At 52.2% G+C, this 71,481-nt stretch overlaps 2 protein-coding genes across 2 annotated transcripts; one reads left to right on the top strand and one right to left on the bottom strand.

Annotated features, from left to right (window-relative positions):
* Positions 1-21,955: 21,955 nt before the first annotated feature.
* On the bottom strand, positions 21,956-31,767 carry Scart1 (scavenger receptor family member expressed on T cells 1). Its single transcript, XM_077799135.1, is given in 13 exon segments — positions 21,956-22,242; positions 22,740-22,877; positions 23,568-23,591; positions 23,832-24,146; positions 24,222-24,290; positions 24,474-24,626; positions 24,629-24,780; positions 26,051-26,768; positions 26,922-27,227; positions 27,627-27,935; positions 28,841-29,137; positions 30,045-30,362; positions 31,701-31,767. Coding segments are annotated over 13 exon segments (3,153 nt in total).
* Positions 31,768-39,982: 8,215 nt separating this feature from the next.
* LOC144255118 (olfactory receptor 226-like) lies at positions 39,983-40,939 on the top strand. Its single transcript, XM_077799152.1, has one exon. It carries the CDS (start codon positions 39,983-39,985, stop codon positions 40,937-40,939), a length of 957 nt encoding a protein of 318 aa, XP_077655278.1.
* Positions 40,940-71,481: the final 30,542 nt, after the last annotated feature.

Below are 71,481 nucleotides of genomic sequence, written 5' to 3'. Positions count from 1 at the left end.
GCCTCCTACAGCAGGATGAGGTCTGCTCAGGTCAAGGAGTAGGTGGGTCAATCAGCATGAGGTGAACAAGACCAGCCCCGTCTCCCTTCCTGTGTCAGCCCAATCCCGTGCATCCCCATGAGAGTGGGAGGTAGAAGAACCCACCCTGGACACTCATGGGTGGGCTGTGAGCTACCTAAAAACGAAGCTCACACCACACACTGTTCTAAATAAGGAGGTCCATGCTACCCAGATATGGACAGACACTGCTGGTTTACAGAGGCGGGGACCTTATTTCCCATGGGTAGGACCCAAGAAGAGGATGCTCCAAGCTTTTGACAGCCCTTCTTGTGGTCAGCTTGACCTCCTCAACTGCAAAAGCTGAGCCACCCACATACCCTCAAGGGCCCCACACTCACCCCTGCAGAGCGGCGGGTTGGAAAGCTTTCCTCCAGGCAGGTCCCCGCTGGGCCTGTCCAGCACCCACAGCACACACACAGCCTCTCAGCCAAGAGCCGATACCGGCCTCTGAAGCCCCACGGCTGCAGCCGCTGAGCCCCGCAGCCTGTCTGCTGCAGGTGACTCTGGACAGCCCTACCGTGTGGCTCCCTTAAAGACCCAGAGGCCAAGCCACAGGCCTGACCAACAGCCCAGAGCTCAGAGCAGAACTGTGAAGCCCCTGGGCATTTGCAATCTCAAATGGAAACCGTGAAAGACGAGAGCCAAGTGAGTTCAGTATGAAATCTTTCTTTTAACATCAAAACAGATCAGGGCAAAAACACATCTCTTTTCAGAAGCAGCCTCCTCCCTCAATTAAATAGAGGGTTAGTCCAAAGGGAAAGAGGTGTAGGGGGACAGACTCACATGGATGGCAGGACTGGTGCTGCTTCCTATCTAACCCCGAGCTCTGAGATTAGAGCCTCCTCCTGCTAGGTGTCGCCTGGGTTCCGGTTGACCTTCAGTGGACCTCACCCCCTTGAGTTGGATGCTGTCATTGCTAGGGACCCTGGGGTACCCCCAGGAGTGGTCCTGGGGGAGTAATTACCCATCTGGAAGTAAACATGGATTCCTGAGAGGCATGGTCCCCAGACTGGGATGCAACCAGGTCTAAAGGTCACAGAGAGGTCACAGGCCCAGGATCCAGGATGAAGACACTGCCAAGAGTCCCTCTCATGAGTCTCTTCCTTAGGGGTGGTAGGGGCACAAGAGCCACATTTGACTGAGTCCTGCAAGAAAATGGGGTTTATTTTTTTTATTCTTTTTTTTTAATTTTAATTTTTTATTGGTTGTTCACAACATTACAAAGCTCTTGACATATCATATTTCATACATTAGATTGAAGTGCGTTATGAACTCCCAATTTTACCCCAAATGCAGATTGCAGAATCATGTCGGTTACACATCCACAATTTTACATAATTCCCAATTAGTAACTGTTGTATTCTGCTATCTTTCCTATCCCCTACTATCCCCCCTCCCATCCCCTCCCATCTTCTCTCTCAACCCCATCTACTGTAATTCATTTCTCTCCTTGTTTATTTTCCCATTCCCCTCACAACCTCTTATATGTAATTTTGTATAGCAATGAGGGTCTCCCTTCATTTCCATGCAATTTCCCTTTTCTCTGCCTTTCCCTCCCATCTCATGTCTCTGTTTAATGTTAATCTTTTCTTCCTGCTCTTCCTCCCTGCTCTGTTCATAGTTGCTCTCATTATATCAAAGAAGACATTTGGTATTTGTTTTTTAGGGATTGACTAGCTTCACTAAGCTCTAGTGCCATCCATTTCCCTGCAAATTCTATGATTTTGTCATTTTTTATTGCTGCATAGTACTCCATTGTGTATAGATGCCACATTTTTTTTATCCATTCATCTATTGAAGGGCATCTGGGTTGGTTCCACAGTCTAGCTATTGTGAATTGTGCTGCTATGAACATCGATGTGGCAGCATCCCTGTAGCATGCTCTTTTAAGGTCTTCAGGGAATAGTCTGAGAAGGGCAATAGCAGGGTCAAATGGTGGTTCCATTCCCAGCTTTCCCAGGAATCTCCAAACTGCTTTCCAAATTGGCCGCACCAATTTGCAGTCCCACCAGCAATGTACAAGAGTACCCTTTTCCCCACATCCTCGCCAGCACTTGTTGTTGTTTGACTTCATAGTGGCTGCCAATCTTACTGGAGTGAGATGGTATCTTAGGGTGGTTTTGATTTGCATTTCTCTGACTGCTAGAGATGGTGAGCATTTTTTCATGTACTTGTTGATTGATTGTATATCCTCCTCTGAGAAGTGTCTGTTCAGGTCCTTGGCCCATTTGTTGACTGGGTTACTTCTTATCTTATTGTCTAATTTTTTGAGTTCTTTGTATACTCTGGATTAGGGCTCTATCTGAAGTGTGAGGAGTAAAAATTTGTTCCCAGGATGTAGGCTCCCTATTTACCTCTCTTATTGTTTCTCTTGCTGAGAAAAAACTTTTTAGTTTGAGTAAGTCCCATTTGTTGATTCTAGTTGTTAACTCTTGTGTTATGGGTGTCCTATTAAGGAAATTGGAGCCTGACCCTACAATATGTAGATTGGAGCCAACTTTTTCTTCTATCAGAAGCCGTGTCTCTGATTTGATATCAAGCTCCTTGATCCATTTTGAGTTAACTTTTGTGCATGGCGAGAGAAAGGGATTCAGTTTCATTTTGTTGCATATGGATTTCCAGTTTTCCCAGCACCATTTGTTGAAGATGCTATCCTTCCTCCATTGCATGCTTTTAGCCCCTTTATCAAATATAAGATAGTTGTAACTTTGTGGATTAGTCTCTGTATCCTCTATTCTGTACCATTGGTCCACCCGCCTGTTTTGGTACCAGTACCATGCTGTTTTTGTCACTATTGCTCTGTAATATAGTTTGAAATCTGGTATCGCTATACCGCCTGATTCACACTTCCTGCTTAGAATTGCTTTTGCTATTCTGGGTCTTTTATTTTTCCATATGAATTTCATGATTGCTTTATCTATTTCTACAAGAAATGCCATTGGGATTTTGATTGGCATTGCATTAAACCTATAGAGAACTTTTGGTAATATCGCCATTTTGATAATGTTAGTTCTGCCTATCCATGAACAGGGTATATTTTTCCATCTTCTAAGATCTTCTTCTACTTCTCTCTTTAGGGTTCTGTAGTTTTCATTGTATAAATCTTTCACCTCTTTTGTTAGGTTGATTCCCAAGTATTTTATTTTTTTGGAGGATATTGTAAATGGAGTGCTTTTCCTCATTTCCGTTTCAGAAGTTTTGTCGCTGATATACAGAAATGCCTTTGATTTATGCGTGTTGATTTTATATCCTGCCACTTTGCTGAATTCATTTATTAGTTCTAGTAGTTTCTTTGTAGACCCTTTTGGGTCTTCTAGGTATAGAATCATATCATCTGCAAATAGTGATAATTTAAGTTCTTCTTTTCCTATTTTTATGCCTTTAATTTCTTTCGTCTGTCTAATTGCTCTGGCCAGTGTTTCGAGGACTATGTTGAACAGAAGTGGTGAGAGAGGGCATCCCTGTCTTGTTCCAGATTTTAGAGGGAATGCCTTCAACTTTTGCCCATTCAGAATGATGCTAGCCTGAGGCTTAGCATAGCATCGATAGCTTTTACAATGTCAAGGTAAGTTCCTGTTATCCCTAGTTTTTCAAGTGTTTTGAACATAAAGGGATGCTGTACTTTGTTGAATGCTTTCTCTGCGTCTATCGAGATGATCATATGGTTCTTATCTTTAAGTCTATTGATGTGGTGGATAACATTTATTGATTTCCGTATATTGAACCAGCCTTGCATCCCAGGGATGAATCCTACTTGATCATGGTGCACAATTTTTTTATGTGTTTTTGTATCTGATTTGCCAGAATTTTATTGAGGATTTTTTCATCTAGGTTCATTAGAGATATTGGTCTGTAGTTTTCTTTCTTTGAGGTGTCTTTGTCTGGTTTCGGAAGCAGGGTGATGTTGGCCTCATAGAATGAATTTGGAAGAGCTCCCTCTTTTTCTATTTCCTAAAATAACTTGAAAAGTATTGGTATTAATTCTTCTTTAAAGGTTTTGTAAAACTCCGCTGTATACCCATCCGGTCCTGGGCTTTTCTTGGTTGGTAGTCTTTTGATGGCTTCTTCAATTTCATCCATTGATATTGGTCTGTTCAAATTGTGTGTATCCTCCTGACTCAGTCTGGGCAAATCATATGACTTAAGAAATTTATCGATGTCTTCACTATCTTCTATTTTATTGGAATATAAGTTTTCAAAATAATTTCTGATTGTCTTCTGTATTTGCCTTTTTCATCCCATATGTTAGTAATTTGAGTTCTCTGTCTTCTTCTCTTCGTTAGCATGGCTAAAGGTCTGTCGATCTTATTTCTTTTTTCGAAGAACCAACTTTTAGTTTTGTTAATTTTTTCAATAGTTTCTTTTGTTTCAATTTCATTGATTTCTTCTCTGATTTTAATTATTTCTTGCCTTCTGCTACATTTGCTGTTGTTTTGCTCTTCCTTTTCTAGGGCTTTGAGATGAAGTGTGAGCTCATTTATTTGTTGTTTTTTTCTTTTTTGAGGAATGACCACCAGGCGATGAATTTTCCTCTTAAAACTGCTTTCATTGTGTCCCATAGATTCCGATATGTTGTGTCTATATTTTCATTTATCTCTAAGAATTTTTTGATTTCCTCCTTTATGTCTTCTGTAACCCATTGATCATTCAGTAACATATTGTTCATTTTCCATGTGATGTAGGATTTTTCCTTCCTCCTTTTATCATTGATTTCCAGTTTCATTCCATTATGATCAGATAAAATGCATGGTATTATCTCCACCCCTTTATATTTACTGAGGGTTGTCCTATGGCATAATATATGGTCTATTTTTGAGAAGGATCCATGTGCTCCTGAGAAAAAAGTATATCCATTTGATGATGGTTGATATATTCTATATATGTCAGTTAAGTCTAGGTTACTGATTGTGGTATTGAGTTCTATAGTTTCTTTATTCAACTTTTGTTTGGAGGATCTGTCCAATGGTGAGAGAGGTGTGTTGAAGTCACCCATAATTATTGTGTTGTGGTCTATTTGATTCTTGAACTTGAGGAGAATTTGTTTTATGAATGTCACAGCACCATTATTTGGTGCATAAATATTGATAATTGTTATGTCTTGTGGGTGAATGGTTCCTTTTAACAGTATATAATGTTTTTCTTTATCCCTTTTGATTAACTTAGTCTTGAAGTCGATTTTATTCGATATGAGGATGGCCACCCCTGCTTGCTTACGAGGACCGTGTGCGTGGTATATTTTTTCCCATCCTTTCACCTTCAGCCTGTGTATGTCTTTTCCAATCAGATGTGTCTCCTGGAGGCAGCATATTGTTGGATTTGTTTTTTTAATCCATGATACCGGCCTATGTCGCTTTATTGGAGAGTTTAAGCCATTAACATTCAGAGTTACTATTGATATATGGTTTGTACTTCCATCCATGTTTGATTATTTATCCTTTTTTAAAAAAAATTAGTTTGTTTCTCCATGATTATCTTTCCCCTCGCCCTCTGTCTTTACCGAGGCACTTCCCTCTGATGGTTTTGGTTATTGTTTTTCATTTCTTCCTCGTGTAGTGTTTTGCTCAAAATGCTTTGCAATGCTGGTTTTCTGGCTGCAAATTCTTTTAACTTTTGTTTATCATGAAAGATTTTTATTTCGTTGTCATACCTGAAGCTTAATTTTGCTGGATACAGAATTCTTGGTTGGCATCCATTGTCTTTCAGTGTTTGAAATACGTTGTTCCAGGATCTTCTTGCTTTCAGCGTCTGTGATGAAAAATCCGTTGTTAACCTTATTGGTTTACCCCTGAATGTAACCTGCCTCCTTTCTCTTGTAGCTTTTAATATTTTCTCTTTGTTCTGTATATTGGATATCTTCATAACAATGTGTCTTGGCATTGGTCTACTGTGATTTTGTGTGCTCGGTGTCCTGTATGCATCTTCAATTTGTATATCTGTTTCCTTTTTTATTTCTGGAAAGTTTTCTGTAATTATTTCATTCAGCAGGTTACTCATTCCCTTGGTTTGAATCTCTGTACCTTCTTCTATCCTGATGACTCGTAAGTTTGGTTTTTTTATGTTATCCCATAACTCTTGGATGTTTTTCTCGTGATTTTTTACCAGCCTTTCTGAGTTGGCTACACTCTTTTCAAGATGATATATTTTGTCTTCATTATCTGACGTTCTGGCTTCTACTTGCTCCACTCTGTTAGTGATACTCTCAATTGAGTTTTTAATTTGGTTTATCATTTCCTTCATTTCTAGAATTATTGTTTGATTATTTTTTATAATCTCTATCTCCTGATAAAGATGCTTAACTTCTTCTTTTATCTGTTTATGTAATTCATTCTCAATGTGTTCTTTTGCTGCTTGAATTTGCTGTCTCGTATCCTCTTTAAGGTTCCATTCCATCTGTCTAAGGTGTTCCTTGAGTTCTTTATATGACAATTTTTCTGATGACTCTAGGTCCTCCTGAATATTTAGGCTGTCCTGCATTGTTTGTACTCCTTTTCTTCCTTGCTTTTTGAAGCTGCTCATGTTACTTCCTGTTCTGTTTGACTGCTGAGTTACTGTTTACTCCTATAAATTTATTTGATGCTTGGGAGGAAAGGTATTACAAGGGAAGGGAAGAAGTCACTAAAGAGAATGAGAGTAAGCAGGTGGAATTCAAGGAAGGGGGGATAAGATAATTGAAAAGAAATGAAAAGACAAAAGAAGGAAAAAATAGGAAAAAAAGAAAAAAAGAAAAAAATTTTTTATAAAAAATAATAAAAAAAATTAAAATTAAAATTAGAAGAAAAAAAAATTTTTTAAATGTTAAAAAAAATTAAAAAACAAGAAAGAAAAATGAAAATGAAAGAAAAACCCAAATCAAAAAAAAAAGAGAGAAAAGAAAAAAAAAACTAATAAATGCAGTCTTAGAGTTTGATTAAGTTCTCTTCCAGTAGGTGGCGCTGTGCCCACCAGGCCAAGCTTCTCCTGTCAATACGCGGGAACCAATCACTGTGCAGCAGCTCTTCCTCCCAGACTGGGCGAGTCTCCAATCCTGAGTGCCTAGGGCCTCCTCTTGTGTCTAGTCACTTCCCCACTTTTCCTCTAGCCAGGCCCCTCTCACGGGTGCCGCTCACCACAATACTGGGTACACGCCAGGTCTGCTGCTCCCGGGAGCCCTGTTTTCATGAATGACTGGGCACACTGTTCCAGTTTGCCATTCCCTCAGACCCTAAGTTTGCAGAGCTTGGGGCTGAGAATCCTCAGTGAATTTTACTTGCCCTCCGGTAGCCACGCCCCCAGTAGCTGGTGCAAGAGACCTCAGCTCTCAGCACTGGTGGGAGCAGTAGTTCCGCGCCACGGGTCCCGCGCCACCTCTAATTCCCTCGGTCTGGCTACCGTGCTCACGGGAGAGCTGGGAGGGGCCCTTAAGGTTTTCCCGATATGTGGAGAGGGAAGGCTAGGGAATTACACACCTGTAGCCGCAGGTTTCAATGAAGTTTTCTCCTCCGCCGCAGTCTGGTGACGTCAGTTCTCTGCCATGGTGGTATCTCTTGCAAATGGCGACAATTCGTTTCCCTTTGCCAGGTGACCAATGCAACGGGTGGGTCCTTACTGTCTCTCCCAAGCCCCGTTTCAAACCTGTGGCCACTGCCTATGAAGGCTTGGTTGGCATTACCTCCGTAGGATCAGAAGGGCTGGCCAGTTGTTTCAGCCGGATGGATTAGTGCTGAGTCACAGCTGTTTGTCTGCGGGAAGCAGGCGAACGGGAGCTTGAATCCAGCCGTTCCGGGCTCAGTGTGTGTTCTGAGAGGCCCAGACTGTTCGCCCCAGATCCACGTCAGCTCAGCATTGCCTAGTGATCCTGTGCAAACAGATTTAGGCTGTTTACGACTCCCTATGCCTGCACAGCTGGAGAGGTCAGAGACTTGATCTCTCCGCGCCCGCCGCCATGTTGGAATCTCAAATTGGGTTTATTGTACCCTGGCTGAAGGTGCAGTGTCGAGGGTGAGCCCCACCCAGCTTCCTCTGTCCTCAGCAGCTCCCACGCTGTGCCAGTGAGCCCATTTTGATGCACCCTTGGGCTCCAATTCCCTTCCTGCCCATCGTCTCCCTAGGCTTCTCTTGATGGTGATCACTGCTCGGACTTCCTTGCTTTGGGTGAACTTGGCAGTGTAAGGAATGCTATTGGGTATCTTGTATGATTCCCTGTGGTTGGGGTCTGTCTAGTTTCTCTGATTTGGGGGAGAAAGACAAGGGCACGTGCTGCTTGTCGCATCCCTGTGGACGTTCTCAAGTCTACCTTGAGGACAGAGCATCTGGAGGGTCTACGGAGGTGCGCGTGGGCACCGACAGCCTGAGCCCAGCCCCTGCCAGCCTTCACAGGGGACCTGGCACAGGTGGCAAGGCACGGTGAGCTCACGGCAGCAAGCTCCCTTCCCTGTGTGGCCAGAAACTCCACAGCAGGTTGGTGGAGAATGCATCCAGAACTGAGAAGCCAGAATGGAAAAGATAACCTGTACAAGAAAATCCCTGTGCAGAAACTAACATTCAGACATCAGTCGTTGCCAAGAACCAAAGACAGGACCTCTGCTAACTTAACATGACCTTGACTTCACAGACCTGAGGACGACTGATCCTGTTGTTTCCAACCCCCTGATGTCCTTCGGCCGAAGCGGGCAGCGTGTGTTTCATCTGACCATCGATACGAATCTTACTTCACAGCAGATGGGGCAGGTGCAGCACAGGATCTGCACAGCCCCTCTGATCTGCTCAGATGCCCTGTACTCTTCAACTCTGCCTGATTTTTTATTTATAAGAATGATCAGAGATCAAACGTCCCTGCAATGCTGAGTTAAGGTCAGTCAGCTCATGATCTGAAATAAATAGCTGTATCTGTAGCATATAGGCCTCAGGGTCGGAGTAACCAGTCCATGAGAACATGGCCAGGGTCTGCCCTTGTGGGCTGTCCTGGGGCAGCCGGGAACCTCAGAACCATATGTCTCTTCCCCGGTGGTTGCCGGATTCTCAGGGCCACAAGGCCGCCCTCCAGTGAGGATCAGCCTGCTGCAGCACCTGTCCAGGGGAGAGCTTTTGGTGGGAAGACCGTGTTGTGCCTTGAGAAACAGAGTGAACATCCTTCTCCAGGCACAGGGTAGTCAGACACACAATGACAGACAGGAACATGCCCTCAGGGGACAGTGGTACCTCGGTGTTTTGAAAATTGGGCTGGTGAGGGGCAGCTCCAGGCATAAGTCAGAGCCTGAGGAAGCAGGGCCATGCGTGGAAGCAAGGGCCATCCTGTGGGCCTGGGTCACGTGGCTGGGCTGGCCAGCTGTGAGGTGGGAAGTGTGGACAGTCAGCGGCAGAGGTGACCCATGGGACAGGGGTGCGTGTGGAGCAGAACAGGGCAGATGGGGCCCAGGGCGTAGTAGCCCTGCATCTGCAGTGTCCTCTACCCCTTGCAGCAACAGAGAAGACTTAGGGTGAGTGATGGCCAGAGACCATTCCACTCCTGGAGATCAGAAGAAACCCTGTAGCATGAAGCCCTGTCTCTGTATCAGAGATACCTGCAGGCTGTCCCCCACCTGGCCCCCAGACCAGAAAGGGTACGCTGGGCATGGAAGCAGGGAGACATGGCAGCAGCTGGTGGGAGAGACTCCCGTGAGTGCAGTCCTGCTGCCCCTGCAGATCATGCTGTAGACACCAGGACACAGGACAGGACAGGACAGGCATGTCCTCAGCCACACACCAAACAGCACAGTGCCCAAATAGAGATCAGCAAGTGTGGCATGGTCACCAGGGAAGAGAGCAACAATCAGGAGCCTAAAGAAGCTCGGAAGTTCACAAGTCAGTGGGAATTAAACCACACACTCTGGAAAACACAGTAGAAAAGTACAAACTAAACTGGAAAATATATTGACAATAATGAAAAGGAAGACAAGACCTAACAAAATGATGGACTGCAGCCAAGCAGAGTTCAGAGGAAAATTTATATTTGTAAACACTAATGTTAAAAAAAAAGAAGGGGGTTCAAAACATCACTTGACTTTACATCTTAAGACACAAAGGGAAAAAAGAGGAAACTAAATCTAAAGTGAACAGAAAGGAGTAAATCATAAAATTATAGCAGAAATAAATGAACCAGAGAATAGAAAATTAATAAAGCCAATGAAGCTCAAATTTGGTTCTTTGAAAAGATGAACAAAATTGACAAACTTTAGCTGCATTGGACAAGAAAAAAGAAAACTCTCATTATAAAAATTATAATCAAAAGGAAGAACATTGCTAAGAATTTGCAGAAATAAGAAGTGTTATGAAGGAATACTATGAATTTGTGGGAGTGTTGCCATCTTAACAACATTTAGCCTTTTTAATCTGTAAACACAGATGCCTTTGCATTTATTTAAACTTTTTTTCATTTTCCACCATGTTTTGCAATGTTCAGGGTATATATCTGGTCCTCCTTGGATACTTTTTTCCTGAAGCATGTTTATTGTTTTTCATTCTAAATCCTAAGTATTTTTTTCTTTTTCATTCTGTCATAAATGGAATTTTTTCCACGATTCATTTTTGGATTGTTTGTTGCAAGTGTGTAGAAACTCAACCAACCTTTGTGTGGTTGAGTTTCTATATGGAAGAGTTATGCAACTTAAATAAAACAAATGAAGGCCTAGAAAGACACAAACTTTCAAAGCTGATTTAAGAAGAAAAAGAAACAAGCATAATAAAAAGATTGGATTAGTAACTGAAAAAAGCAAAACACCCACAGAGAAGCCCCACACCATATGGTTTCACTGGTTGATTCTTCCAAACATTTAATGAAAAATTAGTGTAAGTCCTTCAGATATCTCCCCCAAAATCAGAAGAGGACAATTCCCAGCTCATTCTTTTGAAACCAGTGTTACCATATGAGAACATGACAAAGATAACACTACGAAGAAAACTACATGCCAAACCAACCTCAGCAGCCAATACCAAGGCGTGTGCTGCCCTGGCCAAGGGGTTGGCCCACCTTGTGAACTCAGTGGATGTGTGGCACCTCTCCAGTGGAGAATCAGGAACCCACATGGTCTCCTACACCTGCCAGGAAGAGAGCAACCCTCCTCCCCCCGAGGCTGAGCACCCAGAGAAGCCCTCAGCCAACCCCGCACTGGAGGGCGGCAGGGAGTCTCCTCCATAGGTCACAAGCAAGGCAGGATTTGCCTTCCTGTCCCCTGCTGGGCACTGTGCAGGAGGCTTTGGTTAGGTGACAAATGAAGCAGAATGGGAAGGCAGAAGGGAAGCCACGTCTGGCCTAAGATGACCCGACCCTGCAGGTAGGAAACGACACACAAAAGCCAGAAGACCCTCTGCTCCGATTCACAAGGCTCAGGACACAGGATCAATATGAAATAGCAGTAGCTTGCAAAAAAGTAAAATAATGAAACAGAAAACAATTCCGTTTATAATATAATGAAAAACAATAAATATGCTTAGGAAGAGTTGTCCAAGGAGGTACCGACACCAACAGACAGATCAACACCACAGACATGGTCGGAAACGAAAGGGCTCAGGAGACACAAGGGTGCCATGTTCATGGGTGGGAAGACTTGACATGGTGGAGGAGGCAGCCCCCCCGTATTTCCAGAGACTGCGAGCAACCCCTACCTGAATTCCAGCTGACTTCCTTGTAGAAATCAACAAACTAACCCTGAAATACATAAGGAAGCTCAAGGAACCCAGAATACCCCAGAAAAATCTTTACAATATAATTAAAGGAAAGGATGTACATTTGCAGTTTCAAAGCTGGAAAGTACAAAACTATAGCAACAGAAATGTGTGGTGCTGGCATACAGCTAGGTGTACAGACCGACGGGACAGAGCTGCACCTACAGAGGTGAATCCTGGTCATGGTGGTCAACTGACTTTTGATAATTAAATGGTGCCAAGACTATTCAACAAACAGTACTGGTATGACTGACTGAATACCCATATGCCAAAGAACGGAGTCCAACCCCTGACTTGCCATTTCTAAGAATCCCTTTAAAATGTCAAATACCTAACTTTAAATGCCAAAATTATAAAAAAAAATGCTCAGGCCAAAATAGGGGTGAATCATGATCTGAGATTGGCAACAAAAGCACAGACAACAAAAGAAAATTGATAGATTGGACTTTAAAAGCTTTTGCATCAAAGAACACTCTTGAGAGTCAAAGGACAACCTAGAGGATACCTGGAAACATTTGCAAAGCATGTGCCTGGTAAAGACTTGCATCTAGAATGTTTTCAGCTCTTACATTTCAATAATATAAATATAAATAACGCAATTAAAATGGGCAAAGGATCTGAACAGACATTTCTCCAAAGAATGTACACAAATGTAAGCACATGGAAGACCCTCAGCAGTATGAGTCAGCAGGAGAATCTCAGCCAAAACCACAGGAGATAGCACTTCACAGCCACCAGAATGGACATCTTGATTTTAACATGAGACAGCCAGAGATGTTTATTAGTTGCAGAGCAGGCTAAACAAATGTTAGCTGCAGTGTGGGATGAACACTCGACCCTCACCCTCACCCATCTGGTTCCTTATCGCTTGTTTGCCTCAAGTCTGAACACTCAACCCCACTCAAGGCTAAACACTCAGCCCCCACCCGTTGGTGCAACAGAAACCCACGTCTAGCCCCTGCCCTGTCTGCCTGAAGGCAGAAGATGACACCCTTAGCAAATACTGTATGATCCAATCACTGTACACCAACAAGGCAGCTTGCAGACCCAAAGACACCATTAGATTTTGGCTATAAAAACTCTCTCCCGAAGGGCCCTCCCCCTCTCTCTCTCTCTCTCTCTCTCTTTCTTCTCTTTCCTTTCTCCCTCTTTCTCTCTCTCACTTTTCTCTCTCCCTCTCTCTTTCTTCTCTCTTTCCCTGCCCTCTTTCTCTTTTTCCTGTCAATCAGACACCACTGCAATAAAGATCTCTTGGTCGCTCTGAGTGTCATGGTCACTTTCCTTTCAGTGTCAACAAGGGCATGTAAAGCCAGATCACAGCTGTGGGAAGGTGAGATGGGAAGCAGTGTCCAGCTCCCAGTGTGCTCACTTGAAGTCACCACCAGACCCAGCAGATGCACCTCCCAGGTTGTACCCAAGAGAAACCCAGACAAGAGCAACAAAGGATGATGTGAAGCACTCTGCTCGTGAGAAGCCACCGACATGGCACCATGAGACGGTTCCTTTCCCCTTTGAAGAACTCTGCAGTGTTTCTCTGTGTTTTCTTGTTGGCTTTATTTTAATTGGTTCAAGGTGTTCAAGCAGAGGGAGTCAGCAGAGTGGGAAATCACAGAAAGCGACTCCAGGAGAGTAAGAGCAGCAACATCCTGGCATGCTGGCCTGAGCCTGAGAGAGGTGCCCAGGGGAGGCCCCTGAAGGGCCTCCACATGCACCGCGAGCCACGGCTGATGCTACCTTGTCCTCGTGGACCTTCAGTGTACAGACCGTGGGTTACAGAAGTCTCATCATTAATTCAAGCCGTACTGACACTGCATTTGCATCTTCAGTGATGCCCAAGGCCCTATGTCCAAGGCCTGGTCCTAGCTGTGAAGCTGTTGGCAGCAGATGGAACCTTAGGGGGTGAAGGAAGCTGGGTCATCGGGGGCTGCTCTTGGAAGGAATGGGGGGACCCCAACCCCTTCCTACCCCTCCTTTGCACTCTCTAGCGTGATGTGAATGGGCTTCCTCCACCACACATGCTACCACAGTGTGCCGCCCTCCAAATGCCCAAAAGCAGCAGGGCCACCCAAACCCTCAGCCACAGGAGAAGCCAAGACAACCTCTCCTCTTCCTTAAGTTGGTGTTTGTCATGTTACTCAGCTTTTTCATTGTCAGGACCAAAATATCCAACAACTTAGAATAGCCAAGAGGAGGAGGTGTGGCCTTAGGGTTTCAGGGTTCTGTCCACGCTGGCCAGCTCCATAGCTCTGGGCCTGAGATGAGGCAGAGCCTCATGGTGGAAGAGTGTGGTGGAGGAAAGCTGCTCGGTTCACAAGAACCAGGAAGCAGAAAGAAAGCAAGCGAGGGACAGGGATGAAATATGAGCCCCAAAGTCACACCCCCAGTGGTCTACTTCCTGCAGCCACACCCTACCTGTGCACAGTTAGCACCCAGGTAGTCCATTCAAATTATTAGTCCTTCAATGAATGAATCCACTGATTAGATTGCAGCCCTCATCATCCCGAACATTGCTGTGTTAATACAGCAGCATTTCTCAGGGGACACCTTGTATCCAAACCATAAGTAACAGCTACAATAATGGCAAAAGACCTGACCACACAGGGTCAGGATGCCACCACACAGGCACTGGAGAGCTGCTGAGAGGAGCATGGCCCCAGGCACTGGAGGAGGTGGAGCTCCATGGGCTCCTGCTGTTGTGTGGGAGTGGGTGGAACAGCTCAGGAGCAGGACAGGCAGCATCTGTCCTTCTCTGGGACCCAGCACGCCCACACCTAAGATGAATTAGAACATACAGGCCCAAAAACTCACACAGGAATGCTTGAACAGCTTTATCTATAATACCCAAAAAGCTAAATAGCCCAGCCAGCCCTCAGAAAGAAAGAGGAAGAACAAACTGGCCCAGGAGAGCACAGAGCAGCAGACAAGAGGAGGACCACGCCGGTCTCTGCAACAGTGCTTTCTCGAGACGTCACTTCCATCACGCCAGCTCCTCGAGGTGACAAACTCTCTCGCATGGGAAGACTCCAGCTGTGGCTGCAGGTGGGGGCAGCTGGCAGGGGCAGAGCCTTCTGGAGGGAGGACGACATGCTGGCTTGACAGGCACCAGCTGGCTGCCTAGCGCATGCATCTGACAAACTCAAGGCACACTCACAAAGCCAGGAGTGTGGCCTCCCTAAACCACACACCAAAAGAAAAGCTGAGCAAGCGTGGTGCGCAGTAGCATGCTGGAGCCTCTCGGGGGGAGCTCTGTGTCCCAGGGTGGCGTGAACAGCCATAGAGGTAAGTGACCTGCCAGGTGAAGACTGGTGTCAGTAAGGCAGAGGGGCAGGTAGATGTGGGACGTGGAATCTAATCACTGCACACGTGGGTTTTCACTGAAACCCTCCACTTGGCTGGATGTTTGAAATTTCCCACAATGAAAGTGGGGAAAAGATAAGGATCCTTGTTATCTGAATGTTTTAAATTACCGATCTAAATAACTTAAGAGTCAAGGAAATAAACATAATGAAAGTTTTAAAATATTTACAATTGAATGATAATAAATTGCTACATGACAAATTATGCAGAATTCCAAGAAAATAGTTCATAAAGTGAAATTCACTGCTTAAATGCTAATGTGAAAAAAATAAATGCTAGAAATAAATGAATAGGCTGAAATTTTAAGTGAGAAAAAGGACCACAATAAAAGAAAGAAAATTGGAAGTAGATAAAAGAAGAGTTTAATAATGCAGAAAATATAAAAAGCTTTTCTTTGATTTTTGAAGTATCATAAGTCTATAGCAAGATCAAGAAGAAGAAGCTGCTGATCAATTACCTGGAGACGCTAGTTCAGATCCAACAAGGAGAGGACTCCACAGCTTCAAGCTGGAAAATTCAAACTTATGTCAAATGAACACATTTCCAGAGAAGTATAACTCACCCAACAACTCAAGAAGAAACAGTAAGCCTGAACCGTCCTCGGCCCATGAAGGAAACTGACAAGTCCATCTAAAATTTCCTCCAGAAATAGACAAACGGTCTTACAGGTGAAACCCCTGCAGGCTCACAGAATCTCTCCCACCAGGAAGGAGAGAGCAAAGCCTCCCAGCACGTTCCACGAGGCCACTGAAGCCTCCCCCAAAGCAGGACCCGGAGGCAGCAGCACGCAGCTCCAGCTCCTTCCCAGGTGACCCAAGCTGTCCAGAGCCCCAGGGTAGGGGGAGGCTCTGAGAGGACCAGGCGGCCTGGCCAGGCGCCCCCTCACAAGGGCAGTCGCGCCCCGTCACGCAGTGGGGCTCTGGAGAGACCACCACGCCCAGGCAGCACCAGGCGGGTGCCAGGAAGGGAGGAGGCTTCTCAGATGCCAGAGGAGAGCAGCGAACCGGAGGCCCCGCTGCCAGACCAGGCCAGGAACTGGAGAATAAACAGGAAGAGACAAAAGTGGGGTGAGGCAGACAGCCCCTGGAGCCACGGGGTCCTGTCAGGAGCACCCCCAGCAGCAGGACTGACTCGTGCTCCCTGATTAACTCCCTTCAGAGGACCTGGACTTGAGCCAAGATTGAGCAAAGGTACCGCCAGGAAGACCCGACTCGCCCCCATGTGCCCAGGGCTCCCAGGACCACTGTGGCCGGCCAGGGCACTCCTCCCCACCAACAGGTGCCCTGCGGGGGGCGGCCTGAACGCGGGAAGGGGCGGGCACCTGGGTACACCCAAGGCCTCTGGGCCGCCTGTCCCAACAGGGAGGCTATGACACCCCGTGGTTCAGGGGCCCGCCAGCAGGCTCTGCATCTCCCCAAAGTCCCTGCACCCCCAGAGTTCAGGCCACAGCAGGGAGGACAGGATCCCCAGAAGGAAAGCCTGCCCTGGGGCTGCCTGGCCCCGCTGAGCTCTCCAACATCCCACAGCGTCCCCCCTGAACCGCGTCCCATCTGACAATGAAGGCTTTGTCTAGACGTCACAAGAGGATGAAGACCGGGCCACGGCCTCTCTGGCCCCTCCCCTCTTGATGGCTGGCCTTAGTACCACTGCCCATGCTCTCCAGTGTGTCCATTCCTCGTCTCTACCCCAGCCAGGCCGCGAGCTGCCCATGAGCTCAGCTCCCCACCCTGCTGACACCACCAGGCTTCCTGTCACCTGAGACCATGCGACAGACCCGCCATGAGGCCCTGGAGGGAAGGGTCTCATCAGAACCTGGGCAGAGTCTCAGTGGTACACGTGTGGTGTGTGTGCTGTGTGTGGTGTGTGTGTGTGTAGGTGTGTTGTGTGTGCTGTGTGTGCTGTGTGTGCTGTGTGTGATGTGTGTGTAGGTGTGTTGTGTGTGCTGTGTGTGCTGTGTGTGATGTGTGTATGTAGGTGTGTAGGTGTGTTGTGTGTGATGTGTGTGCTGTGTGTGCTGTGTGTGTGTAGGTGTGGTGTAGGTATGGTGTGTAGTGTATGTGGTGTGTGTGGTGTGTATGATGTGTGTGGTGTGTATGTGCTGTGTGTGCTGTGTGTGTGTAGGTTTGCTTTGTGTGATGTGTGTGCTGTGTGTGCTGTGTGTGGTGTAGGTGTGGTATAGGTATGGTGTGTGTGCTGTGTGTGTGTAGTGTAGGTGTGGTGTAGGTATGGTGTGTGTGTGTTGTGTATGTGTGGTGTGGTATGTGTGACATGTTGTGTGTGTGATGTGGTGTGTGTGCACATGTTATGGGTATAGTCCATGTGTGACACAGTGTGTAGTATGTATGTGTATACTTGTGTGGCTTATGTGTGACACAGTGTATATGGTGTGTACATGTTGTGTGTATGGTGTATGTATGAGACATGATATGTGGGTGGGTGAATGTGCTTGTTTTGTATGGCATGTGTGTGACTCAGTGTGTGGGGGTGTATGTGTGTGACACAGTGTATTGTGGTATGTGTATACATGTGTGTAGTATGTGTGTACATGTGTGGTGTGTATGACACAATATGTGTGATGTGTATACACACGTTATGGTGTTCAGTGTGGGTGCATCTGTGTACATGTGTGTACTTTATGTGGCATAGTGTGGGGTAGTATGTGATGGTATGGCATGTATGTGTGGCGCATGTATGGTATGTTGTGTGTGGCACATTATGTGAATGTGTATTGTGGTGTAGAGTGGCCAGAGAGGATGCTGACCCTGGCCCTGCTGGCTATAGGACAGCCAGCCACAGAGAACTCGGGTCTTACCCAGGTACCACAGCAAGGGCACCAGGGCAGAAGGCAAGGACAGAGGTTTCTGGTCCTTCCAGGCCAGCCTGCCTGGGTGAGGTCATACCCGCTGCTTCCCTCCCTCCACACCTACTTTCCAAGGAGAAAATTGGACCCAGAGAGCAGGAAGCCATGCAGCCTTAGCAGGACAGAGGCAGCACAGCCAGACCCAGTTCCAGGACTCAAAGCCCCATGACCCCTGGGATGGGCTAACCCCCGCACTCCAGCCTCCGTATAGCTGAGGCGTGAGGACCAGCCCCCACTCAAGCCAGGCTTAATCTTCAACCACAGACATGAGCCAGATACCCATCTGTGGGGTACATGGGGCCTGCAGAGACCTGAGACCTGGCCCAGCACCAGTGTCCAGCAGAGTCTCGCCAGCCCCTCACCCTGCAGCATATCTCACCAGCCATCCAGACATTGTGCTGGTCCCGTGACAACCAGCACACCAACACTACTCATGCACATAAATGACTTGTTCATACACAGACACAGACATGCCATCACACACATGGACACACATGCTCTCAATACCCAGGGAATTCAAACACTCAGGTGCACACATGTGCAGGCAACATGCACACACATTCACACATACACGTTCACACTGTCTTACACACACACACAATTTCAAGCAGACCCCAAGTCCATCATGCCTTGCCGGCCAGGCCAGGATGCAGAAGGCAAGATCTGTTGCCGCAGTCTGGCTGGGCACAAATAACCGGGAGGTCAGCCACTTGTAGATTCAAGCAGGAACGAACTTTATTTTCAAACTCACCCGAATGCCACCCACGCGACCCTCCAGGAACTCCCAGAGCTCAACCGGAACTCAACCAACCCATGCGAACTCTCTGGGAACTCAAGGGGAACTCCACGAGAACTCAAAAATCGCGGGCACCTGAGGCAGCAGGAACCGCCCCTTCTGGCAAAATACCAGGCACCATCTTGACCTGGCCCTGGCTCTCAACAATCTGTGGAGCTCACCAGCCAGCCCCACCTCCCAAAATTGTCTCACCTCCCTCCTCTGAGCTCCATGATGGGCAGGAAGCCAGAACGGCCGCCCTAGTCAAGTCCCCCCAGCACCCCACCCCAAATACTCTCACACAGCCACCAGGAGTGATGCCTAAAGCTTGGAGACTCTGGCCCAGAACAGGGTGGAGGGTTCCCAGCCCTCATGAACTCATCCCCAACAGCTTGATTTCCCATCCAGCAGCTCCAGGAGGCCCACTGGCTGGAGCAGAACATCCTTGGTCAGTGAGAAGCCCAGTCTCTAAAACACAAAGCCATTTCTCATGTGACCCCACAGTGTAAGCCAGGTGCCAGATCTCTCGGTAAATTCCCACAAACTCCCCACTCTCCTGAAGAAAGGAGCTGGGCCCCTCCTGCTCCAGATGGGGGCTTCTGATCCTTCCAGAGCAGGGGAGGGCAGCACAGAGGGAGGCCTGCAGCCAGCACCGGGCCTCAGCCCGTGGGGAAACAAGGAGCCGAGGGCCAGACCCTCTTCTGCTGTGGGACTCTTGAAGCTTTTGCTGAGCTGATCAGCATGGACACCACATTGTCCTCCCAAGTCCTGCCCAGTGCCCACACTCCATGAAGGTCATCAGTATGAATGATCCCATGGACAGCTGGAGAGCCACCACACACCAAGTCACCCAGAGTAGACCGTGGGGCAACCGCACCCTATATTCAGTGTTCTTGCCCAACATGCAGGTCTGCTCCCCACCTGGACCTACCAGGACGGTCCATGCCAAACCAGGATACCAGGATGGTCCACTTTCCACCAGGACACTAGGAGGGTCCACTCCCCACCTGAACACCAGGGAGTCCACTCCCCACTAGAACACCATGTGGGTCCATTCCACATCAGGACACTGGAAGGGTCCACTCCCGGCCAAGGTACTGGGAGGGTCCACCCTACATCAGCCCTCCTGTAGGGTCCACCTCTCCATCAGGACACCAGGAAGGTAAATTCTACTACATGGGAACACCACCAGGATCCATTCTCCACCAGAACTTTGTCAGGGACCACTCTCATCAGACCACAGACAGATTCACTCTTAAGAAGCAGATTCCAGGTGGCAAAAAAGCAGGTGCCAGAAGGCGTGTTTCCCAGAGATGCGTGGCCACAGAGGTGTAGTCCCGTAGTGGATGCTCACAGAGGACTCCATGGTGGTTGGCACACAGGGTGGACGTGGTTTGGGATGGAGGTGAGCAAGAAGCAATGGACGTTGCCCAACTCATAAGTTCATCCCCAGAGAAACCCTGTCTAAGAGAAGAATGATAGAAAAGAAAGGCTGTATTCAGTGGCCAGAGGATGAAGATGGAGTTTTGCTCACAAAACTGGAGAGTGGAGGGGTAGGCTAACATCATGTCTTCTTAGGGAATAGGTAGAAATCTTCCAGGAACTTAGATGCCACCTCCTGTCATTCCCTTTAAGGTACAGCATATCACCTCATGGAGTCTTTAGCCTTAACGGGGGGAGAGGGAGGTGAGGCAAGCCTGGGTCAAGTCAACCCCATATTATAGTTTCACAAAATGTCTCTCAAGAGTTTAAAGGTCTACATGTGGTGCTGATGATACTCTGATCCAAAGGCGAAGGCAGCAAAGGTCATGGACACAATATGGGGACAGAGAGGCTAAGCCCCCACACCCAATCCAACCACCACGGGACATGAACAGGCCCAAGAATCAGTGCTTTCAACAAAATCTGCCCATGAGACCCCAGAGAGTATCCCGGGCAAGGAGTTTCATAATCACATTAGAGGAGTAATCTACAGCAAAGGGATGGTAGACTAATAATAAATAAGAGGCCCATGTGACTCAGTATGGAAATGCTTAGGGCATTGGGGGACCAAGTTGGACTACAGGATGATTTAGGTTTTTCCTGGTACCATGATTGTTTATTGAGTAATACAAGTCACGTTTTGGACAAGGAGAAAGTGTTCCTGGATGGGAGTGTCCAGGGCAGGTCTGGACATGGACCACATGGTCCTGGATGGGAGTGACCAGGACTGATCTGGACATGGAGCATGTGGCCTTGATGAGAGTGGCCAGGGCAGGCTGGACATGGAGTACGTGGTCCTGGATGGGAGTGCTCAAGGGGGTCAGGAAAGCTGTTCTCACCTATGTATTGATCACATGACCAAGTGTCCAGTAGGTGCTGGGATCCAGACCAGCACACTTGTGAAAAATGGACCTGAGGTGCAATAGCTTCCCGCTGAGGGAGGACGTCCCTGCCTGGAGATCAGAGGGGGTCACCATGGCACCTTCCTCAGGGAGCTTCACCCAACATTTCAGGACAGCTGCTAGAACCACCATGGGCTAGAAACATGCCAGGCCTGGGCCACACAGGAGGACAAAGGTCAAGGAGAGGCAGAGAAGTGGGCCCAGGATACACCTTGGCCCTTATGGGGCCTGATAAATGTCCTGGAGGGACTAGTGGGGTATGAGTGAGGTCAAAGGGACTTGAACAACATCTGTTTTAACAATGAGGGCAAGAAAGACCCGCCTGCCAGGTTCATCTCATGCTCTGCACACACAGCCCAGAGGGTCCTCTCATGGTCACCATGGGCTGGGCCAGGGGCTACCACTCTCTTCATTCCCAGCTTGAGCTCCAGGAACCAGGCTACAAGGAGCCTCCCCTGTGATTAAGGAGAGAGATGACACTGTGGTCCTCAGGGACTTCCCAGAGCCCCCATGCTCAGCTCCTGGTCCCCATGGCAGAGGAAGCCATAGAGAGAGGCAGGTTGGGAGCAGCAGGTGGGGCTCTCTGGGATGTGTGCTAACAAAGACACAACCCCACCAGCCACCCGCAGCCTCCCTTTCAGCCTTCAGGGATTTGGTGTAGAAGGCACAAAGGGCACAGCTCCAACAGCAAACAAAGACAGGCAGGACTTTACTGAGCACCCTCCTGCCCACTGCGAGATTCCAGTCTAAGCATCAGCCTTGGGGGACAGGGCACTTTCCAATGCCTCGTGCCCAAGATGGCAGTGAGGACCCAGAGACACAGAGCAGCACTCGGGATCTTTAAATGTAGGCGCTGGCCAGAGCAGAGCCCTGCACATGGGAGCAGTACAGCAAGAAGAGGGCCACGGACCCCAGGGCGCAGAGATGCACACCTGTGGGGCTCAGCAAGGCCCCAGACTCCGCCCCCTCATCATGGTGGCCCTCCTCAGGCTCTGCCGCATCATCATAATCTTCCTCCTGCATGGGCCCCCTGGATTCTGGGGACACCTCATCTTCCTCCCTCACAGGGACAGCTTCGATGTCCTCATAGACGCCCTCTGAGGCCTGGTTCCCCGACAGTCCAGAACCTGCAAAGGCAACAGCCTTACAGAATGAACGCTCCTGTAGATGGGGCCTCCCACCACCGCCCCAGGCACCGGAGGCTCTCGGGCCTGCTGAGACCCCGGCTCCTCTCCAGCTGCCCCTGCCCAGCAAGGGCCTTCAGTCACACCCTGCCCTGCACTGATCAAGGGGACCTGGGGAAAGGGGTGAGTCCCAGGCTCTGCACACACTAGGACAGGCCCCAGCTACAAGGACAAGGATGAGGGATGGATGGGGGACACTTTGGTGCCCAGGAAAGAGGATTTTCTTCATAGATCCATTCTCAAAACATCGTGAGACCTGGGTACCCACACCTCGTGAGTGGTTCCACAGAAACTCTCCCAACAGTGGCTGCTAGGAAGACTCCTGCAGTAGGCAGGAGGGTGGCCAGAGCAGAGAGGGTCTGCCAATGCTGGCGTCTCCCAGAGCTTCCCCAGCCTCTGCTCCCAGGGACCCTGCTCACCACGCCCAGTCATCCACCTACCCATGCAGGCAGCACTGCTGTGGCACCACTGGACACCTAGCACCAGGAAGACGAGGCCCAGGACGAAGCCAAGGACCAGGCAGGCGATTTCAGGCAAGGTCCAGCCCTCAGCAACAGGTGGAGGGGCCAGGGAAAGGGCTGCGGGCAGTGAGAGGCGGGGCCTCCTGAGTGCCTGGCTACCTGGGGCATTGTGACCCTGGACCTGGATGACTTCAGCCTCTCAGAAGGGGCAGTGTGCATGGGGGAGGGGTCTCAATGCCACCTGGACAGGCAGCTGCTCCCCAGAGATGGCCAGAGGCCCCATGGTGGAGGAGCTCAGGGGGAAGGCCTAGGATTCAAGGCTCAGGGGAGAGACACAGATGGGACTGCCAAGTGCCAAGGCCCCAGCAGTGGGCTTAAAACCAATGTCCCTGTAAAGGGCCTAGATGGAAGGCTCAGCCAGGAAAATCCAGGGGAAAATGCCCCGGTGTGAAGCCCAGGATCAGGGCACGGGACTCATGACCCACCCATGCACACAGGGAAAAGCTCCTATGGGCCTTTCTGCCCTGCTCTGCTCTGCTGTAGACCTAGAGCCACAGTGTCCTCAAGGCCACAGCCAGCAAGGGCCCGGGCCTGGGCTCATCCAGCCACACGGGCCCCTCACAGGCTCCCCACCCACCCAGGCCCAAGGAAGGACAGCTGCTTTCATCAGGGAGGGGCCTGGACCACCTGAACAGGGTGTGACCAGGCCCCTGCTCCCAGAGGGACAGTCAGAGCTGAGCCCCACCCACTGCAGGCCCTCTAGGGGCCCAAGGACTGGGAGTTGGGGGTGGGCAGGAGGCCACCTACCAGATGCAGTGGTCCCAGGGACACCTGCAGGAGACACACCAGCCTGAGCCCCAGGAAGGGAGGCAGAGATGCTCCAAGCAGCACAGACCTGTCAGGGCCCAGGGGCTCACCTGGCCACCCTCTGCTAGAGCATCATAAGACCCAGGGGGCAGCCTGTGCCAGGAGCACCCAACTGAACCCTGTGGGGAGTGGCTGAGAAAAAGAGGTGGACACAGGAACACGCCCTCCAGGCACCCTCTCCCCCTGGGTTTCTCGCACACTCACCTGAGCAGCGCACGCCCGCGTACTCCTTGTGCTCACAGTCTCCGCGTCCCCAGGGCTCAGCCGGGCAGCCCCACAGGGACGCCTCACTGCCACGACACCCCACCTCATCCAGCCACACGGGCCCCGAGCCAGGGCCGAAGGCAGCGCCCCGCACGGCATCCACTGCCTGGCCACAGCCCAGCTGGCGGCACACAACCTCTGCGTCTGCCAGGTCCCAGGAGTCATCACACACGGTGCCCCAGGAGCCCCTGTGCCAGAGCTCCACGCGCCCAGAGCAGCCATCCTTGCCGCCACGCACGCGCACTGCGCCCTCCTCTGGAAGGGACAGAGGTTACCTCTGGGCCACACTAGGCATGAGCAGGCTCATCTACATAAGGGACAGAGGCATACCTGGGCCACTGAGCACGGATGAGCAGTTGAGCATCTCTCCTGAAGCCTGTGCCATTGTTGGTGAAAATCCTGTAGAGAAGCAACCAGCACCTTTAAGCTTAGGAATGGGCAGGCAGCTTCAGGGCACAGTGGACAGATCCACAAGGCTCCAGGTCAGAGCTGCAGTTCACTTCAGCCCTATCTGTGACTTTCAGAACAGTCTTTTTCAGGACACCCAGAAGAGCCAGGCCCACCTGCACAGGTAATCCAGGCCTCTTCTCCCAGGGCACAGGAGCGTGGGTCCCAGGGAGCAGAAGGACAGTGCCACAGAGTGGAGCTGTGTGGCCTGCGGCACTCGATGTCGTCTACCCAGGCTATGCTGGAACCTGCCCCTTGGAATGGCTTGTTCTCCAGCCAGCCCTGATCTCCGCACCCCAGCTGTTTGCAGATGATAGTCAAGGAGATGTCTTTGAGGGCATGGCTGCACACAGAACCCCATGTCCCATTGTAGAGCACATCCAGCCAGCCAGCACAGCCACCAGGACCTCCTCGCAGGTGTGCTGCGTAAAAGTTCAGGGCACTGGGCACCACACAAGAGGAAGACACCAGACAAGCTCAGGATGGAACAGACACTTAGGTACAAGACCCAACAGCGCCCTCCTGGAGGAAGACAGCACAGCCGGGACCGTGGTCTGAGCAACAGGGCCACACACAGGCAGATGGAATGGCACCATATTCAGAAGCCTCAAACCACACAGGAAAGAGGCAATGACGACTGTCAGTGTGCCACCAGACTCTTGCAGGGGAGGGGATGGAGGGTGGTCCCGGCTGCTGGGTGCAGCTGGATGGGAGGGCTGGTTCCCAACGTTCCCTGGCAGGCAGGATGACCATGACTGACACACTTAACTGAATACTTCAAAGTGGAAAGTAGAGAAGACTATAATCTTCCCAAGACCAAGAGGTGGGCCACGTTGAGGTGACAGTTCTGCCAGTCCCTTGGCATGGTCAGGACACACTGTACACTGTGCACTGCAATGTCATACTGCACCCAGTGAATATGCACTTACTGTGTGTCAATTTAAAATACCACTTTTTAAAAAATTGGTTAATGACATGAAAAAAATAAGTCAGAACCATGATTTAGTCCAGAGCTTCATGCTCTAAATAGGCATCAATCCTGATGGATCCAAGTCCAGATATGTCCCCCTGGCTGACGTGTGGCAGGGTGGTTGATACAGCCCCAGAGTGGAGCCTAGAGACCCTTTAAATCACACCTCATGGGCTGGGGTTGAGGCTCAGAGATAGAGTGCTTCCCTAACATGTGTGAGACACTGTATTCAATCCTCAGCACTACAAATAAAGGTGCATGTCCATCTACAACTAATTTTTAAAAATTACGCCTCAAGTGGCAATTATAACATTCATATAACCATGACAGGATAACTAGAGAAAATTTGATATATCTTGCCTCCAACAAGATCATAACTAATTTAAAAAATCTGACTAATTAAGATAACTTAGGAGCAGCACTGCAGGGAGGCTGCTGGGACTTTGGCCGCTGAGTGAGATGAGCACTTTCTCCCTCTCTCTGGAGCCTGCTGGGTCGTGACAGAACAGAGGCTGCCCTCCATCTGCACAAAGCAATGCCAGAGAGCGGGAGGAGATCCGTGCATGCCCACCGCGTGCTGATGTCACCATGACACTGGCTGTCTCTGGGAATAATGACAAATTGTGACCCAAAAGTGACCCACCAAGAGGGCAGCAACATAGAGAAGCAGAATTCCAAACAGGGTAACCTTAGGCTTCCTAGATGTCCAACTGCCCCATGAAGACACTAAAAGACAAGGCACCCACCTGAGCAGAAGACCTCAGCGTCCTCCTTGTGCCCACAGTCATGCCGTCCCCAGGCCCCAGACGGGCACTGCCACAGAGCAGACTCATGGCCCACACAAGCCAGCTCGTCCATCCAGATGGGGCCAGCCCCAGCCCCAAAGTGGGCGGACCCCAACGCACTCAGGGCGTGGCCACAGCCCAGTTGCCTGCAGGCCACATGCGCGTCCTGTAGGTCCCAGTCATCATCGCACACGGTGCCCCACTCCCCCTCTGGAGCACCTCCACACGACCATCGACCATCGCAGCGACCCAGCCCAGCGGCCAGCCGTACCGGAGGCTCCCTGCGGAGAGACTGAGTCAGGAGCGCCTGCACTCTGGGGGCCAGGGAGCTAGGGGAACAACTGTTCCCACACTCACCAGAGCACACGACGCCAACGTCCCGTGAAACCCCTGCGGGCACCCGCTGGGACGTGGACACGTTGCATTGGGTCAGGTGGGTCTCGGAGCCCACGCAGCGCACACGGCTCAACCATACCCGGACCACACCACGGCCCGGGGTGGGCGCATCGTAGGCTCGCTCTGCCCCTCCGCACCCCAGCTGCCGGCACACCACGCTGGCGGCCCGCAGGTCCCAGGCGTTGTCCAGGACACGGCCCCACATGCCGTCCAGGGCCATCTCCACCCGGCCATCACAACGGCTCTGACCGTCCCTCAGATGTAAGGCGTCTGGGAGACCTGGCAGGGAGCAAGAGGGTTCCCTTGGTCACAGGAAAGCCCATCCCCACAAAGCCCTGCCCACTCTCAGCTCAGTTGGAGTCCATACTCTGTGCTTTTCCAACCTCCTGCTGACCTTCCGCTTACTCTTCCACAGTCCTACCTCATACCCACCTGAGCAGAGGGCAGAGGCCGAATTTCCTGGGGCACAGGCCTGGGCCCCCAGCGTGCTCACTGGGCAATTCCACAAATAAGGCTCTGTCCCCACACAGTGAAACACATCTGGCCACAGGGGAGCTCCTCCTTCCCCAAAGTGGCCTCCTGGAGGTGTGGCCACAGCATTGCCACAGTTCAGCTGGTGGCAGAGGACGGCTGTATCTGCTAAGTCCCAGTGCATGGCACAGAGGGGCGCCCAGGACCCCTGCACCTGGAGCTCCACACGGCCCCCACAGCTGCTGCTGCCATTGACCAGCCGGAACTCTGGGGAGAGATGAAGTCCTGTGGCCTCAGATTCACACACCCTAAAAGTAGCTCTACTCGGCCATTTCTTTCTTTTGCACCCAGTATGCTGCACACAGAATGGACCCTTGATCGCTGTGTCCGCCCCCACCTACCAGAGATCAGCCTCCAGGTCCTACAACTCTGCAGAGGAGCCCCCTGTCTGCAGTGTAGCCCTTGAGTCGCATCTCTCAATGGCCAGAATCCTTCCCCTTCCTTTCCTGCCCTCCTTTCAACCAGCAGGACCAAACGGTCCCTGAGCACACATACACTCCTGCCCAGGACCCTTAGGAGCTCATCTCAGTCACAGGTGGGGCCCATGGAGGAATGTTGGCAAGCAAAGACCTGGGCTGGACTTCTGCAGTCCGCCCCAGGCCTCACCTGAGCACCTGAGCCCCACGTCCTGGTCATGCAGGCACTGGCGCCCGGGCTCGCTCTGGCAGTGGAACAGCAGGGACTCATTGCCCAGGCAGTGGGAGGCCTCTGTCCACACTGGCCCTGAGCCTTGGCCAAAGAGGGTGCCGTGGACAATGGAGATGACCAACCCACACTGCAGCTCCTGGCACACCACGTGGGCTGTGGGCAGATCCAGGTCCGTGTGGCAGACAGTGCCCCAGGTCAGGCCCCGCCGAACCTCCAGGCGCCCAGCACAGGGATGCTCACCTCCCACCAGCCGGGCCTCCAGGTGTCCTGGGGGAATCAACATCCTCTCAGGTGGAGATAGGTATTGTCCAATGAACAGCCCTGAGCTGACACCTTCCACCACACCCACAGGAGGCTCACACCAGGGTTGTCATCTGGGTCCAGTCATCTGGCACACGGAGGCCCATCCACCCTATACCTAAGGCCAGAGGGCAGGGTCACCTGCTCTGCACTCACATTTGTCACAGCCTCTGCCTGTCAGGGTGATGGTATCCAGTCCATCTACAATCTCAAAGGCAAGGTCAAGGTCCCCTCAGGCCATAAACACTGCCTTTTGTGGGCACCATGGCAGGTAGTCTGTGCCCCTCATACTCAACCAGGAGCTGTGAGCAGTGCAGCTCACATACACCTGAGACAGGGCTGGGAGGAACTGACTTGCTGTCCACCAAATGCCTTTTAGCCTGTAGCTTTCTCAGCTGAAACTGGTCAGCCCTGCACCTTCAGCAAAGACTCCTGGCCTGGGTATGCTGAGTTGGCATCTCGCTGGGTCTCCAGAAACTAGCTCCACTCTTGTGGGCTGCAGCACACAGACCTCAGCACACCTGTGGCCTGCTGGGTTCCACCTGCAGCCTATACTAAAGAGCTTCCAGGGCCCTTTATCTCTAGGTCCCGCCAAAGGCAACTCTGAGCTAGAGATTATCAGATTTTTCACACAGTCCTCTCTGTTTTCCCTCAACTTTCCCAGCCCACTCACTGTCCCTTCTGAGAGCCAGTTGCCCACATGTCGATAGAGAGGAGCAGCCATGAACACACAGGCCTTTCCCTCCCACTACACCCACAATGGTCTGCACCCCATGCCTCAGGCAGGATGGATCCCTGGCACCCCTGCACCCCCACAGTGCCCGGGCCTGGCATCACCTGAGGGTCCCTGAGAGCATGGCATGACAACTCACCTGAGCAGACCACCTCTGCCTCCAGCTAGAGGTCACAGCCACTGCGCAGCTTGTTGTTGAGTCTGCAGTTGCGGATGGTGGGCTCTGTGCCCCTGCAAACCATGTACTTCCTGACGATGTCCACACCCTGGCGGGGGGCCTGGAGTGCAGGGCCACACCCCAGCTCCTGGCAGAATACTGTGGCCTCCTCCATGTGCCAGCCACAGAGGCGGTCCACCCCATTCACATTCCTGATCTCAGGGAGTCCTGCACAGGGACTGTGACCCTTCACCAGGCGGATCTCCCGGAAAGTGCCATCTGTGAAGCACAGGCCCACGTTACAGAAGATTCAGACTCCGCTGGGCACACCGACACTTGAAGACTGCACACGCCCTGGTAACAGGTATTTCCAGATGCACTGCCTTGGACCATGGCAGTGCCTACCAGGCACTCTCTTGGGTCTGAGAGGCAGGAATGACAGTGCAAACCTACCTACCCCTTCTCCAGGGAATCCAGAGAGGGCCGGATTTCAGGGTCCAGAGACTGGTATCACACAAGTTCAACCCCGTTCAATGCTCTGGGTCACCCCCTTGAAGTATTCAGCAGGCTTTAAGAAGGCCTTCACGGTGGCTTCACATGAATCCCCAAGACCCTGGAGGGCCTTTTCAAGGGGCTCTTACTCTAGTGACCTGATGCAATGAGGGTCCTCACAAGCTCCAGGCCACACAAAGCACCCAGACACGGCTGAACCATGCCAAGCCAGACATCCAAGGGAAAGTCATGAGTGCATGCCTGTGTGCCTCTGGGGCCCTCCTAGAGGACCCCAGCCTGTGGCTGCCACCCTAAAAACTACCCTGCTTCCCTAAAGCTGTGGCACTGGCAGCCGAAGCTCAGTGGAGCAGGACCCTTGTCCAGTCCATGCACAGCTGGGCACCAGCCCTTGGACCAGCACGTAGCATCTGAGTATTTGAAAGAATATCAAAGGATCCCCACACATAAGGGACTAATGGGGAGAAGAGGTGGCAGCAACTTGCAGTCAGGTGTTCCAGGCCCCAACCAAGAGTCCCTGCCAGTGCCCCAAACCCACCCTTCCTCTCCTCCAGGTCTATCCCTTCCCAGGTCCTCCCTAGCCTCATACTGTTTCCTCCACACCCACCCCCACCCCCCTCCACACCTCCTCCCAGCCACCTCCTCCCAGCCTCCCCCTCCCCCTGCCCCTACTCACTGGCACAGAGTACAACCACCACCCACTCATGGGGGCGTGCGCTCTGACTCCGTGCGCCCAGGCTGCACTCCCAGAGGGAGGACTCATGACCCCGACAGGACACGTGGTGCAGCCAGGGCCGAGGCACCTCTCCTGGTAGCGGGACATACTTGGGAGCACCGACTGCACGGCCACAGCCAAGCTGCCTGCAGACCACAGCGGCCTCCGCCAGTGTCCACTCCTGGTTGCACAAGTGTCCCCACTCCCCACCACGTGGGACCTGCACCACTCCATCGCATGCACTCTGTCTGTGTGCCAGCCGCAGGTCACCAGGACTACCTTGGGACAGATAGGACTGGTTAGAGGGCAGAATGCCCCCTGGGTCTGGTGGGGAGAGGAACCAGCCTGAATCCACCTGGGGCTGCTTCCAAGGATTCGCTCCACAAATTAGCAGCCCCAAAGCAATTCTGGAAAAATGACAGCAGGGGTCCGAGGGAGACCAGCCCACTGCCCCCACATCTCCCCCAGTTCTTCTCCCTGCTCCCCTCCTAGCCTGGAGAACCGACACCACAGTGATGCCCCTCAAAGTCAGGGAGTTCCCTTGTCCTTGGAGACCAGGAGCTGGGCTGAATCTTCACCCGCCCCTGCTCCCAGATGTCATGTCTCCACTTCCACTGGCGATACTGAAACCCACCACTCTTCCAGTCTTGGCAGCCTGCCCCCCGGACGCCCTACCCACCTTCAGGGCCCCTGGTGGACCCTGCACCCTCAGAAGAGAGAAGGTCCCATGTGGTGGTGGGCTCAGAGCGAGGAGATGCCCAAGGGAAACTGTGTCCTGCAGGGCCTCCACCATCACTGCCCTGCACCCTCCACTCAGAGCCTCCTCATCACTCCCTGCCCAGATCGTGGAAGGATCAAACTCTGGTCTGCCATCTTGAACACCAAAAGCCCTCAACCGTGACCCCAGGCACAGCAACACACCATGACCTCTGCAGGTGTCAGTACCCTGCCCTTTCTGCCACTGACCCCTGCTGCCAACAGGTCCCAACTCCACTGCTGTGACTTGGCTTCTGTGCAGCAGAGGGTGACCTCCCTCCGGGCCTTGGAGCAGCCCAGCCAACGCATTACTTCTCCTTCAGCTTCAAGGGCCCTGAAAGCTGCAGACCCCTGTAGATGCCCACCATGCCTTCCCATGTGCACACTCTTGCACACTCAGCCTGGGCTCACTGTCACCTCCAGCCTCACATGCTGTTCCTTCCGCAGGTCTCCTCTGAAGCTTCTTGCTCTTGATCCAGCAGCCCCTCACACACACACTACCCTGCCTGGGAGTTCCTGGGACTCCCTGTTGCCTTCATTGCCCTGTGGGCCCCAGCCCTAACCCAGGGGACAGCAGTGCCCCCAGGTCTCATCAGCACTAGGTGTCCATCTGGGTCCATGGAACCAGGCACCAACCCAGACCCGTGCCTGAGCTCCAAGCTTATCCTGCAATTGGACCCTCTCAGGGTCAGGCCCTTTGCAGCCCATATCCCTCCTGCCCAGGATGTCCCATCGGCCTTGGGGCTAGTGAGAGCCAGGCAGACAGATGGAGACAGCAGGGAATGCTCGTGTCCCAGGGCCTGGGCATCCACAGAGCCACTGTCTCCAGAAAGTCCTGTGGATGAGGAAGGAGAAACTTACCAAGGGGGGCTGCCCTGAGAGTGAGAAGAAAGAGCCCCAGCCCCAAGGTCCAGAGAGCTGCCCTCATAATTCCTCGTGGCTCCAGCCAGCTCTCACCACTCAGCTGGGGCAATGGCGGAGGCTGTGGCCCAAAGTTGAGTATATAGATGTGGGAGCCACCAGTGGCCTGGGCTAATGGGGACAGCAAGGGCCTTTCCAGAGCAAGTTGGCAGCTGTCTCCCCCTGTGAACAGAGCAACCAGTGGCCTCGCTGGCCCCATGTGCCACCAGACGTAAGCAAGGGGCCCCTGCTGGGGCTTTCCTCCCTTGCTGACAACTGCTGAGGGGGAGCCTAAGCCAGACCCCATGATTGACAGGTGGCCAATCTGCCCACACCCAGCAGCAACAAGCCCATGTTTCTGCACACCACAAGCAGGCTCTTCCCTTCAGCCCCAGCAATCGCACAAACGGTAAGACCATGCCCAGACAGCCCAGGACATCGCCTTTGCCCCCATGGATGGTTCCCTAGGAATTGTGCAGAGTCTCAGCAGCACAGAAGGGTGAGAAAGACCAGGGCACTTTGGGAGGTTTTGGAGACTAAGCTGCATGGAAACAAAAGCCCATGGAGCAGGCAGCATCACACGCCAGCCGGATGCTTGCCTGCTCAAAGAATAGATGTGAGAGGATGCAGGGTCTCCTGAGCAAAGAGCAGAACGCCCAGGGACAACTGAGATCACTCAGCCCATCAAGAATTGAGAAAGCTGAAATCTAAGGTGTAAAAGACCATCAGCTGATGCCTATACCAAGCGGGACTAGATGTCAGAACTACCTGAGAGGCTTTGAAAAACTGTCAGAAAAATGCTCCCACATTACGTTGCAAATTGCAAATTTGTTTCAGATGGGACAAAAGCAGAAATCTTAGCAAAGAAATAAAAGCTATAATAATGAGGCATGGTGAGGAGATGGAGCTAGCAGAACTCTCATCGTTTGCAGGTGGAATTGGAGACTAGTGCACAACATAAGGTGCCCTGTGACCCAGCAATTCCACCCTTAGGTGTGTGTCTAAGAGAAATGGAACTTTAAGTCCACACAAACACCTGTACAGGAATCTTCACAGCAGCATTGTACATGACCAACAAAAAGACAGTCCAGTATGCAGCAGCTCATGAGTGGTGAGCATATCATTCACCATCTGATGTAATTTTTAATTGTGTGATACTTCAATGCCTGCACACTCATGTGTCAATATGTCACTCTCTTGAACATTTAGACTTTTCTGCTCTGTTCATAGTTGCTTATGTGCTTTGTGGTGGTGTGTAACTCAATGCTTGTATGCAGTATGCAGTAATAAAATCAGGACAAGTGACATTTCTATCTCCTTAAAAATGCTACCATCAGCATGTCAGTGTCTACAGAGGATCTTCTGGAACCCTGACTGGATGACCCCGTCACCTGGGGAGAAGACATCCTCTTCCCGTCATTCAGCATGGTGTCTTCTCACTTACGTAGATGTTCCTTGATTGATTTCACCAATGATCTGTGGTTCTCAGTGTGCAATCCTGCACTTGTGTTGTTAGATCTATCCCTCACTAGTAAATTTTTAACTAATATGGTGAATGATATTTAAAGAAATTGCTAAATTCCAATTATTCACTGCTAGTATACAGAAGTCCAATTTATTTTTGTGTTTTTGTTTTTGTATTCTGACCTTGATAAATTTAGTTATTAATTCCCAGGTCTTTTCTGTAGATTCCTTGCTATTTTCCACCTAGATGATTATTTGACCTGGGAATAAAATGTTTTATTCCTTCCTTTTTAATCTATAATCTTTCTTCTTTTTTTTCCTGCCTATGCACTAAGACTTCCATTAAAATGTTGAGAAGAGCAAAGAGGGTACCCTTCCTGTGTTCCGTAGTTTGTGGGGGAAGCACTCAATCTCACCATTAAGGGTGATCTTGGCTGAGATGTTTAGTCCCTTGAAGGTAGCTATTCCCTTCTGTATCCAGGGCACCGACAGCTTTTATCTTCAATGGAAGACCCATTGATCAAGTGCGTTTCCAACACCCTGGAGATGATCATCTGCTGCTGCTTTTTCAGTCATGTGATCATGACATCAATTAATGTTCTGTATTGTGCAGCTTCTCATTCCTGGGATAGATTTAACTTGGTTGTACTGTCATTTATTTACTTAGCAGACTTACTGCTCTGTAAGTTATACAGCATAAAAAACATGTACCTACAGAAATTAGAACATCTGTTTATGAAAAGGCATATACGTGACCACTCTCAGTGCTCAACATCCCAACAGCCGCACAGCCCGAATGCCCATGGCAGGCAAGTGCAGACAGCTCAGGGGCCCAGCAGAGGGATGCGGCTCAGGAGGAGCAAGGAGAGCACCTGTCGGACTCAGGCCCAGGGCGTGCACCGGGACTCACTCACACAGGTTCTAGGAAATGCAAGCTGATCTAGGCTGGAAAGCACAGGGTGGTTTCCTGCAGGGCAGGATGCGGAGTGCTGGGCTGATGGGAAACTCCCTATCTTGATTGCTGTGGTTTCCTGGTGTATTCAAATATCCAAACTCATCAAATTGTGCACTCAGAGCACATGCAGCTTATTGTGTGTCAAATAGGCCTCCATAAAGCATTTTAAAGAGAGACTTCCCACAAAGAAAACTCTATACCCAGAACAGGCAGAGCCAGCAATGTGTGCAGCCCACGGCCAGTGCCCCAAGCTGCACTTAGGAAAACCTAATGTAAGAGGCCGTCTAACCTGCCACATGGATAAACCAAGGATGAAAAACCACATCACCATCTTATGAAAAGGAAAACATCTGTATAAAATGCAATGCCCATTTTTAATAATAGACAAATAGCCACCTCTTTGCAAAATAGAGACAGGAGGGAACTTCCTCCACCTGAGGAGCATCAGTCAACACACAGGAGTAAATGTCCTACTTTCTCCCCTCACCACGTCTGAGTGACTGCCCGGTGGCGGTGGTAACAGGCAGGGAGATAAGTAAAAAGAGGCCAGAGGTTGAAAAGCAGGAACCACAGGGACACTCAGCAAATCTACTACACGCAGCCATAGACCAGAGTCAACTCTGCTTCTACCCCAGCAACAAACAGAAAATGAATTCTCTCAAGTAGTCCCACTTAGAAAAGCAGCGAAAATGTCAAATATCTAGGAATTAACCAATGAAAGATGTGGAAGGAGAGATGCCGAAGGGCAGAAGTGACTGGCATGCACCTCTTTGGGCCAGAAGACCCAGCCAGAAGACACATATCGAAATGCAGGAGGGGGACACAGGAGCAGCCCTCAGGACACAGGAGCTGGAGGCAGAGGTGCGCTCCTATCTGACGGCTCCCATGGGGACTTCTCAGAGCGTGGCCCAAGGGGACATGGGCAGCAGCAGAAGGCAGGCCAGTTCCTGCGTCCTGGGGGAAGAGGGGTCCCTGTGGTGGAGCTGAGTGGGCCTGTGAATGTGGACAGGACACAGGGCAGAGGGAGACAGGGAGAAGGCAGCACAGACCAGGGCCTCCCAGCCTTTAGTTCATGGGAGAGGAGACTAGATTCATTTCCTCACTGACTTCAGAAGCCAGGAGAGAAAGAGGGTGGAGGCCAGAGGAAGCCTCCTTGGGTGTGGGGGACAGCCCAGAGCAGAGCACAGCTGGAGGAGGCCCAGGGGTGTGAGCAGGAGGTCGGACCCTGCCCTGCGGCTTGCTGCTGAGAAGGGGCCGAAGCTAAGTGGGAGAGCGGTGGGTGTGGTGCTGCAGGCCCCTCTGCACCTCTGCATGGGGTCTGCCCCTCACGTGCCACAGAGCTGCCCTTCATGAGCCCACTGTGTCTCCTCCCACACCTGAGCCCCTGCAGAGCTGGGGTCATGGCAGGGTTCAGTATCCACCCAACAAAGGAGGAGCCCCCATGGCCGAGGAGTGATGAGTGACTGGCACTTGTCAGGTAATTCTGGAGCAGGACATCATAAAGCCACTGTGCTGGCCCCAGGTATCCCCAAGGTCTGGGCTGCAGCAAGGCAGGACCCAGTTCAGCTCTGTGCACTGCAAGTCCCTTGCCCACTTCCAAGGGACTGGTCAGCAGTCCTGGCCACCAGCCACAACTTGGAGCTGAATCCCCATTAGGCCCTTGCACCTTTCCCTCACCTCCAACTACCCTTTCTCCCCCACCCAAGGACCACCCAGCCCAGAGCATCAGTCCAGGCCCACCCGGTGGGAGCACTCGGAGGGGCATCTGCTAACCCTGGATGCCCCGGGCTTCCAGCAGACAGTCAACACAAAGGGCAGAGCCAGGGGCTGCGGTCCTCCTGCAGTCTCAGTGCCTAGGACAGAGAGTCCTGGCACCTGTATCTGCTTCACAGTCCAACCCATCCCGTGTCCCTCAAAGTGAAAGGAGGGATAGGAGGGTGAGGATGAGGTGGGACTGCTCTGAGCAAGCAGGCATAAGTCTGGGGCTGCACCCACAGCTCTGGGCCTGAGTGCGCAGGGGGCCCAGGGACCCAAGGGTTTGTTCCTCAGGCCCTGCTGGGGATGAGAGGACCAATGGGGCCCACAGCATGCCCCCCACACCTGCTGTGTCCTGCCAGGACAGTAGTACTGGGAGCAGGCGTCCATCTGCCCTGATCTAGCCAATCTAATAGACATGGTCACAGGGGAAGGGGAAGAGGGAAGAAGGACCTTCCATGTGTCACCTGGGGATTGGGTAAGGAGTGGCCTCCACTCCCTTCACAAGCTCCAGCCCCGCCTAGTCAGCTTCTCTCTCCTGTGAGTTCTTGGAGGAAGGGATTGTGCCAGGGCAGAGGAGGGCTTTCCATGCACAGCCAGCTTATTCTTTGGCTGCACACTCTGGCTGCCCTCTCCAGGCTGAGCACAGTGTTTGCAGGCCTGCCCAGCACAGGGACTCGTGTACCATCCCAACGTGTGGAGCAGCAGAACTTCAGTCTCCGCCGTCCATTCTCATCTGACACGGACACGTCTCTTATTGTGGGGGAGTCACCTCTAGGTCTGCACTCCCCAAACTCTGATCTTTTTGGAACAGACTCTGATGGTCACAGGGAGACTCTGCTACATCCAAGAGCAAACACCACTTTCCTCATTTTCTGGGGATTCCTGTGGACTGGGGAGATCCAGGTGGCTTCAGTGAGAGGTCCTCTGTGGTTGGCCCCTGGTCAGCCTTGCCTAGCCCTGGTCCTCACTCCCTCAGAACCACCACTACCACTTCTCACACTGAGTCCCTAGGTCCTCAAGGTCAAGGTGAGGAAGCAAGTCTGCTGGGTCCCTAACCATCAAGCAGCATGGAAAGGAAAGCCCGGGAAGGACAGTTAAGCCCCAGTCCCTTCACAGGTATAGAAGTGGAGCTGGCAGGCAGAGCAGAGCTAGTGGGGCACAGGTGGGCTCAAACCCAGATCCGCGTCTAAAACCTCACCAGCCTCTGCACAGGTGAGACATGAGGGGTTCTGGTGCTTGTGTCATGAGTGTGCTTGTGTGCACACCTGTGTGTGTTTGCATGAGACTGTATGCACACTTGTGTGTGCACCTGTTTATGCACCTTCAAGTGCCTGTGGGCACATCTGTGTATGCACCTACGTGCACCTGTACACACTTGCATGTGTCTATGTGTGTATCTGTGTGTGCACCTGTGCATGCTCCTGCATGTACCTGTGTGCATTTGCATGCACTGTGTGCACCTGCATGAGCCTGCGTGTGCCCATGTGCTTTTGTATGCACCTGTGTATGCCTGCATATGTGCCCAAGTATGTCTGAGTGTACATCTGTGTGCTCACCTGTTTGCACACCTGTACAAACAGGTGTACCTGTGTGAGCCTGCTCATTCCTATGTACCTCAATGCTCCTGAGCACACCCATGTGTGCCTGTGCTGTGGCTTTGCTGGCAGGGAGCCTGTAGAGGTCTGCTGGCAAGCATGTTTCTCTTGGGCGGGGGTCAGCATAGAGGTCGATGCGTCTGTGGCTTCATGGTTATCCCTGTTCCACAGCTGCATCTTCCTACCTGCTTCTGTGGAAGAGCGGGGGCTCCAGAGGCTGAACTCAGTGTGTATCTCCTGTGCACCAGGGTCCAGGGACACCCGCATGTGCCCAGGCTGGTTCTGTTTGGGGAGCTTGTTTGTCTACCCAGCAGGAGCCTGCTGCCTGCATGAGGCTTGTGCCAAGGGCATGTGTGTGTGGCCTGGATGTGGGCATGATGCTTATGTGGATACCTGGCTACACTGTGAGTGAATCTGAGTGTGGGGAATGGGGTTATTTGACCCCTGTGTTGAGTTTGGGGTGCATATGTTGGGTGAGCATATTGGGGGTTTGTGCAGCATGTGTACTGCGTGTGAGTATCTTGGAGCTTGTCCCCAGCGTCTCCAAGTTTAGGATGTGACACTCCCCTGGACCAGACCCAGCCGCTCTGGGGTCACCGGCAGTCTGTGGTCCCTCGGCAGCAGTGCCAGGACCTTCTGGTTTGTGTCCACAAGTTTGCATGAGGAGAGCCAACTTGCTGCTATTCCCTAACCACAGTTCTACCAGATAAAGTGACACTTCCTCCATCCTTCAGAGATGACTGGAGGAGGCAGGTATTTGTCCCAAGCCCTCAGCTGACAGGTGGCAGATCTGAGTGGAAGCGGGTTGTCATGAGCCACAAGAGCCATGTCAATGCCCAGGCCTCATTTTCCCAGCCCAGCTCCTAGACAGGCCACTCAGAGATAGCAGCATAGGATCTGGCTGTACAGAGGGAGGCCTCGGCACACCAGGGCTGACCCTGCTCAGGCCTAACCAGACCCTCTTGCTGCACTGCACCCCTAACGGTCCCCAGGTGCTCAGAGTGGGCACATCCTGCGGTGTCCGCCCAGGGCTTGGCACCTGCAGAGCTTCTAGACTGTTCCCACTCCATGGGGCAGAAGAAATGCCACCTGCAGGCTGCCCTGTCCTTTCAGCCTGCTCTCCGACCCTGTGAGCAGCTGGGGCAGCCTGCTGTGGCCTGTCCCTGTAGCCAAGTGGAGTCCTGCCATGACTCACACCATGGCCACAGACTGTTCTATCCAAGATCACAGGCTAAGGACAGGGAGAAGTTTGAACCCAGCTGCTGTCCCAGAGCCCATGCCCAGAGCTCTGCTGCCTCTCTAGTCCTCTCCTGTAGGTCTTCCCAGGCCCCAAGCAGCATGCTGGGGTTGGGGTGGGGGGATACACAGGGCCTGGAGAGGGAGAGGGGGCATCTGGGCAGCCAGCAGCAGGCACGGGATAGGCACCAAACGGGAGGGCTGCCCTACAGGGATCTTGGTCTAAGTGGCTGCTGGGGCCAGGGAGCACAGAGCAGGCACCCATTGATTCCTCTGCTCACTGACCAGCATCAGAGGCCCCAACAGCCTAGGACAGGAGAAGCCTGGGACTCCTGGACAGCTGTGGAGCCGGTGGACAGTGCCTTCTGGGTGGGTTCAGGAAACACCAGCTTGTGCAGCCAACTGCTGAGCTTTGCTTGGAGGTGAGGCTTGAGGACGCCAGGTAAGCAGCAAAACCCCACCCCGCTCCACAGGGCAGATTGACTTTGAGCTGGGCGGCTCAGCCATGTCTGGGGAGACCTGGCTGGGGAGAAGGCTCCCCCCACCATGGGGCAGGGGCAACCTCTGCTCTGGGCTCCACTCCTTTAAGGTCAGCCTCCCTCTGCGGAGCCTGTGGTGCCAGCAGCACCGGGGGTGGGGTTGGACCCTCGTAACCCCTGGGGAGCTTCTGCAGAGCCCCGAGGACTCTGGGTAGGCCCTGGCCCTTTCCATCTCGCCCAGTGCCACTCACCTGCCCACTGAACCCACGACTCCTCTGCCGTCCCAGGCCTCCTTCCCGCCACCTTCCCTGGGGTCTGCCTGATAGTGTTGAGACAGCCCAAGGTCCTCCTTCCTGACAGCCCTGCCCACCAGCCCCTGGGCAGTATCTCCCATCCCCGGGCAGTGGGTGTGAGCTGTATGTGGAGGAGGAAGAGGGCCAGACTGGGGTGGGGTGGAACTGGGGCAGGGGCGGGGAGGGGGGTCTGTGCGGTTGTCCATCTGTTTTTGCAAGTTCTTGCAGCCAGGCATTCTCTCAGCTGTTCTCTCAGTACCTGGATGCTTGTCTGTCATCTGTGCTAGGTGGCTGTCGGCCTCCACCGTCCAGCAGGAAACAGGCCCGGAGCCCAGGGTGAGCTTGGACAGTCTTGGAGCACATCAAGGATGAGTCTTTCTCCCACCCAAGGGGAGCTCAACCTCTTACCACTCCTAGCCCCTTACCCTCCATCTCTGCTCCCCCAGGTGAGGCAGTAGGCACCATGTCTGCAAGGGGCAACCACTCAGAGGTGGTGGAGTTCATCCTGGTGGGCTTCACGGGCCCTGTGGGGCTCCGTCTGTGCCTCCTGCTGCTGTTCCTGCTGGCCTACGTGCTGACTGTCATGGAGAACCTGGTCATCATCGCCGTGATCCGCACCAGCCCCATGCTGCACAAGCCCATGTACCTCTTTCTCAGCAACCTGTCCTTCCTGGAGGTGTGGTACATCTCTGTCACCGTGCCCAAGATGCTGTTCAGCCTGGCTGCACCGGATTTCCGGCGCATCTCCTTCACGGGCTGCATGGCGCAGCTGTACTTCTTCCTGGCGCTGGCCTGCACTGAGTGCACACTCCTGGGCGTCATGGCCTACGACCGGTACGTGGCCGTCTGCAACCCCCTGCGCTACCCAGCCGTCATGAGCCCTAGCCTCTGCAGCCTCCTGGCCGCAGGCTCCTGGCTCTCAGGCTTCACCATCTCCCTGGGGAAGGTCTTCTTCATCTCCCGGCTGGGCTTCTGCGGCCCCAACGTCATGAACCACTTCTTCTGTGATGTGTCCCCACTGCTAAACCTTGCCTGCTCTGACATGTCCGTGGCAGAGCTGGTGGACTTCCTCTTGGCACTGCTCATCCTGCTGGGGCCACTACTGCTCACCATCTTCTCCTACTCGGCCATCCTGGGTGCAGTGCTGCGCACCCCGTCCCCCGGCGGCCGGCAGAAGGCCTTCTCCACCTGCAGCTCACACCTGGCCGTAGTGGTCATCTTCTACTCAGCCTCCCTCTTTATCTATGCCCGGCCACGTGCCATCTACTCCTTCGACTACAACAAACTGGTGTCTGTGGTGTACACTGTGCTCACACCTTTGCTCAACCCAGTCATCTACTGCCTGCGGAACCAGGAGGTCAAGTGGGCACTGCGCAGGGTGGTGCAGAGGGCAACCCAGGCCCTGGGGAACCCCTCCTAGGCAGGCCCACGTCACCTTCATTTGATCTCAGCCCCTGCGGACAGCAGGGCCAGTGGGGGCTGCAGGGGTACGGGCACCTCCTCATGCCCTGGCCTGTGTCCTGGCTGCCCCCACGTGTTTTACCTCCACCATGCCCAGAAGGCACCCCAGGAGCCCTCACTGACCCTCCAGGGGCCCCACAAGGGCAGAGTTCAACACACATCACAGCCCCTTCCCACCAAGGGGAGAGGGAACCCCGAGTGGCAGGTGGGAACCTCTGCACAGATCTTCTGGCTGCACACCTGCCCAGGGAGTGCAGCAGACAGTGCAGGCCCATCCCCACCCACTGACCCAGACCCTGGGGCCTGTGCTGTGTGGTACCTGCAACCCTCCCACCGGGCCTCTGGGCCTCATGATGGTCTTTGAGAGGACATCTGAGGAAGGCAGCACACTGCTCAGAGCAGGGCAGGGCAGAGGAGGTGGGACAGGGATGACCAAGCAATGGCAGCTGCTCAGCCACCCATACCCACCTGGGACTGACCTGTCCATGGCCCACATCCAGCTGTTAGGAGCCAGAGGAAGAAAGGAGTCTGGACAGAAAATGGTACCTGGGACCCAGCCCTCTGGACACTGGCCAGAGCTGGGAGGTCCTCCCCAAGGTCTATACCCAGAGCCCAACTCTCCAGTCCCTGTCCTACCCCTGTCCCATGCTGTCCACCAGCACAGAGGAGGAGCCCCTGGAAGCCTAAGCAGTCCCGTATCAAAGATGCTTCAAAGCTACTCAAGGGTGGTATCTGCGGAGGGCCCTGAGCCCAGCCAAGACCCACCATCAGTGCCCAGGCCACCATGGGCCCAGCTCAGAGGGCTGCCTGGGGAACCCAGACCCTCCGTCTCCTGGAGGAGCCTCCATCTGCTCCCCCTGAGGGCTCGCGAGGAAGGCTCCGGCAGCAACATCAGGCCACACTCCAGATCCCCTCCCAGGGCTTGAGGGCTGTGTGAGAGCCATGTCATCATGCCATCAGGTTCCACAAGGACCAGGGCACCTCAGCCCAGCCAGAGCCAGACACTGCATGTGGTCAGAAGCCACCAGGCCTATGTTGGATCCAGAGGGAAATTGCAGCTGTGCTGGCAGAACCTCAGAGCATCCACCTTACAAGGACACTGGGCAGTCCTGTGCCGCGCTCAGGACCTCACAGCACACACAGTAGAGGGAGGGGCCCTCCTTGGACACTCAAGTCTGGGCTTGGTTATGTGGAATGGGCCCCTTGCTGACCAACAGCAGACCTAAGCATGCAAACCATGGCCCCAACCGAAGCAGAAGGCTCACAAGACATGTGCCTGGGGGCAGGGTCATGCACCAGGCTGTCCCAGCTGTTCCAGGGGTGGGGTGCGGTTTCAGGGTCTCTCTGGGTACTTTTTGTCAACGGGAGAGATGTGAGCAGGGCAGAGGCAGAGAGGAACAAAGGCAAACAAAGCAAGCACTCCAGCCACGACTCTGGGCAAGACCACCTGAGGGCTTCCTTCCAGGCACTGCTGGACCTGAGGGACCCCCCCTGCATCTGCATCAGGAGAGACCCAGAGCACTGCCCCATGTGCCCAGCAGAGGGGGCCTGGACCTGCAGCCTGACAATGGAGCAAATGTTCCAAGAGAGGTGCCTTAACTCAGAAGTCATGAGCACTTCTCTCTTCCAGATGGATGGACTTCCAAATCAGACTTCTGTAACTCTATCTCTTAAAAAGGTAGAATGGAGCTGGCAGGGTGGCACATGTCCGTCATCCTATGACTCAGATGGCTGAGGCAGGAGGATGTCAAGATCAGCCCCAGGGAACATGGAAAATCCTGTCTCAAAATAAAAAATAAAAAGGGCTGAGGATGTGGCTCAGTGGTAGAGTGCACTGATTTCAATCCAATCACCAAAACAGAAAAAAAATGTTCCACTCATGCACCTTTTCATTAGTAAATTACATGTGAAGTGCCAGCCCTAGTTGCTACACTATACAGACCAGCAAACCAGGTGCCAAAGCCTGGCATCATCACAGGAAGCTGAAGCCCTGTGCCTGCATTGAGGTCTGCCAGGGATGGGGCCTAGGGACACAGGACCTGTCCACAGTGAGGTCTCCAGGCACAGGGCATGGAGTATAGGACACACAGTGTGGGGACACAGGACCTGTCCACAGTGAGGTCTCCAGGCACAGGGCATGGGAGTATAGGACACAGTATGGGGGCACAGGACCTGCCCACAGTGAGGTCTCCAGGCACAGGGCATGGGAGTATAGGACACAGTGTGGGGGCACAGGACCTGCCCACAGTGAGGTCTCCAGGCACAGGGCATGGGAGTATAGGACACAGTGTGGGGGCACAGGACCTGCCCACAGTGAGGTCTCCAGGCACAGGGCATGGGAGTATAGGACACAGTGTGGGGGCACAGGACCTGCCCACAGTGAGGTCTCCAGGCACAGGGCATGGGAGTATAGTACACAGTATGGGGGCACAGGACCTGCCCATAGTGAGGTCTCCAGGCACAGGGCATGGGAGTATAGGACACAGTGTGGGGGCACAGGACCTGTCCACAGTGAGGTCTCCAGGCACAGGGCATGGGAGTATAGGACACACAGTGTGGGGGCACAGGACCTGCCCACAGTGAGGTCTCCAGGCACACGGCATGGGAGTATAGGACACACAGTGTGGGGGCACAGGACCTGTCCACAGTGAGGTCTCCAGGCACAGGGCATGGGAGTATAGGACACAGTGTGGGTACACAGGACCTGCCCACAGTGAGGTCTCCAGGCACAGGGCATGGGAGTATAGGACACAGTGTGGGGGCACAGGACCTGCCCACAGTGAGGTCTCCAGGCACAGGGCATGGGAGTATAGGACACACACTTTGGGGGCACAGGACCTTCCCACAGTGAGGTCTCCAGGCACAGGGCATGGGAGTATAGGACACAGTGTGGGGGCACAGGACCTGCCCACAGTGAGGTCTCCAGGCACAGGGCATGGGAGTATAGGACACACAGTGTGGGGGCACAAGACCTGCCCACAGTGAGGTCTCCAGGCACAGGGCATGGGAGTATAGGACACACAGTGTGGGGGCACAGGACCTGCCCACAGTGAGGTCTCCAGGCACAGGGCATGGGAGTATAGGACACAGTGTGGGGGCACAGGACCTGCCCACAGTGAGGTCTCCAGGCACAGGGCATGGGAGTATAGGACACACAGTGTGGGGGCACAGGACCTGCCCACAGTGAGGTCTCCAGGCACAGGGCATGGAATATAGGACACAGTGTGGGGGCACAGGACCTGCCCCCAGTGAGGACTCCAGGCACAGGGCATGGGAGTATAGGACACAGTGTGGGGGCACAGGACCTGCCCACAGTGAGGTCTCCAGGCACAGGGCATGGGAGTATAGGACACAGTGTGGGGGCACAGGACCTGCCCACAGTGAGGTCTCCAGGCACAGGGCATGGGAGTATAGGACACAGTGTGGGGGCACAGGACCTGCCCACAGTGAGGTCTCCAGGCACAGGGCATGGGAGTATAGGACACAGAGTGGGGGCACAGGACCTGTCCACAGTGAGGTCTCCAGGCACAGGGCATGGGAGTATAGGACACAGTGTGGGGGCACAGGACCTGCCCACAGTGAGGTCTCCAGGCACAGGGCATGGGAGTATAGGACACAGAGTGGGGGCACAGGACCTGTCCACAGTGAGGTCTCCAGGCACAGGGCATGGAGTATAGGACACAGAGTGGGGGCAGAGGACCTGCCCACAGTGAGGTCTCCAGGCACAGGGCATGGGAGTATAGGACACAGTGTGGGGGCACAGGACCTGTCCACAGTGAGGTCTCCAGGCACAGGGCATGGGAGTATAGGACACACAGTGTGGGGGCACAGGACCTGCCCACAGTGAGGTCTCCAGGCACAGGGCATGGGAGTATAGGACACACAGTGTGGGGGCACAGGACCTGCCCACAGTGAGGTCTCCAGGCACAGGGCATGGGAGTATAGGACACAGTGTGGGGGCACAGGACCTGCCCACAGTGAGGTCTCCAGGCACAGGGCATGGGAGTATAGGACACAGTGTGGGGGCACAGGACCTGCCCACAGTGAGGTCTCCAGGCACAGGGCATGGGAGTATAGGACACAGTGTGGGGGCACAGGACCTGCCCACAGTGAGGTCTCCAGGCACAGGGCATGGGGCACAGGACACAGGGTGTGGGAGCCAGGACACAGGGCATGGGGCACAGGACCTGCCCACAGTGAGGTCTGCCAGGCACAGGGCATTAGGGCACAGGACCTGCCCACAATGAAGTCTGCCAGGCACAGGTCATGGCTGCGTACGACACACAGTGTGGGGGCACAGGTCCTGCCCACTGTGAATTCTGCTAGGCACAAGGCATGAGGGCTACAGGACCTGCCCACAGCGAGATCTACCAGGCCCAGGGCGCAGGGCCCGGGACCTGCCCACTTCCTGGTGTTCCATGCACAGAGAATGGGGCACAGGACACAGGACATGGGGTCACCGAACCTGCCCACCGTGAGATCTGCCAGGCACATGGCATGGGGCACAAGACGCAGGATGTGGGAACCAAGACACAGGTCATAGGGGCACAGGACCTGCCCACCGTGAGATCTGCCAGGCACAGGCTTTGGGCACAAGACGCAGGATGTGGGAACCAAGACACAGGTCATAGGGGCACAGGACCTGCCCACAGTGAGATCTGCCAGGCACAGGCTTTGGGCACAAGACGCAGGATGTGGGAACCAAGACACAGGTCATAGGGGCACAGGACCTGCCCACAGTGAGATCTGCCAGGCACATGGCATGGGGCACAGGACCTTCCCACAGTGAGTTCTGCCAGGCACAGAACGTGAGCTCATGTAACCTGCCTACAGTGAGGTCTGCCAGGCACAGGGCATGGGGCGCATGACCTGCCCAGAGCGAGGTCTACCAGGGACAGAACGTGGAGGCACAGGACAGGAGGTGCAGGGCATAGGACCTGCCCACAGTGAGGTCTACCAGGCACAGGGCATGGAGGCACAGGACAGAGGGCACAGGGCACAGGACCTGCCCACAGGGCGGTCTGCCAGGCACAGGATGTGGGGGCCCAGAACAGAGGGCATAGGACACAAGGTCTGCTCACAGTGAGGTCTGCCAGGCACAGGGCATGGAGGCACAGGACAGAGGGCACAGGGCACAGGACCAATGGCATAGGGCACAGGACCTGCAGACAGTGAGGTCTACCAGGCATAGGCCATGGAGGCACAGGACAGAGGGCATAGGGCACAGGACCTGCCCACAGGGCAGTCTGCCAGGCACAGGATGTGGGGGCACAGAACAGAGGGCATAGGGCACAAGGTCTGCTCACAGTGAGGTCTGCCAGGCACAGGGTATAAGGGCACAGGACACAGGGTGTGGGGGTACAAGACCTGCTCCAGGAGGGACATGGTGTTCTGGAGACAGGGAGGCATCTGTGAGTCAGTCCCAGCAGGAGTGGGGTCCTACAGGACAGCAGGACAGGAGCCAGGCAGCAGAACTCCTCCTTAAGTGTAAGACCTAGGACACATGGCTGGCTGGCATTCCTCCTGACCCCCAAGCTAATTTCATATCCTCCTGCAGGAGGTGGGAGCTATGAAAGCACTTCCAATAGAGCGGGAACAGACTGAGATACCACTGTGCAAGGACACCTCCTAGGTGGGTAGATAGAGTGCGTCAGGGCAACGGAAAGAGAGGAACCCCCAGGGGCGTGAGAACTGGGGACGGCCAGTGGGTATGGATGAGGTAGCCCATCAGCACAGTTGGCTGTTGGGAAGACTGAGCATTGGGGCCCATGAATGACACCCAGAATGAGGTCGGAGGCTTGGGGAGCAGGGTGGGAGAGAGGCAGGTGGAGATAGTGACACCCACAGATTCACTGACAGAAAGGACCTGGAGAAAGAGAGGAGCTGAAGGTGATGCAGGCAGGGCACGCACAGGGCAGCGCAGCTCAGGCAGCTGGAGAGTCTCTGCTGGATAAGAAGGACTCCTGGGGATACCCTGCTACCTCCCACACCCTTCCAAGGGCCACACCCCAGAGGCTTCTCCGACTCTGGGAACAGATTCCTACCATAAAGTCCATTGACTATGGAAGCCCAGACGCCTGTCACTGTCCACAGTGACTCATAGGCACTGAGTTGCCAGTCCCCCTTGAAAGCCTGTCCTCCTCCAAGTGCCCCTGGAGCTCCTCCACCCTGACCCACACCCATTTCAGAGCCCTCCAGAGCTCCCCCTCCTTGGTCCAGACCCCTCCAGGGCCCTCCAGAGCACCTCCACTCTGGCTCACACCAATACAGAGACCTCCAGAACTCCTCCTCCCTGGACCAGACCTCTCCAGAACCCTCCAGAGCTCCTCCTCCATGGCTCAGACACTTCCAGGGACCTCCAGAGTCCCTCCTCCCTGGCTCACACCCCTCCAAGGCCCTCCAGAGCTCCTTCTCCCTGGCCCAGACTCTTCCAGAGCCCTCCAGAACTCCTCCCTGACACAGACCATCAAGGAACCTCCATAGCTACTCCACCCTGGCCCAGACCTATCCAGGAACCTCCAGAGCTCCTCCACTCTGGCCAACACCCCTCCAGGGCCCTCCATAGGTCCTCCTCCCTGGTCCACACCCCTCCAAGGAAATCCAGAGCTCCTCCTCCGTGGCCCAAAACCTCTCCAGGGCCCTCCAGATCTCCTGTACCTGGCCCAGACCCCAACAGAGCCCTCCAGAGCTCCACCTCCCTAGCCCAGAGCCCCCTAGGGCCTGCCAGGCTCCTCCTCCCCTAGCTCACACTCCTCCAGCGCCCTCCTAGCTCCTCCTTCCTGGCCCAGACCCCTCAAAGGCCAGGCAGAGCTCCTCCTCCCTGGCTCAGACCACCCCAGGGCCCTCCAGAGCTCCTCCTCCCTGGCTCAGACCACCCCAGGGCCCTCCAGAGCTCCTCCTCCCTGGCTCAGACCACCCCAGGGACCTCCAGAGCACCTCCACACTGGCCCCGATCCCCTCCAGGGCCCTCCAGAGTTCTTGCTTCCTGGCCCAAATCCCTCTAGGCCCCTCCAGAGCACCTCCTCCCTGGCCCAGACCCCTCCAGGGCCCTCCATAGCTGGGCCAGGCTGCCCAGACCCTTCCAGGGCCCTCGAGAGCTCCTCCACCCTGACTCAGACACCTTCCAGGGCCTTCCAAGGCTACTCCACCCTGGTCCAGACCCCTCCATGGACCTCAGAGATACTCCACCCTCTCCCAGACCCCCTCCAGGGTCCTCCAGAGTTCCTCCTCTTTGGCCCACAACCCTCCAGGGCCCACCAGAACTCCTCCTCCCTGACCCAGAACCTCTCCAGGACCTTCCAGAGCTCCACTTCCCTGGCCCAGACCCATCCAGTGCCCTACAGAGCTCCTCCTCCCCTGCCTAGACCCCTCCAGGGCCCTACAGAGCTCCTCCACTCTGGATCACACCCACTCAGGGACCTCCAGAACTCTTCCTCCCTAGATGAGACTTCTCCAGAACCCTCCAGAGCTCCTCCTCCATGGCTCAGACCCTTCCAGGGCCCTCCAGAGCTCTTCCTCCCTGGCTCACACCCCTCCAAGGCCCTCTAGAGCTCCTGCTCCCTGGCCCAGACACTTTCATAGCCCTCCAGAGCTCCTCCCCCCCACCCCCACCCCCACCCCCCCCCACCCCACCCCACCCCCCCCCCACCCCCCCCCCGGCACAGACCCATCCAGGGCCCTCCAGAGCTCCACCTCCCTGGGCCAGACCCCTCAAGGACCCTCCAGAACTCCTCCTCCATGGCCTAGACCCCTCCAGAACCTTCCAGAACTTCTCCACCCTGGCCCAGACCACTCCAGCGCCCTCCAGAGCCCCTCCTCCCTGGCCCAGAGCCCCTAGGGCCCTCCAGAGTTCCTCCACCCTGGAACAGACCCCCTCCAGGGCCCTCCAGAGCTACTCCCCCTGGCCCAGACCCCGCCAGATCCCTCCAGAACTACTCCACCCAGGCTCTCATACTTCCAGGGCCCTCCAGAATTCCTATACCCTGGCCCAGTCACACTCCAGGGCCCTCCAGAGCTCTTCCTCCCTGGCTCACACCCCTCCAAGGCCCTCCAGAGCTCCTGCTCCCTGACCAGACTCTTCCAGAGCTCCTCCTCCCGGGCACAGACCCATCCAGGGCCCTCCATAGCTACTCCACCCTGGCGCAGATCTATCAAGGGTCCCCAAGAGTTTCTCCACTCTGGCCCACAACCCTCCAGGGCCCTCCAGAGCTATTGCTTCCTGGCCCAGCCCCCTCCAGGGCCCTCCAGAGCTCCACCACCCTGGCCAGACCCTTCCAGGGGCCTCAAGAGCTCATTCACCATGACTCAGACCCCCTCCAGGGCCTTCCAAGGCTCCTCCATCCTGGTCCAGGCCTTTAGAGGGACCTTAGGGCTCCTCCACCCTGGCCCAGACCCCCTCCAGGGTCCTCCAGAGTTCCTCCTCCCTGGCCCAGACCACTCCAGGGCCCTCCAGAGCTCCTCCAGCCAGGCCCAGACACTCCAGGGCCTTCCAGGACTTCTCCACCCTGGCCAAGACCCATCCGGGGACAACCAGAACTCCTCATCCCTGGCCCAGACACCTCCAGGGCCCTCCAGAGCTCCCCACCCAGCCCAGAATCGTCCAGGACCCTCCAGAGCTCTTATTCCCTGGCCCACACCACTCCCGGGTCCTCCAGAGCTCCTCCACACTGGCCCACACCCCTCCAGGGCCCTCCAGAGCTCCTCCTCCCTGGCCAACATCACTCCTGCCCCCTCCAGAGCTCCTCCTCCCTGGCCCAGACCCCTCCAGAGCCCTCCAGAGCTCCTTCTTCCTGGCCCACACCCATCCAGGGCCCTACTGAGCTCCTCTTTCCTGACCCAGACCACTCCAAGGTCCTCCAGAGCTCCTCCAATGTGGCCCAGACACCTCCAGGACCTTCCAGAACTCCTCCACCCTGGCCCAGACCAGGAGATCTGGAGTGACCCAGGCAGGGCACTCCAGATATCTTCCTCCCTGGCTCAGACCCCTCCAGGGCTCTTCAGAGCCCCTCATCCCTGGCCCAGACCCCACCAGGTCCTCCAGAACTCCTCCACCATGGCTCTCACACTTCCAAGGCCCTCCAGTATTCCTATACCCTGGCCCAAACCCCTCCAGGGCCCTCTAGACTTCCTCCACCCTGGATCAGATCCTTCCAGGGCTCTTCAGAGCTCCTCCACCCTGGCCCAGACCCCCTCCAGGGCCTCCCAAGGCTTCTCCTCCCTGGCCCACACCCCTCCAGGGCCCTCCAGAACTCCTCCTCCCTGGCCCACACCCCTCCAGGGCCCTCCAGAGCTCCTCCTCCCTGGACCAGAACCTCTCCAGGGCCTTCCAGAGCTACTCCTCCCTTGCCCAAACCCTTCCAGTGCCCTCCAGAGCTCCTCCTCCCTTGCCCAGACCCTTCCAGGGCCCTCCAGAGCTTCTCCTCCCCTGCCCAGACCCCTCCAGGGCCTTCCAGAGCTCCTCCTCCCTGGGCCAGACCACTCCAGGGCCCTTCAGATCTCATCCAGCCTAGCCCAGACAACTCTAGGACCTTCAAGGACTTCTCCACCCTGGCCAAGACCCATCCAGGGACCTCCAGAGCTCCTCCACTCTGGCTCACATCCATACAGGGAACTCCAGAACTCCCCCTCCCTGTACCAGACCTCTCCAGAACCCTACAGAGCTCCTCCTCTAAGGCTCAAACACTTCCAGGGCCCTGCAGATCTCTTCCCCCTGGCTCACACCCCTCTAGGACCCTCCAGAGTTTCTCCTCCCTGGCCCATACTTTTCCAGAGCCCTCCAGAGCTCCTCCTCCCTGGCCCAGGTTCTTCCAGAGCCCTCTAAAGCTCCTCCTCCCTGGCACAGAGCCATCCAGGGCCCTCCAGAGCTCCTCCACCCTGCCCCCAGACCCCCTCCAGGGCCCTCCAAGGTTGCTCTATCCTAGCCCAGATGTTTCCAAGGACTTCCAGAGCTCCTCCACTCTGGCCCAGACCACTCCAGGGCCCTCCAGAGCTCCTCCTCCCTGGCCAACACCCCTCCAAGGCCATCCAGAGCTCCTCCTACCTGGCCCGGAATCATCCAGGGCCCTCTAGGACTCCACCTCCCCGGCCCAGACCCCTCAATAACCCTCCAGAATTCCTCCTCCATGGCGCAGACCCCTCCAGGGCCTGCCAGAGCTAGACCTCCCTGGCTCAAAACCCTCCAGTGCCCTCCAGAGATCCTCCTCCCTGGCCCAGACCCTTCCAGTGCCCTCCAGAGATCCTCCTCCCTGTCTCACACCACTCTAGGGCCCTACAGAGCTCCTCCACACTGGCCCAGACCCTCCAGGGCCCTCCAGAGATCCACCACCCTGGCCAGACCCTTCCAGGGCCCACGAGAGCTCCTCCACCATGACTCGGACCCCTTCCAGGGCCCTCCAAGGCTACTCCACCCTGGCCCACACCCCTCCAGGGACCTCAGAGATACTCCACCCTGGCACAGACCCCTTCTAGGGTCCTCCAAGGTTCCTCCTTCTTGGCCCACAACCCTCCAGGGCCCTCCAGAACTCCTCCTCCCTGACCCAGAACCTCTCCAGGGCCTTCCAGAGCTCCTCCTCCCTGGGCCAGACCAGGCAGGGTCCTCCAGAGCTCCTCCTCCCTCACCCAGACCCCTCTAGGGCTCTCTGGAGCTCCTCCACTCTGGCTCACACCCATACAGGGACCTCCAGAACTGTTCCTCCCTGGACCAGACCTCTCTAGAACCCTCCAGAACTCCTCCTCCCTGACCCAGAACCTCTCCAGGGCCTTCCAGAACTCTGCTTCCCTGGCCGGACCCCGCCAGTGCCCTCCAGAGCTCCTCCTCCCCTGCCCAGACCCCTCCAGGGCCCTCCAGAGCTCCTCCTCCCTGGGCCAGACCACTCCAGGGCCCTCCAGAGCTCCTCCTCCCTCACCCAGACCCCTCCAGGGCTCTCTGGAGCTCCTCCACTCTGGCTCACACCCATACAGGGACCTCCAGAACTGTTCCTCCCAGGACCAGACCTCTCCAGAACCCTCCGGAGCTCCTGCTCCAAGGTTCAGACCCTTCCAGAGCCCTCCAGAGCTCCTCCTCCCCTGCCCAGATTCCTCTAGGGCCTTCCAGAGCTCCTCCTCCCTGGGCCAGACCCCTCCAGGGCCCTCCAGAGATCCTCCAGCCTGACCCAAACACCTCCAGGGCCTTCCAGGATCCACTACCCAGCCCAGACCAGGCAGGGTCCTCCAGAGCTCCTCCTCCCTCACCCAGACCCCTCCAGGGCTCTCTGGAGCTCCTCCACTCTGGCTCACACACATACAGGGACCTCCAGAACTGTTCCTCCCTGGACTAGACCTCTCCAGAACCCTCTAGAGCTCCTCCTCCAAGGCTCAGACCCTTCCAGGGCCCTGCAGAGCTCCTCCTCCCTGACCCAGACTCTTCCACAGCCCTCCAAAGCTCCTCCTCCCTGGCACAGACCCATCCAGGACCCTCCATAGCTACTCCACCCTGGCCCAGACCTTTCCAAGGGCCTCCAGAGCTCCTCCACCCTGGCCCAGACCCCATCCAGGGCCCTTCAAGGCTACTCCACGCTGGCCCAGACCTATCCAGGGACCTACAGAGCTCCTCCACTCTGGCCCAGACCCCTCCAGGGCCCTCCAGGGCCCTCCAGGGCCCTCCAGAGCTGTTCCTACCTGGCCCTGACCTCTCCAGGGCTCTCCAGAGCTCCTCCTACGTGGCCCTGACCTCTCCAGGGCCATCCAGAACTCCTCCTCCATGGCCCAGACCCCTCCAGGGCCTGCCAGAGATCCCCCTCCCTGTCTCACACTCTTCCAGTACCTTTCAGAGCTCATCCTCCCCAGCCCAGACCCCTCCAGGGCCCTCCAGAGCTCCTCCTCCCTGGCTCACACCACTCCAGGGCCCTCCAGAGCTCCTCCACACTGGCCCAGACCCCCTCCAGGGTCCTCCAGAGTTCCTCCTCCTTGGCCCACACCCTCCAGGGCCCTCCAGAACTTCTCCTCCCTGGCCCACAGCCCTACATGGCCCAACAGAACTCCTCCTCCCTGGCCCAGATCCTCTCCATGGCCTTCCAGAGCTCATCCTCCCTGGCCAGGACCCCTCCAAGGCACTCTAGAGCTCCTCCTCCCTGGCCCAGACCACTCTAGGGTCCTCCCAGAGCTCCTCCAGCCTGGCCCAGACCCAGGCAAGGCCCTTCAGAGTTTCTCCTCACTGGCCCACACCACTCCAGTGCCCTCCAGAGCTCCTTGTACCTGGCCCGGACCCCTCCAAGGCCCTCTAGGGCTCCTATTACCTGGGCCAGACCCTTAAATGGCCCTCCAGAATTCCTCCTCCAGGGCCCAGACCCTCCAGGGCCTGCCAGAGCTCCTCCTCCCTGGCTCATACCCCTCCAGCGCCCTCCTAGCTCCTCCTCCCTGGCCCCAACCAGTCCAAGGCCATCCAGAGCTCCTCCTCCCTGGCTCACACCACTCCAGGGCCCTCCAGAGCACCTCCTCCCTGGTCCAGACCCCTCCAGGGCCCTCCAGAGCTCCACCACCCTGGCCAGACCCTTCCAAGGCCCTCCAGAGCTCCTCCACCATGACTCAGACCCCCTCAATGGTCCTCTAGAGTTCCTCCTCCTTGGCCCACACCCTTTAGGGCCCACCAGAACTCCTCCTCCCTGGCCCAGAACCTCTCCATGCCATTCCAGAGCTCATCCTCCCTGGTCCAGACCCCTCCAGTGCCCTCCACAGCTCCTCCTCCCTGGCCCAAACCCCTCCAGGGCCCTTCAGAGCTCCTCCTCCCTGGCTCAGACCCCTCTATGGCCCTCCAGAGCTCCTCCTCCCTGGCTCACACCACTCCAGGGCCCTCCAGAGCTCCTCCTCCCTGGCCCAGACCCTCTCTATGGCCCTCCAGAGCTCCTCCTCCCTGGCCCAGACCCTCTCTATGGCCCTCCAGAGCTTCTCCTCCCAGGCCCAGACCCCTCCAGGCCCTCCAGAGCTCCTCCACCTTGGCCCAGACCCCTCCAGGACCCTCCAGAGCTCTACCACCCTGGCCCAGAACCCTTCCAGGGCCATCCAGAACTCCACCTCCCTTGCCAAAACTCCTCCAAGACCCTCCAGAGCTCCTCCTCCCTGGCCCACACCCCTCGAGGGTCCTCCAGAGCTCCTTCACACTGGCCCAGACCCCCTCCAGGGTCTTGCATGGCTACTCCACCCTGGCCCAGACCCCCTCCAGGGTCTTGCATGGCTACTCCACCCTGGCCCACACCCCTCCAGGGCCCTCCAAGGCTACTCCACCCTGGCCCACACCCCTCCAGGGTCCTCCAGAGCTCCTCCTCCCTTGGCACACCACTCCAGGACCCACCAGAACTCCTCCTACCTGGACCAGAACCTCTCCAGTGTGCTCCAAGCTCCTCCTCCCTGGCCCGGACCCCTCCAGTGCCTTCCAGAGCTCCTCCTCCCTGCCCCAGACCCCCTCCAGGGCCCTCCATGGCTACTCCACCAAGGCCCAGACCTTTCCAGGGACCTCAGAGCTCATCCACCCTGGCCCAGCCTTCCAGGGTCCTCCAGAGTTCCTCCTCCCTGGCCCAGACCACTACGGAGCCCTCCAGAGCTCCTCCAACCTGGACCAGACAACTCCAGGGCCTTCCAGGACTTCTCCACCCAGGCCAAGACCCATCCATGGCCCTCCAGAGTTCCTCCTCCCTGGCAAAGACCCCTCCAGGGCCCTCCAGAGCTCCCCTTCCCTGACCCACTCCCCTCCAGGGTCCTCCACACTGGCCCACACCCCTCCACGGCCTTCCAGAGCTCCTCCTACCTGGCCCAGACCACTTCAGGGCCCTCCACAGCTCCTCCACCCTGGCCCAGACACATCCAGGGCCTTGCAGGACTCCTCCACTCTGGCCAGACTCATCCGGGCCCTCCAGAGCTCCTCTTCCTGGCTCAGACCCTGCCAGGTCCCTCCAGAGCTCTACCACCCTCGCTCTCAAACTTCCAAGTCCCTCCAGAATTCTTCCACCCTGGCCCAGACCCTTCCAGGACCCTCCAGAACTGCTGCACCATGGGCCATACCTTCTTCAGGGCCTTCCAAGGCTCCTCCACCCTAGCTCACACCCCTCCAGGGCCCTCCAGATCTCCTCCACCCTGGCCCAGACCCCCCTACAGTGCCCTCCAGAGCTCCTCCTCCCTGGACCACCGCCCTCCAGGGCCCTCCAGAGCTCCTACACTCTGGCTCAGACCCCTCCAGGGCCCTCCAGAGCTCCTCCTTCCTGGCCCAGAACCTCTCAGGGCCTTCCTGAGCTACTCCTACCTGTCCCAGACCCCTCCAGGGCCCTCCAAAGCTCCCTCCCCCTGGCCCAGACATCTCAAAAGCCCTCGAGGACTCCTCCTCCATGGCCCAGACCCCTCAAGGTCCCTCTAGAGCTCACCCTCGCTGGCTCACACCCTCCCAGCGCCCTCTAGGGCTCCTCCTTCCTGGCCCCGACCCCTCCAGGACCCTCCAGAGCTCCTCCATAGCTCAGACCCATCCTGGGCCCTCCAGAGCTCCACCTCTCTGTTCAAGACCCCTCCAGGGCCCTCCAGAGATCCTCCTCCCTGGCCCAGATCCCTCCAGGGCCCTCCAAGCTCCTCCACCTTGGCCAAGACCCCTCCAGAGCCCTCCAGAGCTCCTCCTACTGGCCCAACCCCCATGGGCACTCCAGAGCTCCTCCACCCTGGCCCAGACCCCCTCCAGGGCCCTCCATGGCTACTCCACCCTGGCCCAGTCCTTTCCAGGGACCGCCAGAGCTCCTCCACTCTGGCCCATACTCCCCCCAGGGTCCTCCAGAGTTCCTCTTCCCTGGCCAAAACCCCTCCAGAACCCTCCAGAGCTCCTCGTCCCTGGCCCACAATCCTCAGGGTCCTCCAGAACTCCTCCTCTCTGGTCGAGAACCTCTCCAGGGCTCTCCGAAGCTCCTCCTTTCTGGCCTAGACATTGCATAGCCCTCTAGAGCTCCTCCATCTTGGCCCAGACAATCCAGGGCCCTATATAACTCCTCCACTCTGGCCCAGACTCCTCCAGGGCCCTACAGAGCTCCTGCTCCCTGGCCCATGTCCCTCCAGGGCCCTCGAGAGCTCCTCCACCTTGGGAAAGACCCCTCCAGAGCCCTCCAGAGCTCCTCCACCCTGGCCCAGACCCCCTCCAGGGCCCTCCATGGCTACTCCACCCTGGCCCAGACCCATCCAGAGACCTCCAGAGTTCCTTCACTCTGGCCCAGACCCATCCAGGGCCCTCCAGAGCTCCTCCTCCCTGGCCAACACCCCTCCAAGGCCCTCCAGAGCTCCTTTTCCCTGGCTCACACCACTCCAGGGGCCTTCAGAGCTCCTCCACATGAGCCCAGACCCCATCCATGGCCCTCCAAAGCTCTTGCTTCCTGGCCCAGACACCTCCAGGGCCCTCTAGAGCTCCACCACCCTGGCCAGACCCTTCCAGAGCACTCCAGAGCTCCTCCACCCTGATTCAGAACCCCTCCAAGGCCCTCCAAGGCTACTCCACCCTGGCCCAGACCTTTCCAGGGAACTCAGAGCACATCCACCCTGGCCCAGCCAGGGTCCTCCAGAGTTCCTCCTCCTTGGCCCACACCCCTCCACAGCCCTCAAGAACTCCTCCTCCCTGGCCCACACCCCTCCAGGGTGCCACAGTCTGGCTGGGCACAATTCATGAGCCACTTGTCAAGCAGAAACGAACTTTATTTTTAGAACACACACACCACACCACACGAGCTCTTCAGGAATTCCCTCAGAGCCCAACTGCCATCACCTGCTTCGGGCAAGCCTCTCAACCCCCACTCCTCCCGCTCTTGAGGTCGATTGGCTGGGTTGTGTGGGCGGAGCCAAAAGAGTCCCCCAATGAGCAGCTCTGTGGTCTGAAAGGGCAGGGAAACAGCCCAGTGAGCATCACCGCAGAGGACCCAATCAGCTGGCAGCTGGAAGTTTGCTGGGGCCATGGTGAGCCAATCAGCTGGAAGTTTGCTGGGGCTGCTTTGGCTGTGGCTCTCAACATCTCCCCCCTTCTGTTTAATTAAACAACTAGCATGTGGCTTGGGGACCAAGCCTGCCTCAGGTTGTCCAATAGTACATATGGTCCTTACCCGTTATTGGATGAGCTGGCCTCCTGTCTTAGGTTGGTACCACTGCAATTGGATCTTACCCATCACTGACTACCAGTCCAGTATACAGCCACACCTGTGGATAGGCCTTTGTACCAGTGTGGGGGTGAGGTTCTTTGCCTCACCTCTGTTGGCCCCCAAATTTTAGCTGAACGACCATCACAAGCAGAAGGGAGGAGGATACACCAAGCCAATTGATGGCTCCTTTTGGAAAAATTGTACCACCAATGACACCATCAGCAAAAATACCCCAGCACTACCACAAGTCGCTGCACCAACAGATAGTTCACAATGCATACAAGTGATACATAGTCCAGGCAAGTTCTGCAAGCTGTTCAGTGATAGCTATTGCAGAAGCTGTAGTTTGGTTTTATCTTTGTCTTCACTGGTATGGGGATGAAGATAGGAATTCTGGCAATAATGGCTAAAGAAAAAATTATGTAACATTCCAGCAGGCACTAAAAGAAAACAATTTTCTGAACAATTTACATTATCCTGAACAGAATTATTAAATATAATGAAAAGGAAAGGTGAAAGTAAACAAACAGATCTGTTAACCTCCTTTTTTGTTCACATATTAAAACAATCCTCAACAGCTGTTTACCCAATTTAAATTAAACCATTTAAATCGAGTGAATAAGAAAAAAATATTTGAATCCTTTTTTTCATGAGTGCTAGTCATATATGATATATGGACATACGCACATACAAACATACAACACAAAACACAAGTGTGCACACATAATATAATACATACAACACATAACATAATAGTAAAGGCCTTGTAACATTTTGCAGGTGAAATCTCCATTGCAATGTTTAAAAACTCCATAGTCAAAAAATAGAACTGATCAGCAAAACATTAACCTAGGTCTGTATGAGCTCAAAAAACAAAATAGAACTTCATGATGTGGGAAAGGGCAATAATAAAATAGATATTGAAAAAAATTCTGGTTTCATTAGCCTCCAGGTGTGGGAGAACCACTGTCACAGATGTAAGGATAGCCAAACTGGAGTCCTGGATATCAGCTGTTATGGATTTGAGCCAAATCATCTTCTTTTTGGTCTGTAGAAATCGCTTTATTTAATCTCTCTGGAATCCAAATCGGCTGCTGTTCACCCTGTGGAAACACACAAACAGAACCCCGACTCCAGACAATCACTGGGTCAGGACCTTTCCACTGTCCTGTTAGAATATCCTTCCAAAGTACCTTGGGCTTATGTACATTTTTTGGACACATATGCCTTTCCGCAGCACTAAGCCCTGATGAATCCAAATTTTAAAAGTTTAGAGTAAAAACGATTATTTTAGGTTTATCTTTGGGGGATATATACCCCTTCCCAATTCCCTCTTTTTGCTTTAATAAGTACATTTTAATAGTTTGATGAGCTCTTTCAACTATGCCTTGTCCCTGTGGATTGTATGGGATTCCTGTTATATGAGTAATGCCAAATGATGAGCAAAATTGTTTAAAAGAGGTAGAAGTATAACCAGGGCCATTATCTGTTTTAAACTGTTTTGGAACACCTACAGTGGCAAAATTTTGTAAGCAATGAGCTATAATGTCTTTAATTTTTTATCCACATGCATGCAGCCCGGGTGGATCCTCAGCACCATATATTAAAAAAAAAAAAAAAAAGATGTTGTGTCTGCCAAAAAGCTAAAAAAAATAAATATTAAAAAATTTTTATCCAGTATGAAGGGAGCCCATCAAAAATCCGGAAGAAGTATCAACTGTAACATGCAAATATTTTAATTTTCCAAATTCTGGCAAGTGTGTGACGTCCATCTGCCAAATATGGTTAGGTATCAGTCCTCTAGGATTGACTCCAAGATTAACTTGTGGTAAAAAGGTCACACAATTTTGACATTGTTTTATTATTTGTCTAGCTTGTTCCTTAGTTATTTTAAAATGCTTTTGTAAAGTATTAGCACTGACATGGAATCTTTTATGAAAATTTGTAGCTTCTTCTATTGTAGAGAAAATATGTATGTCCTGTGTAGTTTTATCTGCTAAGTCATTGCCCAAACTAAGGGCTCCAGGCAATCCTGTATGTGCCCTGATATGTCCTATAAAGAATGGATCTTTTCTGTCCCAGAATAGACTTTTTAGAGCAGAAAACAAAGAGAAAAAGTAGAGGAAGGGGAAATCCTACCAGCATCTTCAAGGGATACTATAGCATTAACTATATACTGACTATCAGAAAATAAATTAAATACAGAATCTTTAAACATCACAAAAGCTTGTAATACTGCATTAAGCTCTACCTTTTGAGCTGATTGTTTAGGTACTAAAAATGTAAAAGTTTGATCAGGGGTAACTACTGCTGCTGTACCATTATTTGATCCATCAGTGAATATATTTGAAGCATTCATGATAGGTATTTTTCTTGTCATTTTTGGAAAAATTACAGGATGCAATGACCAAAAAGATAACAAAGGATTAGATGGTAAGTGGTTATCAAACGAAACATTAGATTTGCACATGATTATTACCCAAGTATTTAACTCAATAGCTAACTCATCAATTTGATCCATAGTATATGGAGTAATAATTTTATTGGGAGAAATTCCAAACACTCCCTTTGCTCCTTTTATTCCTTTGAGTATTAAATGTCCTACAGCTTCAGGATACCTAGTAAGAATAGTGTTAGGAGAATAAGATGAATGTATCCATAATAATGGACCTTCTTGCCAAAATACTCCTGTAGGAATATTTTTTGTTGGTAGTACAATAAATAATAAAGGCAAACTTATATCAATTTTATCCAAATACATATTTTCCATATATGTTTCAATGATTTTTAATGCCTTTCTTGCTTCAGGAATTAACATTTGGGGTGAATTTGGATCTGATGGACCTTTTAGCATATCAAATAAAGGTCCCAACTCTCCTGTTGGTATGCCTAGATAAGGCCTTATCCAATTTATGCTTCCTAATAACTTTTGAAAGTCATTAAGTGATTTGAGTTGATCTACTCATATTTGAATTTTTGGTGGATGGACCATGGTTGAGGATAATAGAACTCTTAAATAATTAATTGGAAAATTTGATTGTACTTATCTATTGCTATCTCTAGATCATAATTTTTTAATAAGTTTGTAAGTGTGGCATAACATTCTAGCAATGTGTTTTTATCTTTGTGTGCTAATAATACATCATCCATATAGTGAAATATTTGTAGTTCAGGATTTTGATTTATAAGTGGCTGGATTGCTTTGTTAACATAAATTTGACACATAGTTGGGCTGTTAGCCATCCCTTGAGGGAGTACTTTCCATTTATATCTCTGATCAGGACCTTCATGATTCATTGCAGGGATAGTAAATGCAAAACATGGACTATCCTCAGGATGAATTGGAATTGAAAAAAAACTTTAATATCTATAACTAAAACATACCAGGTTTTTGGCAAAGCAGACAATTGAGGAATCCCCAATTGAGCAGGTCCCATAATAACCATTTCATTATTAATGGCTCTTAAATCTTGCAGTAATCTTCATTTACCAGATTTCTTTTTGATGACAAAAATGGAAGTATTATGGGGAGATATGGAAGATTGTATATGTCCCTCTGCTAATTGTTGTTTGACCAGGTCATGGGCTGCTTTTATCTTTTTTTAGTCAGGGGCCACTGAGGAACTCATACTGGCCTTTCTGATTTCCAAGTAACTTTTATTGTCTCAGTGACCCCTCCTGAAAACCCAACCCATGTCTGTCTGTTCCTTGATCTATTTGTATTGGTGCTGCTATACCTTGTTCTTGTTCTCCTAATCTTTTTCCTTTCCTAAAACCTTGTCTAGCCATAATAGTGGGTGCATTTAAATTGATGTTATTTGTTAATGTTAGTCCTAATTGATCTAGGACATCTCGTCCCCATAAATTTACAGGAAGATGATCCAATACATATGGCTGTATAGTTCCCTTACATCTTCAGGATCCTTACAATCTAATACCATCACACTTCTATGGGGATTAGTCGCCACTCCTAGGCCTCAAAGCGTTTGAGTGGCTTGTTGTAACGGCCAATATTTTGGCCATTCTTGATGAGAGATGATGCTAAGGTCTGCACCTGTATCCAGTGGCCCATTAAATTCATGTCCTTGGATATTTAGTTGTAGCATGGGGCAAGAATCTAAATTTAAAGAAAGCATAGCCCAATCTACACCTGTGGAGCCTAATCCTCTGGAACCTCTTTCTACAGTACGACTGGAAAATTTATCATGTAGGCTGGGTATTATTAATAACTGTGCTATTCTATCTCCTGGTGAAATTACTGATATACCCTTTGGAGAACTGGCTATAATTTTTATTTCACCTTCATAATCAGGATCAATTACCTCAGGACTTATCATAAGTCCTTTTAGAGTAGAATAACTGCATCCCAATAATAAGCCAACTGTTCCTTGGGGAAGAGGCCCTTTTACCCCTGTAGGAATGATTTGAACTCCCATCTCTGGAGTTGGTACTGCTCTGGTGGAGGCACAGATTGGTGGGCCGCATGGTGAACGACTGAGGGTAAGTGATAAGGTAAACTGCTCACCCCTGAGGGCAGGGCGAGAGGATGGGTAGCCATTTTAAGATTTTTCTTTTGTTTTGCTTCACTTTTGTTTTAAGTTGCCTGTCCCTGGAGATGTGTAAGATGGAAGAAAAACCGCTCACATCTGAGGAACAGATAGGGAGAAAGGACGGATGGACATTTCAGGAGGCTATTATAATGATTTTGTGTTGTTCCAATTTTGTTTCACTCTGTTTCAGTTTTGTTAGGCGTTATCTTGTTGAGTTGTATTATAGTAGAAATATGGGATCAGAAATTAGTAAAAAACAAACTGAAAGAGTGTTAAGTAAATTGTTAGAGGAAGGAGGCATCTCAGTAAAATCAAGAACAGTCAGGCCATACGTTGATACAATACAAAATGTAGCCCATAGCTTTTTAAGGAGGAGTTGTTAAATATATCACAATGGAACCATCATGGTGAAGATTTAAAAAGAATAGAAAAGAAAAGCCCAGGGACTCTGCCAGTTGGCACATTGCCATTGTGGATGTTGGTATCTTGTTTGCTTAGTCCAAAGCCTTCAGTTCAGACAAAGGTAGAGGAAGGAGAAGACATATTGATTCAAGTAAAAGAGAAGGTCTCTCAAGTTAGTCAGAAAGAGGAAAAGATTCAAGTAAAAGAGAAGGTCTTTCGAGCTAGTCAGATAGAGGAAGAAAGCTTAGAGCAGAAAAAGCCATCAGGGGAAAAGTTACAACAGGAGACTGCTACTAACACCTTTCTATCACCAGAGGGCGAAAGTGTCCAACCAACAGCCCCACCTCTACAGGAGACTGCTACTAACACCTTTCTATCAGAGGGCGTAAGTGTCCAACCAACAGCGCCACCTCCATATGCTGGGAGGCCCCCAACCCCTGCAGTTGATAGTTGGGATCCTGAGACAGCTTCTCAAATATTAACATGCCCTGTATTTGAGGCAGGAGGGCAGCGAATTCACCATGCTTTAAATTTCAAATTTTTCCAAAAGGAGCCATCACTGAACTGCTTGCAGAACTTGCCTGGACTATGAATCACTTGTATGCATTGTGAACTATCTGTTGGTGCAGCGACTTATGGTAGTGTTGGGGTATTTATGCTGATGGTGTCATCAGTGGTACAATTTTTCCAAAAGGAGCCATCACTGAACTGCTTGCAGAACTTGCCTGGACTATGTATCACTTGTATGCATTGTGAACTCACTTGTATGCATTGTGAACTATCTGTTGGTGCAGCGACTTGTGGTAGTGTTGGGGTATTTTTGCTGATGATGTCATCGGTGGTACAATTTTTCCAAAAGGAACTGTCAATTGGCTTGGTGTATCTTCCTCCCTTCTGCTTGTCATGGTCGTTCAGCTAAAATTTGGGGACCAACAGAAGTGAGGCAAAGAACCTCACCCGCCCGCTGATACAAAGACCTATCCACAGGTGTGGCTATATACTGGACTGGTAGTCAGTGACGGGTAAGATCCAATTGCAATGGTACCAACCTAAGACAGGAGGCTGAGGCCTTGAGGTCAGCTCATCCAATAACAGGTAAGGACCATATGTACTATTGGACAACCTAAGGCAGGCACGGTCCCTAAGCCACATGCTTGTTGTTTAAACAGAGAGGGGGAGATGTTGAGAGCCACAGCCGAAGGGGCCCCAGCAAACTTCCAGCTGCCAGCAAACTTCCAGCTGCCAGCAAACTTCCAGCTGCCAGCAAACTTCCAGCTGCCAGCTGATGATTGGCCCACAGCAGTCCCAGCAACTTCTAGCTGCCAACTGATTGGCTCCTCTGCGGTGATGCTCATTGGGCTGTTTCCCCGCCCTTTCAGACCATGGAGCTGCTCATTGGGGGACTTTTTTGGCTCCGCCCACACGACCCAGCCAATCAGCCTCAAGAGCAGGAGGAGTGGGGGAGGTTGAGAGGCTTGTGGGAAGCCGGTGGTGGCAGTTGGGCTCTGCAGGTTTTCCGGAGGAGCTGTTTTGTTTGGTGTGTGTGGTTCTAAAAATAAAGTTCGTTTATTTTGACAAGTGGCTCCTGAATTGTGCCCAGCCAGACTGTGGCAGCAGATGTCCAATCCTGCACTTCCTCTGGCTTGTCTAGTGAGGGATCTAATTGATAATGTGTCCTGAGCACTACCCTGATGGGGTTGCTGGGTTCCTCCATGGTGTTGCTGGGTTCCTCCAGTGCCCTGTATATTTATGATCATGGGCCCCGGAGCATTGGGCCCCCCTGTCCGTTTTTTGGCAAGGGAGCCCGATGCCTTTCTCCATGATATTGTGGGTAAACACCTGGTCCTTGTCCATTTTTTGATAATGGAGTACCCTCTATGGTGGTTTGAGAATGGCATTCATTAGCCCAATGTCTCCCTCTACGGCATCGTGGGCAAATACCCAATATTCTACTCTTTAATACCTAGTTTTGTTAAACCTTCCTTCTATGGGGCAATTACTTTTAAAATGTCCTGTTTGTTCACAATTGTAGCATGTTTTTGGCCTGGCATCTAAAGCCTGTTTTATTGCAGCTGCCAAGACTTGCCCTTGTTCATTAATGTCTCTACATAATTTAATATATGTGTTTCAATCTTCATGTTTCCATGGTCTAATGACCTCTCTGCACCAACGATTTGCTTTCTCATAAGCCAGTTGTTTTATTAATGGCATTGCTTGTTCTGTATTCCCAAAAACTCTGGTAGCTTTTGAATAAGCCTATCTACAAATTCAGCGTAAGGTTCATTAGCTCCTTGTATTACCTTAGATAATTAACCTTGTAAACCTCCATGTCCTTGTAAAGTCTTCCATGCTCTAACCACATCTACAGCAATTTGTGAGTATATGGCAGGATCATATGCAATTTGTTGCTGCTGACCCTCATAAGGTCCCTTTCCTAACAACATATCTAGATTTCTCTGAGGATAACTGGCTGCTGCATTTCATCTAGCCATCTCCTTGCAAAATTCCTCATTGGCAACCTTCCATAACAGGTATTGTCCTCCATTTAGCACAGCTTTACACATACTAGTCCAATCTGCTGGCATCATGTTCAAGTTGGTAATGGATTTGACCATGCTTACAGTGAAGGGTGCTTGAGGACATAGGTTGTTACAGCCTCTTTTAACTGCTTCACTGTTTTGAAATCTAAAGCATGGTGAATTTGCTGCCCTCCTGCCTGCTCAAATACAGGGCATGCTAATCTTTGAGGTCCTGTCTCAGGATCCCATCTATTAACTACAGGGGTTGAGGGCCACTCAGCATATGTTGTCTCCATAGGTGGAGCTGTTGGTTGGACAGTTTCGCCCTCTGGTGATAGAAAGGTGTTAGTAGCAGCCTCCTGTTGTAACTTTTCCCCTGATAGCTTTTTCTGCTCTAAACTTTCTTCCCCTTTCTATCTCAAAAGGCCTCCTCTTTTTCCTGATCTAATATGTCTTCCACCATAATCTGCACTGAAAGCTGTGGATTAGGCAAACAAAATCACATCATCATCCACAATGGCAATGTGCCAACTGGCAGGGTTCCTGGGTTTTCCTTTTCTATCCTTTTTAAATCTTCACCATGATGGTTCCATTGTGATATATTTAATAATCCCTCTTTAATGAACCATGGGCTACATTTTGTATTGTATCAACGTATGCCCTGTTCTTGATATTACTGGGGTGCCTCCTTCCTCTAACAGTTTACTTAACACTCCTTTGGTTTGTTTTTTACTAATTTCTGATCCCATATTTCTACTATAACTATAACACAACCGAACAAGATAACACCAAACAAAACTGAAACAGAATGAAACAAAAAATGGAACAAAAATTCATTCTATCAGCCTTTCTATCCTCCTGAAATGTCCATCCGTCCTTTCTCCCTATCTGTTCCTCAGATGCAAATAGTTTTTCCTCAGATGTGAGGGATTTTTCTTCCATCTCACCCATCTCCAGGGACAGGCAACTTAAAACAAAAGTGAAACAAAACAAAAGAAGAATCTTAAAATGGCTACCCATCCTCTTGCCCTGCCCTCAGGGGCGAGCAGTTTATCTTATCACTTGCCCTCAGCCGTTCCCTGTGCAGGCCACCAAATGCCACAGTCTGGCTGGGCACAATTCAGGAGCCACTTGTCAAGCAGAAATGAACTTTATTTTTAGAACACACACACCACACCACATGAGCTCTTCAGGAATTCCCTCAGAGCCCAACTGCCACCACCAGCTTCCAGCGAGCCTCTCAACCCCCACTCCTCCTGCTCTTGAGGTCGATTGGCTGGGTCACATGGGCGGAGCCAAAAGAGTCCCCCAATGAGCAGCTCCATGGTCTGAAAGGGCGGGGAAACAGCCCAATGAGCATCACCGCAGAGGAGCCAATCAGCTGGAAGTTTGCTGGGGCTGCTGTGAGCTAATCAGCTGGAAGTTTTCTGGGTCCGCTTCGGCTGTGGCTCTCAACACCAGGGCCCACCAGAACTCCTGCTCTCTTGACTAAAACCACTCCAGGGCCTTCCAGAGTTTCTCCTTCCTGACCCAGACACTCCTTGGCCCTCCGGAGCTCCTCCACCCTGGCCCAGACAGCTCTAGGGCCTTCCAGGACTCCTCCACCTGGCCAAGACCCATCCAGGGCCTCCAGAGCTCCTCCTCCCTGCCCCAAACCCCGCCAGGTCCCTCCAGAGCTCCACCACCCTGGCTCTCAAAAATGCAAGAGGCTTACAGGACCCCAAACATGCAAAATTACAACAGATTCACATCAAGGCATATTATAATGAAAATGCCTATCATACAGAATAAGGTTAGAGTTTTAAAGGCTGTGAAAAAAAAGTATTAGATTACAAATGGGGAAACCAATTCAGATCTCAGCTGATTTCTCAACCCAGACCCTCAAAGCTAGGAGGTCCTGGAATAACATATACCAAGCTCTGGAAGAAAATGGATGCCAACCTAGAATCCTATATTCAGCAAAATTAAGCTTCAGATTTGACAATAAAATAAAGACCTTCCATGATAAACAGATATTAAGAGAATTTGCTACCAGAAAGCCTTAACTTTGGAATATTCTCAACAAAATATTCCAAGAAGATGAAATGGGAAAAAAAGTGAAAGCCAGCAAAGGGAGTAACTACACTAAAGGAATAGTTGATCAAAGGAGAAACGAATTCAAATTAGTAACTAGAAATAAACCCAAATGACCAGGAACAAAAATCATACCTCAATAATAATCTTGAACATTAGTGGTCTAAATTCATCAATCCAAAGACGTTGACTGGTAGATTAGATTAAAAACCAAGACCCAACAATATGCTGTCTCCAAGAGACTCACCTCATAGACAAAGATATCCACAGACTGAAGGTGAAAGGATGGAGAAAACAGATCACTCACAGGGATCATGTAAACAAGTAGAGGTTTCTATCCTCTAAAATAGACTAAGTTATGTAAGCTATATAATGATAATTATACAATTGTATTATTAACTTAATACATTTTTAGTATCTGTAGGGTTGTTTTGATAGCTCCCTTTCCATTTATATTTTTTCTTGATTAGATGTGTTAGATTTTTATCAATTTTTAGCTGTATTTTTTTCTATTTCACATATTTCTGCTCCTACTCTCATTTTTTCCTTCATACTACCTAATTTGAAAATAATTTGATTGTTAATCTAGCTTATTTTTATTAATTTATTTATTTATTTTAATTAGGTGTATATGACAGCAGAATGCGTTTTGATTCATTGTACACAATTGCAGCACAACTTTTCACTTCTCTGGTTGTACATGATGTAGCATTGCACCATATGTGCAGTCATCATATACCTAGGATAATGACATCCATCTCATTCCACCATCATTCCTGCCCCCATACCCACTCCTCTTGGCCCAATCAAAGTCCTGTTTTTGCCATGCCTCCCCCATTATGGATCAGCATCCACTCAATCTACCTTCTTTCTGATACAAATTTTCTAGGTTATAAGTGTGCATCTGAGTTCTATTTCATCCCAGAGACTCTGATATTTTAAGCTTTTATTATCACTTAGTTCAAATCACTTTTTATTTACTTTTCGTGTGCTTCTTCTTTGATCTGTGAGATATTTATAATGAGCTATTTAATTTGGAAGTAGTTGAGATGTGGGGGTGGGGTTCTATATATCTTAAAGTGAAGATTTTAAGAAATCTTCTTAAAATTTCTAAGATACACAGTCTGCATAATTTCAAGTTTTTTAAATTTCTCAAAGCTTATTTTATGACAGAACATAGTCTATCCTTATTAATTTCCTACTTGTCATTTTGTGTTCTTTATAAATAACAAGTAGATCAGGGTGGCTGATAATGTTGTTAGGGTTTCTATATCACTTCTCTTTCCAGCAAAGTGAGGGTGCTTGAAATCCCCAAATATGATTGTGGATTTGTCTTTCTAGTTTTATTAATTTTTACTTTATGTATTTTGAAATTTTGATATTAGGCACATACACATTTAGAATTATTATACTTTCTTGAAGAAGTTACCCTATTATGGTTATAAAATGTTTTCCTTTATCTCTGAAAATACTTTTTCTTGAAATTTATTTTATATTAATAGCTCTACTTCAGATTTCTCATGCTTATTTTCCCCTTAGTTTGCTTTTAACCTGTCAAGGTCTCGGCTTGACACAGAATCACGAGCCACCACACACCTTGTAGATTCAAACAGCAATTCTTTATTCCCGAACTCACAGCGGCCTCCACACAGGTTCAGGGGAAATCTAAATCTGCCTGCACAATTCACCTACTCCACGAGGCTATCTCCAAATCCCATATGAATCTCACGAGAACTCAACGGGAACAAGCAGCAGGAACACCTGAATCCCAGCAGCAATAATCTTCAACCTCCAACTTCCCTAAAACCCCTATTGTCTTAAACAGGGAACGCCTTAAACCGGGAACACCCTAAACCCAAGGACCGGGATACTTCCTCAAACCTGCAGGATACTTCCTCAAACCTGGATCCACCCTTGATCACCTTGAGCAGGGTCATCTTTCTCAAACACACATGCAAGGTCGCAGCAAATTTCCAAGACAAGTCCATTTAACATGGGGTACGCTGGCAAGGAAATATCGATGCGTCATTCCTACTTGGCAATGGCCCTCAGCATTAACCTATGGGCGTATTGCATTTAAAGTGTGACATATGTATAGAGCATATAGTTATTGTTTGCTTTTTACACATGTCAAACATTCACACCTTTCATTACAATATCTAGATCACTTATATTTAAATTAGTTATTGATAGTATTTTTTTAAAAAAAGAACCCCTGACATGAAAGTCAGCGGAAAATTGGGTAAATGATAGTTTTGATGATGTTATATTTTGGAAGACGAGTTGAATAGTTCTGCTGTCCAGCTCAGAGAGAATATTGTTGGAATGCTTTTGTTGCAATTGTTCACTCTCATATGCTAAACAGCAATAGATTTATCTTATGTTTATTAACACTTTTATTTTGCAAATAAAAATGTATACATATATGCATATGTGCGTATATGTACGTGTGTGTGTGTGTGTGTGTGTGTGTGTGTGTGTGTAAATAACCATAGGCAATCTCTCAGGTATCCCATTATGGTTTTAATGTGAAATTCTCTTAGAACAAATAATGCTGGGTATTTTTTTCATACGCTTATTTGTCATTTGATAATCCTCTTCAATTAAATACCTGTTTATGTTTATGTGTTTTTTAATTTTTAATTGCATTATTTGCTGATTGTTGAGTTTTTCAGTCTTTTTATTTTGTAAACAAGTATGTGCATTGCAAAAAGAAAGTAATAACTGAATGTGATGAACTTAAGCATACTTCCTGCCAATTTAGGCATGAGGCCAAGTAATTGTAATTTGTGTGTGTGTGTGTGTGGTACTCAGGGACACTTGACCATTGAGCCACATCCCCAGCCCTTTTTGTATTTTATTTAGAGACAGGGTCTTACTGTGTTGCTTAGTGCCTCACTATTACTAAGGCTGGCTTTGAACTCATGATCCTCCTATCTCAGCCTCCCAAGCCACTGGATAATTATAATTTTTAAATTATGTATTCTTATTAAAAATTATCCACCTGAAGGTCTGGGGTTGTAGCTCAGTGTAGAGTGCTTGCCTAGCACATGCAAGGCACTGGGTTCCATCCTCAGGGCCACATAAAAATAAATAAATAAAATAAAGGTATTGTGTCCAACTGCAACTAAAAAAAAATATTTTAAAAATTTATCCACCTGGAAAAAAATCAGTTTACACACTCAGAAAACAGCACCTGATCCCTTTAAAATACAGCTTGTGCAGGAATACAGAGATGCTGAGAATCAGACACCACACAGGGCAGTCAGGATCCAGAGCCCTTGCTCTGACTTGGCCATGTCAGGAAGGGCTGCCCCCCTGGCACACACATGTGCTTTAGTGGTGACAAGCTCAGGACTCCTGAGTGAGCTGCAAGACACCTGAAGGTTTCAGGAGGCAGTGCCTCTATGCAGGAAATTTCCACAAAGACCAGGAAAGGAGGTGGCTGCCAGGCCAAGAAGCCCTGGCTGCCTCTCCCTCATGGTTACTCCTCTGGGCCTCACTTCTTCACCTCCAGCTGCTGACAGGCCACACCTCAGGAGGGCACCTTGCCCATACATAATTGCTTGTTTGTAATTAATTAACTCCACTGAGATGAACTCCATGGAGACTCGAAGCATTATTAATTGGGAAACTCTTTGCCATCCACAGTGGTCCCCTGGACCCTACCCTGCCTAATGAGCCCAAACCACGCAACTTCCTGAACACAGGCCAGGCACCCCAGCACAAGCTGCCCAACCTCCCCAGCCTCCAGCTGCTTTTTAATGGTGCTCCAGGGAAAGCAACTCAATGTCCCCTGGCTCTCAGAATTCTCTCATAAAAGTTGTCTGAAATCTTCATAAACTGTAAATTGGATTGGGTACCAAGAGGTTTATGCAGGGTTCCCTAGTGCCCAAAGTGCAACTTTTTATCAGATGCAGGTTTCAGAATAAAAAAAACATCTCTCACCCAGTGCCGCCAGCCCCTTGGGTGGAGCAGGTCAGGAGCAGGCAAGGTGAGGGTGCCCTGGGGATGCAAGCTGCTGGTTGTGCAGAGACCCCGCAGGCTGCCAGCAGCTCAGGTCTCTGCAAAAAATGTGCTGCCACCTGCTGCCACCTGCTGCCAGACACACCTGCAGGACAGCAGAGGGCCCAGGCATGAAAATCAGTCCTGGGAGAGACCCAGGTGCCCAAGCCTCGCAGACATCAGGGGCAGGGTCCCCTCAAGAGGTGTCTCTCCATAGATATCTCTCAGCAGGTCCCCTCAGAATTTGTCCCCTCACCAGGTGTCCCCTCAGCGGGTGTCCCTCAGCAGTTGTCCCCTCAGCAGGTGTCCCCTCAGTAGGTGTCCCTCAGCAGGTGGCCCTTAGCAGGTGTCCCCTCAGCAGGTGTCCCCTCAGCAGGTGGCCCTCAGCAGGTGTCCCTCAGCAGGTGTCCCTCAGCAGGTGTCCCTCAGCAGGTGTCCCCTCAGCAGGTGGCCCTCAGCAGGTGTCCACTCAGCAGGTGGCCCCTCAGCAGGGTTCTCTTGGAGTCGTCCTCTCACAGCACTGACCGGACAGGCTAAGAAGCACCATCTTGTGTAGTGGGCCACAGTCGGGCAGTGGGTGAGGATGGTGGGGGCCATTGCCCAGGAGCAGCCAGCTCTGGCAGCTGCCCTGCCCCAGGCCTCACCACCTGGGCCCAGCGCCTCCTGTTTTCCAGCTGCTGAGGTTGGACACAGGCCAGCAGACCCTGAACTGACCTGCATCCCAATGTAGAAAGCCGTAAGGCTCAACCACAAAGAGCAGCCAAGAGGCCACAGAAGCGGAAGAGAAAGATCCAGGAGCGCAGATGCCTTGCGGTTTTCAGTGTGACC

Source organism: Urocitellus parryii, chromosome 5 (genome assembly GCF_045843805.1).
Source record: "Urocitellus parryii isolate mUroPar1 chromosome 5, mUroPar1.hap1, whole genome shotgun sequence".
Classification (NCBI taxonomy): Eukaryota; Metazoa; Chordata; class Mammalia; order Rodentia; family Sciuridae; genus Urocitellus; species Urocitellus parryii.
Note: the sequence above shows the minus strand (reverse complement) of the source record. Positions and strands in the feature narration are given on the sequence as shown.

Excerpts from the sequence above, each read along its gene's own strand:
- LOC144255118 (XM_077799152.1), top strand. The coding sequence starts at position 39,983 with ATGTCTGCAAGGGGCAACCACTCAGAGGTGGTGGAGTTCATCCTGGTG.